We start from the raw sequence: 72,089 nt of genomic DNA on the forward strand, positions 1-72,089 counted from the left end.
TCGTCCAGTCCTTCTACTGGATATCTCTTGTAGAAAGCTTTTTTCTCCTTAAAGCTTTTATGCTTTTCTGTTTCATATTAGAGTATTGAAAGTTCATGATATTTTCTCCAGGAATTATTTTTGTCTCTTCAGAGACTTTTTTCCTATGAAAATCACCCCCGCTGATTTTGTATATAATTTTGATTTTGTATATAAATTTGTATATAATTATATAATTTTGTATATAATTTTGATTTTGTATATAATTTTTAATAATCTGTTCCTCCCACTGTTTTAATTTTCTCTTTGACAACTTCCTGTATTTCTACAACTCAATATGTCTACACTTTTCCAATTTTTGTGGTCTTTTTTCTACGCTTGATCTTCTCAAGTTTCCTTTTTAAAATTGTCTTTAAATTCAGAATTTCTTTTATAATTTCATAATATTTCAAATTTTAAGAAATCATTTTTCTTGATCTTGGTTTATATCTCCGTTGATGTATGAAGTACCTTTTTCAGTTTCTGAATCATATACTTTGAAAAATTGCTTCTGAATCTCTACCTGTTTCTTCTATACTCAATTGTTCTGTAGTTTCTTGTGACTGTCATTCATAGGGTTGCTTTTTCTCAAACATCTGTTGATTTTCATAGTTGAACATGCACATTTATAAGTGAAAATGTTTGATGAGTGTGATTATGCTGCTTTCCTCTGCTGTTGAGAAGTCTTAGTTGCCCAATAAGCCTCTCCCTTGAATGGGGGAATGACCAGTAAATCCAGGTAAATTGAGCACACTAACAGAAGATTTTTTGTAGGGTGTGTGTTAGAGAGTGGTGCAGATTACGTTTCTCAGAAAGTGGTCTCTGTGACATAAATAAGCATGAGAAATTGGGATTTGCTCTCAAGATTAACTCCTGTTGGGAAAGGAAACAAAATAAGGAGGTGCGGGGTAAAGGGAGAATTTGGGCCATAATGCTGAAAACTTCAGTCAACTCCACAGGGAGTTCTAAACCTAGAGAAGCCGTTCATGGTTGCCTCAAGTTGGCCAAAGAGGTTGGGTCTTTATAGTCTTGTATGTACCAGTCATTGGAAGGGACAGTCTGCTGGAAGAAAGGGGACATGATTCTGGTGAGCAGCTTTCTTCAGCCTAAGGTGCTTCCCCAAAAGTGTAGACAACTGAAGTCCATTCTTGAGTGACACTCCCAGCACTGGGGGAATGAGTTTTTCAATCCCAAAAGGATTGTGTCACAACACGGTATCCATTACAGGAGCATGCAGACAATTTGGGGACATCCATATTGCACAGTAAGGAGAGCCTTGGTCTGGGGTGGAACTTTTGCTCTCTTTCTATTAGGGAGAACCAGTGTTCCATCAGGCTCTGCTTCTTTCTTGAGTCCCACCATCTTCACTAGGGATCTCCCTCGACAGGCAGCCATCTTTAGGGAGAAGGTCACAGTCTTCTTTTTGAGGTCAAAAACAATGTCTACCACCCATTCTGCTTTCATGGAGAAGGGAGACAATTGTCTCAGAAAACTCTTTATTACATTATCCTACGATCACCCCCATGTTGCTTTACTGTTCCTTTTGTTGATTTACTCCAGAGTGGGGGAACACCCATATTTTTCTCTGAAGTCTTGGGTGATGGCTTCATCTTTCTTTAAACATTAATCCCATTTCCTCTGCTATTTTCCTGAAACTTTAGAAATATCTAATCTAGTCCTAGCACAATTTCTCATGTTTCTGCACAGCTATGTCTTTTTATTTCTTAAGCCTGCATTTTCATCCTTTTCATTCATGAGCAGGAAGCCTGTGTACTGAGTTCTCATCTCAGTAGAATGGAATGGATATTGGTTATGGTCACAGACAGATATCTCACCCAGCTCTACTACTTATGACCTACATGACTTAAGACCAATAATATAGCATCTCTGAGATTCAGTTTCTTTTTAAAGTGGGAATAATAATATGTACTACTTGGAGTAGAGGTAAAGATACAAAAATGTTTAGCACAATGCTTGGCACATAACCTGCATGCAAGAAATGACTGTTCTTTCACTCCCTTTATATCCCTCATAGTGACTGTCAATGTATCTTATGTTCTTATGGAAAAGTAAAGCTTTGATACTTTAATATGATCCAAAATCTATCAGAAAACCAGAGTGCAAAAAACCTTAAAGATTCAGTGAGGCCTGGTGTATTTTTAACGTGGCTTAACAATGTGACAGCTTAGGCAAAGGTGCTCAGCACTGCTGAGTGCTACCTTGAGATTTCACAAAATGTAAAAGGTAATGGTCACCTGTAATGGTCACAGCATTTTACATTACAGCTTTCTTGCTTAACACCTTGGCTTTTAATAATGTTTTATCTTATTCTTTATAAAATTGATTGATTAAAATAAAGATAAACTAGTTATTACCTGGAAGCAGGAGGTCAATCACAGAATAAGACAAGATGTATTAGATTCAATGAAAGTTTCTCAGTTGTGCTACTTGGATGGCATGAAAGAAATATCACAGGACATGGTCAGCCGTGTTCTTGCCAGATATTTGACTTCGCTTTAAGCCACAGTCACTTCAACATTTAGCCTCAGTGTCCTCAGCTCCAAACACAGAATAGTATTTTCTCTTGTATTAGTTTCCTTGAGCTGCTGTAACCTTTCACAAACTGAGTGGCTTAGACAGCAGAAATTTATTCTCTCAGTTCTGAGTCTAGATGTCCAAAATCAGTGTCAGTACTCTTGGTTCCTTCCAGAGGCTGAGGGAATATCTGTTCCATGACTCTCTCCTAGATTCTGGTAATGGCTAGCAATGCTTGACATCCCTGGACTTACAGGTGCATCTCTCTAATCTCTGCTGCTGTCTTCACATTGCTGTCTTCCCTCTGAGACTCTTTTCCTACGTCTTCACATGGCATTCTCTTCTCTGTGTGTCTGTGTCCTAATTTTCCTCATCTTATAGTGACACCAGACATTGGATTAGGGCACATCCTGATTCAGTATGATCTCATCATAACTTGACTGTATCAGCAAAGACTGTATTTCCCAACAAAATCACATTCACAGGCACTGGGGATTAGGGCTTGAATATATCTTTTGGGGGAACAAAATGCAATCCATACCATCTCCTAAACTTAGAAATTTTTTAGTGGTTATGTTAGTTAAGATGTTTTGTGTCGTGCATCAGAAAACCAAGTAAGCAAAAGACAAAATGTTGTAGGAAGGATTCTGAAACATCCCTCAACTGGGCTGGACATTATGAGCAGAAGGAAATTGAGAACAGTGATATTAGAGGGTAATGTGAGACTCCTCTCTTCTTGTCTCTGCTTATTCATATACCTCTGCTCCATCCTTCTCTCTAGTTATAACTAACCCTCACTTTTTTCTATTCTGTGTAACAGAAAATGGTTACCAACACTTCCCAGGCTGAAGAGAAATGTCAGACAGAAAGATACTAATATGAACCCCTCTGTAGACAGAGTGTGGATTGGGAAGTAGGGAAACCCAAGGAAGCTTAGGGGGAGAATCTTGCCTATTGACCTTATTTTTCTCAGTGGAGAAGGCAGTTGACTTATTTTCTGAGAGAGAAGAGATTTTGATGGTATTAAAAAAAAAAAGCAGTTGATATTAAAGTTTTGTGAAAGTTGTTCAGAGGAATGAGAGTCAGTGATGAAGAACCATAGGATCAAGGGTGTGTTGGTGCCCAGGCTAACTGGACACCACCATGTTAGTGGACCAGTCTTCTCCTGTATGTTTCCATCAGTAATGGTCAAGAACTCCAGTGTATTACTAGGTGAGTATGTAAGACTACTACTAGATGAACCCATCATCCCTGCATAAACAACACAAAGAGACATTTCAGTTCATTTATATTTGCATGGTCTTATTCATTTAAACCTGACTGTTTTACAGTTATCTTCATAGTAAAATGGTCCGTCACAAAATTTTGACTATATAAAATTTTAGTCAAATAATTTTTTTTTGCATTTCTTTGTAGATATCTTTAACTCTTAGCTTCTAAGGAAAAACGACGTTATTTTTTCATAAGTCAGGGCTTCTGGGTAAATGGGGTTTGAGTTACCATTTTTATAACCTGAACTCACACACAAAAAAATGGTGTTTCATTTCTAAATACGTATATGGGTGCTTATTTCATCACTGGAGAAACTTAGGTAAACACCTTTTGTTCTTTCATAAATCCAATATCTCTTTGGCAGTCACAGAGAGCAGGAGGCAGCCCAAATTCTTGCCTCACTGGTTCATTGTTTTTTAATGAGATAATTAAAAATTACATTTTACCATACTGAGAAGCATGTATTTGCCAAAACTTTAGGGTTTTTTTCCCCCTCTTTTTGGTTTGTTTGCAATAGACAGTCTAAATAGAATATAACTTAAAAATCAATTCGAAGGAAGCAGGGGCATGGTAAATTACTTTCCTATGACCTTCTTTTCTATCTTTCCTTTTTTCTTTTTCCCTTCAGATGAACTCTTCTCCTCTCAATATTTTTTTAACCTACCTACGCTGACATCATCTCCCTTTTTCCACTTTTCACTTTTTCACTTCCCAAACAGTCCTAGTCTAAGGGTAGATCTTTCTAAAACCTCTGCCACAGCTACGTGATTAAAATCTAGTGAGTTTTTCCCCTTTCTTCTCAGTAGGTACTGGTATGACCACCGACAGAGAAAACAGTGTCCATTCAATGTTTAGTGAGCGTAGTTTTGTTGATAAAGGAGGGTAGAGAAAACAGTGTCTGTGTGATGAATAGTTTTCATTGTTATTTTTTTTTTATTTATGTTCTCTAAAGCAGTGTTCTCCAGGCAGAATATTTGATTGCAGAAACAGGAGATCTGCATTCTTCTCCTAGTGTTGCATTGATTTTCTGTTCTGCTTGAGGCCTTTGTATTTATGAATGTAAAATATGTTTTAAGAATATCTGCCTTTATTGTATATGGATATTTGGGGGTTGTTCTCTTGATTGGGGTGGCAGTTTGTTTTTTTCACAGGAAAATGTGTGAATGTAGGCTTCACATATAATTGTAAACAGTGAGCTTTCCAAGAAGTCATTAGCTTGTGGGTATTAAATGGGTTGCAATTGTGGCAATTACTGGATTTGTTTCCCCCCTGAGATGACAGTTTTGGGAGTCTTGGTGAGTGTTTGAAGCAAGTGTGGTCAGCTGTCATATGGGTGACATTCTTGGGGATGTCCAGTATTTTTTTCTCACCTTCTAGCCATTGGGAACCAGACACTACCATTTTCTCACTAGGCACTATTGTTGCCTGAATCAGCCATGACTCAAGCTGCTTAAGCTGCGAGGTTTTCTTGTTTGGGGAGGATGAAGAAGGGCACTGCAGTTGTCCCCTGTGCCCCACTGGCAGAGCCGACATGGACATGGGATGGCGGCCCAGAGACTTTTCAGGGAACAGCTGCTTTAGGTTTTTGTTAACAGCACCTCCCTACCCCAATAGGCTTCTAGTATCAGAGGCCACGTTATACTCAGAATCTCTGCACATTTTCACTTGCTAAGACTTTGATCCCTTCACTGTTTTCATGCCCTTAGGGTGTGTTACCTCCTAGCGAGATCTGTCTAACCCAAGTCAAAACAGGCATCTCTGTATTCATTGTAATTTGTACGATGCTGATTCTGTACTATGGGAATATAAAAATAAGGATCTAAATGTGTGTATATATACCTACACATACTATATGTGTTGTGTGTGTGTGTGTATGCCCCAGTATATGTTGCTTTTTAGACGATGGTAGCTTTTATTTGAAAATGATCTTAAATTTATAGAAAAGTTGAAAAATAAGAAAAAGAATACCTATATGTCTTATGCCCACCTATTTTTAACATTTTATATCCATTTGTGTTTTCTTTTCTCTAAGTACATCTGTGTGTATTTCGTAAGAATCAGGACGTTCTCTAACAGAACCACAGAACAGTTATCAACTGTAGGAAATCTGGCATCAACACAATCTTTTTATCAATCTACCATCTGTATTCTAATTTTTCAAATGACCTGATACTGTTCTCTGTAACATTTTTTCCGGTTCAGCACAAGATCTAGTCCAAGATCAGATATGGTTTTTAGTTTTCATGTCTCTTTATTCTCCTTTAATTTGGAATAGTCTAGAATACTTCCACAAGACTCTTTGTCTTTTATAACATTGGTTTTAATAATTTTCTGACAATTAGATTCAGGTTATGAATTCCTGGCCATAGCACAGGTGGGGTCACATGATGCTCACCTGTCCTTCATTGATGATATCAATTTTGATCACTCTGTCAAGATGTTATCCAATTTCTCCACTATATAGTTAGAATATGTTTTAATGTAATTAATCCCTGTGGAGACACTGTAAGACCATGCAAATATTCTACCTCTCATCAAAATATTGCCCTGGACTTAAAATGCATTGATAATTATTGCCTGAACAAATCATTTCTGTGATGGTTGAAAAATGATTTCCCAGTTCCCTCAACTCCTTACACATCTACTAGTTGACATTTCAACATCCCACTGTAAGCAAGGGTCTTAAGTCAATTTGTGTTATTGGACCTGAGTTTGTGTGTATACATGCACACAAACAGAACTATATAATAAATAATAAATATTATTAACTATATAATAAATATATATATAAATCTATATTATATATATGTATATATAATGACATGCCCTTTTGTTTTATACTATTTGTAAGACCTTTTTGTTCTCATGTTACTGAATTGAAAAATCTCAGAATGTTCTTCCCAGCAGCTTGGCCCTAATTTCAGCAAAGATCCAATACTGAAAGCTCTAGTAAAGTTCATATTCTTAAAATATAATTCATTTTTAAAAATTCATTTGAAAACATTTAGTTGTGGCTATGAGATATTAGTAGAGAAATTAGCACTGAAACTCATTTGCCACCAGAATTAAAGAAAAAAGGCAAAACAGATTTTATCTTAGCTCTATGTTCATAAAAGAAATAAACATGACTAATATTTGGACCATTTACAAAAATACAGCTCTTGAATTTGTGAGAAAAAGCTGATACTCCTTTTTCATCAGTTATTATCTAATTTACATTGGGTGTATGTGAACCGATTTAAAAACTGATTTTAGCATTAGATATGGACCAGGAGAGGGAAAAATAAAGGCATTAAGTTAAAAGAAGCATTTCAAGAACTTGGAAAAATACTAACCCCTCTGCTTTTGGTTGATGACATGTAGATTTGCCCTTCTGTTCTTTTTGTTCCTTTAGTCATTAAAGTAAAATAAAAAAGAAGGCACTTTGTTCTACTTAATTCTGTTGAATGCTCTGTCGTCGGACAGCTAAATGTCCCACAGGCTATAAAGCATTAGTTTCTTAGCTGCTCCTCCCTTAACTCTAAAACACCTTACAGTCTCCTGCCTGTGCATCTGGGCAGCATGAAAAGAACTACCAAGGAGAAGCCAAAAGAAAGTAAAACTTTTTCTCTGAACAGAATACTTTAATGTATTAATTTGAAATTGCTCCATAACACAACTATTTTAAGGCCAAAGTACAGAGCAAAAAGTTAATAAAATTATTTTTGTGACTATTTAGCTAAACATGTTATTTGCATTGTTGAGAGTCACCATACAAATGCACAGAAGTTCGTACTCCACACACGCCTGTCTTTTAAACAAAAGATAATTTCCCCTTGAGCAAGGACATAGAGTTGAGTTCATTACCGAAATCAAGTATGGTGCTATGGGAATGGGAGCACACTTAGGCCAAACAGAGTAGTGACTAGAGCCGGCTACCAAGAACTAATTGCTGCACTTACTTTCCTGGCTCCAGAGAGCACTAAGGAGGCATGAGAGCTGTCAAGCTCTGGCAACAGCCAGTGAGAAGCTGACAGAAGAAGTGAGGGGTGCTGAAGGTTGTTCTGGATGTGAACTGGGGAGAGGATGGCACATTCTCTAAAATCTCCACTTTCACATTAGTAAGGCTGCCTCTCTCTGTCCTTAGTACTCATCAGCAAACTGTGGTCCAGGTTTGCCTTTCATAGTTGTTAGGAAGACTCAGAAGCATGAAGTGAGTCCTCTTAATGTAACTCATTGGACTGTCCACCAAGAGTCAATCTCCATTCTAGGCAACTTTCTTCCTCCTTGCCGATGTTGCCATAAGCAAAAGAAATTCATTCCTAGTTCACTGAGTTTGAGTCCTGACTGAAACGACCTTGTCAAATGATAAAACAAGGAGGCTATTAGACTGAGGTGGCTCTAATGTTGGCAGCCCAGGTAAGCAAACCCAAACCTAAGCCTGCAAATGCCTCAGGTTGTGAAATCAAAATGCTAAGGAAAACCAAGCACGAACAGCCAACTAAGTTTTAATCTATAGCCAATCAACAATGTCTATACTTTGCTTCTGCTTCTTCTCTGTACGTCTCTCTCCAGTTTCTGTGGCTGGAGCACTACTAACCATTTCTCGTTCAGCACTGCCCAAACCCAATCAAGTTTTGCTCAATTAAACTCTTAAAATACTTAATATGTCTTTTAACAGTCTTGAGATTTTTGAAACATTGATATGAAAGATAAAGAAAAATGCAGAGCCCTGTCTTACAGGAAGCAGAGGCTTGAATATAGCTTTGAAGGCTATCTTGGAGGCTGTGGAGGGAAGTGCCACCCTGAGCAGATCTTCAATTATGCAAATGCAGCTTAGAGATCGCAGCGAGAAAGGAATCTGTCTGAAATGCTCTATTCGAAGGAAGAAATTACTCTGTATAATTATGGAAAATGGTGTCTCTGTATCATGTCGAGCTACTTTTTATTTTGTTCCCTTGAGAATGCTTTTACTTTCTCATAAGGATTGGAATTGTTCTGTGTTTGAAAAGTGTTCCTTGCTTTTTTGAGATGTGCTTTTTTCTTTTATTTCAGTTGCATATAAGAGACCGGCAGCTGAGGACCTGAAAAGATGAAAGCTCTTTTTTCATGGGCGATTGTGAGTCTGTTATAAGTGGTGCTAAGCCAGGCCCTGGTGATAAAGGGCAGCATCATGGGCACAGAAGCAAGTCCCCTTAGACCCACAGAGGCATTCTCACAAGGGCCACTCCCTGCAGAGGAACATGCCAGAGGCTGTGTCTGTTGAATAGCTGGATGAGCAGATAGCAAACAGAAAGCCAGAGCAGGGGACACATAAGGGGACTTCTGCCCAGAACACATAACACACAAACCTAAAACTTGCAGAAATTCCAGTGAGGGCAGCTGAGGGCTTGCTGGTGGGTATCATAATACAGGCACTAATATGAATGTGACTTTTTTTTTTGGTCATGTGGATGAAGGCAGGGCTCCCACTTCTTTGTTCATTTGGGTAAATGCTTGGAAAGGTCCTTTAAATATGAATGTCATGTCAGGGTTAGGCCCAACGTTAAACAGTTTATTTTAAAACATGGCATCATGTCAACATTCACCATGCATCTATTGTTTTTTTTTTTTTTTTTTTTGCGGTACGTGGGCCTCTCACTGTTGTGGCCTCTCCCGTTGCGGAGCACAGGCTCCGGACGCGCAGGCTCAGCGGCCATGGCTCACGGGCCTAGCTGCTCCACGGCATGTGGGATCTTCCTGGACCGGGGCACGAACCCGCATTCCCTGCATCGGCAGGCGGACTCTCAACCACTGCGCCACCAGGGAAGCCCGCATCTATTGTTTTAAAATAATTTGACAGTTTAGCTGAGCTATAACCTGTAAGAACTCCCAATGAAGGAGATAAATAACAAATTATATTGGGAGTTACGGAACTTGAGGGAAGAAGCAGGAAGATGTAAGAGAATGGAAATTAGAGTATTCCAGTGGGCACCAGTGTCACCACTGAGAGTCACTGTAAGAAATGACATGTCTGGAAGGGAAGGCCAGAAAATGGGGACAACTGCACTAAGTATAAATTTCATTATAACATTTGGTCTCTGGCCAGTCTGGAATTTACACTCACCATTAATTTTCGAGAAAAGCTCACAAATTTTACCTAAAAGCAAAAATCAAATAAAAAGACAAGAAGTCTCCAATCCATTGTAAACCTCGTAATATTTCAAAGTTAAAACTTAGCCCCAAGTCAAAGGCCTCCAGAGAGATGGTCCAGCTAAACTTCAGGGTACAAACTGATGCTCATGGAAGCTGAGGTGATGTTGATGGGCTATTCGAAAGAGATTGGCTTGCTATATCAAACCCCTGCCAGCCATAATTTAAAGGGACAGAAGTCATTAGTTTGCAGTGTTACTGTCTCTGTACCAATAAAACTTGTATTTGCCTTTCTCTGCAAGCCTCATCTCTCTGTAACTCAAGATCAGCCAGTGAGTGAGACCTGTCTTAGTAACAGTGACAACCACCAATCTCAGAGCACAAAGCTGCACACATGCATCTGGTCTTCTGAAGGTTAATCAAGTTGAGTTGTTTTCTAAGCTGCACCTTTATTCTCAGTTCTGCCTAACTGAGAAGGGCAAAATACTATGGTCCACAAAGCTTATAACATTTGTTTTCTAATGAGAACAATCATACATTTAACTCAAAAAGGAAATTGAAGTTATAGCCTCTTGTTTAACTGAATCAATCATTTGAAATTTGATCACAAAGAAATCAAGTAAATCTTTCTCTGATTTGTTTGGATGTAATCTAGCAGTCAGCTACTAAATCCCTGCCCTTTGGAGAAGAGGTAAATTTAGCTTGAAACACCCAGTTCCACAGCCTGTGTAATCCAAAGCTCTCCTCGTGATTTATGTGAATTACTGTGAATTTATGCTCTCATGGTCCATTTCCCCGGACTCCTGTGTCTGTGAGTGCTGCTTCTGTTATATCTCATTCAACTCTAATGAGAACTTTCTTTGTTAACTGATTTTAAAAAATCCACTTTCAACAAGCATTCAGTGAAATTAGCGTACTTTACCAAAAGTAATATTTGGTGGTTGTAGAAGGAATCTAATTCAGTTTTCCAACATCCTGACTTCTCTTCTTTTTTCTCCCACTGCTGCCTCTCCTTGCATCTCTTTTCTTTTCCTTTCTTATTCCTATAGACTCCTTTCTTAATAATGACACAGGTAGCAGAGCAATCACCTTTTTCAAAATTGAGATATAACTGACATATAACATTGTGTAAGTTTAAGGTGTAAAATCTTTATCAGATATATGATTTGCAAATATTTCTTCCAATTCTGTAGCTTGCCTTCTCATTTTGTTTCTTGTTTCTTTTGCTGTGCAGAAAAATTTTACTTTCATATAGTCCCTCTTGTTAGATTTTGCATTTGTTGTTTGTGCTTTTAGTGCCATATCCAAAAAATCATTGCTAAGACTGATATCAGGAGCATTTTGCCTATTTTTCCTTCTAGGAGTTTTATGGTATCAGATCTTATGTTTAAGTCTTTAATCCATTTCAAGTTAACTTTTGTGAGTGAGACAAGATAGAGGTTCAAGTAGCTCCTTTTCCTCCAAGTAGTTATCCAGTTTCCCAACACCATTTGTTGAAGAGACTATCCTTTCCCCATTGGGTGTTTTTATATTGTATAGCACAGGAAATTATACCCATTATCTTGTAGTAAATTTTAATGGGGTATAATCTGTAAAAATACTGAATTACTATGCTGTCCACCCGAAATTAATATAATATTGTAAATCAACTATACTTCAAGAAAAAAAAAAAAAAAAAGCAAGTCTCTCAAGCATACCGTGGCAGTAAGACCCATGATTAGTGATGAATGTGACAAATAGTCACTTTTTGCCCTTTACTGAGGTAGGGACACTGAGTAAGGAAAACAAAGAAACACTCCTGTGTGTTTATTTTACTGTCATGCTACTACCAGACTCACAACTCTTCTGATACCAGATGCATGGGTTTTCTACAATGTCAAGCAACTCTGTGACACCAGCTGTGTGTCCTACAATTCAATTCAGACCTGATGCTATCAACCTGTAGTTAGTGTCAGATCCCACAGGTTAAGGGTACAGTTGCAGAAGACTGCCCCCACTTCAGATGCCAGTTGCAAGTCCCATGTTGTCACCATATTTCTGACCCACTGACTATAAATCCTGGTTCCCAAGATCAGCTCCTTCGGTTCGACAGTTTGCTAGAATGGCTCATAGAACTCAGGGAAACAGTATATATCAGTATATAATATAATAAAGGCTATGATAAAGGATACAGATGAATAGCCAGAGGAAGAGATACGTAAGGCGAGGTCTGAAAGGGTCAGGAGTGCGGGAGCGTCTGTTCCCATGGAGTTGGGGTATGTCACCCTCCTGGTACATGGATGTGTACACCTACCCAGCAGCTCTTCGAACCCCATACTATTGGAATTTTCATGAAGGCTTGATTACACAGACATGATCAGGTACGAACTCTATTTCCAGCCCCTGTCTCCCCTCCAGATAATGGGGGAGTGGGCTGAAAATTCCAAGCCTTTAGTCATGGCTTTACCTTCTGGTGACCAGTTCCCATCCAGGAACCATCCAGGAACCTACCTACTCAGAGTTGCCTCATTAGATCAAAAGACATTCCTAACACCCAGGAAATTCTAAGGTATTTTATTTTATTTATTTTTTGTTGTTTTTGCTAAATATATTTTTATTCTTGATCACATTTATTTTTTCAAATAAAGATATGTTGTACAATTTTATAAGGAAAACAGCAAGTGAAATAAAGATATTCTTAAACAGATAAACACTGGACCTATTCATCTAGAGTGAACCTGTACTCCAAAAAAGTTAAAAGAAATTCTTCATACTGAAGGAAAATTATACTAGAGGAAAACACACAAAAGAATTATAATCTACTCTCTTCAGTAGAATTAAAGTCTGCAACAGTCCACGATTTCCTTGGGTTACAAATGAACCTAACAAAAGCAGTCTCTATTAGAAACTCAACAACCACGTCCTCTAGGTAAACTACCCAAAAGCAGATAAACAGAATACATGAAGAAAACATAGTGGCGAGATGTGAGATAATTTTTTTTCTAAATGCGCTAATTTATAAGGTTGCTCTATCATTTGTATCATTCATTCTCCTCTTTAGATTCTCTTCCTTTTATATAATTATGTAATAGTCTTTATAATCCCCATTTTCCAAACCTTCTTGTTCACCCAACACCCCCTCAACCCCATCTCTTCATAGAAAATATTCTCTGAGAAATAAAGGGAATAAAAATTCCAACCATTCCAAATTTCTTCTCCATCCAATTTTTCCTGTTAGGGAACTATTATGTGAGATAGGAGATGAAATTAATGGGTTAGATTAGAGGAACAGTCATCTTTCTCAGCTCTAGAAGGTTTTCCTTTTAACAAATGCTTTCTGGCTTTTTCAAAAGATATCATACAATAATCATGGCCCAGACATTGAATATTTATGGAAGTTAATTGAGATTATCCAAAATAAGACCCTAGAACTGGAGTAAGGAATTAGAAATTTTCTAAATAGTTTGTCCTGTATTCATGGATATAATAAGAGTTAAATTTTTTTCTCAAATTGCAAATATGTAAACATCTTTCTTGATATTATTTAACAGGGAAATCTAGATTTTGTCTGCTGTTCTCTTACAATTTTTTGTCCTTTTCTCTCCAAAGCCTAGAACTAAAGCTTGTTGCTTGACTAAATTCTTGGAGATAAAGTGTATCCTAGTACACTGAAGAGGAAAATAAGGTCAGTTGCCGCTGACCTTACTGCCAAATGCCAGTGAAAAGACCATATGTAGTTGGGAGAATTGGACCCTTTAAACACTGTCCATGTTGTACTTGTAGAACCACTGACTTATATAGTTTTTGAGACCATTTGATAGTGGAGATGTGAGAGAATCATACAAGTCAGAAACCATTTTTGATTCCAGGCAACAAACTGTGCCTCAACAATCTTTACAGCTAGTGTCTTAAAGAGATTAAAGTTCAGTGGTATGAGGCTGATAAAAAGACCCCTGACATCTAGAATAATTCCATGACACCTATGCACTTCTGAAGAAATATACTCCCCCCAAAATATAACATTTATTCAGCCCAGTTTTCCAATTCATAATCCCTGATTTGTGACTGGTTAGGGGAGCATCTATTTATGAAAAGAGATCCTCTTTGAATCAGTTTGGGGAAAAGGAAGTCACTTCATATGTGAAGATTGCATGAATTTTTTTTTCTAGCACCTCTCTACTATTTCAAAGCTCCTAGGATCAAGCACCTGTTTCTGCTTTTGACAAATGTTCTATTTTCCTGCAGGAACTCTGTCTTATTTAATGCTACTAAAAATGTGTAGAACTTCATAGTTTCTCAGTAGATATTTACTGAATGAATAAATGAACAGACTCATCATTTCATTAAAGGAGCTAAGAAGCATAAGCCACGTTAATTTCTTAGATACTGGGCATCACAGACCAAATTACATAGAAGGAAGGCTGGGAGATAAGAGTTGTACCCAAATGTTATAATCTCATTGAAATCATCTGAGAAATTGCTCCTGCATTCCAGCACAGGTTTGCTATTTTGGACTTTCATAGTTCATACTCCCTGTCTTCACTTCTCTGAAAATGGATGATCCTTTATATTTCTAGATATTTTTCTTAACTCTTCAATTTTAGCTATTTCATCAGCTATTTTAAGGGGATCCTCTTCATTTATTCAACTTTCCCTTATAATGCATGCCAGTTTTTGCAGTTAGATATCCCAGATGCTACATTCTTATAAAGCTGCAAAATTTTCTTTATTTTAAAAATATTTATTCAACTAATATTCTTTATTGCATATAATGAGTTAGGTGAGGACATGGAAATATCTAGTAAGATAAAACGAGTTTTATTTATATTATCAGTCTGACCTTAAATTCTCACTTTGTATATTGTGCATTAAAATTTTTTTGTATTAAACACTTTACAAAATTTTAAATAAAACTTATTAAAAACACTATAGATCACAGCATAGCTTACCAAGCCTTTTGTAAAAATGATAGTCAGCATTTTTTTAAAGCTAATCAAGAACAGGTTAATACTAAGTAAATAAAGTAAAATAAATGGTATATTTGTGATGCTAGTAGTTTCCAAATTAATCATATTTAATAATGCAGTATTTGAAATATGTCATGGAATGTAGTTTTTTGGGAATGGCTAGGCTTAGTTTTTTCTAAGTTTAGTTATCTTAACCATTTTTGGAAAGCTAAAAAGTACCTGTAAAAAAATATATCTATTGATTATAATTCCTACATCTTAATCTTCTTATCCACCTAATTCTTGAGGACTAAAAAGTAGTCAGTTTCAAACAATTTATAGCTAGATCTTATTGCACTGGGTTTGACAACTTCTAGCTCAGTGTGTTTCCCATAGGCATAGAAACAACTAAAGGAAGTTCCAAGGAGCCAAGTCAGAAGGTTATTTGAGCTCCTCCACTTAACTTTGCATTCCTTAAGGAGGGTATTTATTGAGCCCAATTCATAAAGTGAACTTTGTGATCTAGACAACCACAATTAAATCAGGTAGGGTTATACATTGAACTATGCTCACTTTTGTATGGTAATTGTCACGTTGCGTGATAAAAATATGAACGTCTTTGTTCATTTTTCTTAATTAATATTTTTATATGGATTTAAAATCTGAAGATTTAAAGTAATTTTTAAATAATTTTTAAGATATAAAAGCTTATGTTTTAAAAATTTCACCTTTTGAATAGTGTATAGCATAAACTTACCTCAGACCACTTTATAATAAAAAAAATGAAATTATCTTGGCAAAGAAGAAAAATTGTTTCCTTATAAGACAACATGGCGGCTTATACTATATTTCAATCAGATACAATTATTTTAATTTGAAAGCTGCAGTTATCTATTTATATATATATATATATATATATATATGTCTATCTACTTATCTATATCTACCTATCTTCTCAAAGTTCGTGTATTTTAAAGGGGAGTTTATCAACTCTCTTTAGCATTTTCTTGAGCAAATAATTTTGAAATGTATAAACAAAACCAGATAGAGAGGAATTATATGCTCTATGAAATGCTAAAGAGAGTTAGTAAACGTCACCTTAAAATATACAAACCTTGAGAAATTTGTTAAAATATACTCAAAATGCATTAAATTAGAAAATGTTTCCACAGAGAGCTAACAATGAATGGACATGTAAAGGCAAATAGTTTAAACAGTCTTTTGTCTTATTAATTGGCATGATAATGCTTTAATAAGAAAACTCTCATTATTTCCAAAACATACTTTGTGCAGTGTAGTCTATTATTTTAAACTATATATTTTTATCTGAAGTCATAAAACATGCTATGGAATTTAAATTATATTAAAATTCAAAAAGATATTCTAAATTTAACATATATTTTTTAAAAATGTGTGTGGCTAAGGAATTTTTGTTTTAAATAGCAACATAAAGTCTGATTTCTAAGAATCAAAGAGGAGAATGTTCCTAAGGCACTAAAAATAGCATTTAAAAAAATAAACTCAAATTATTAGCATGTCTGAGTTCAAATCCAAGAATGATATTAAAGAAAAAGAAACAAACAGAGAGAATAGGAGATAGTGTTTCTTGCTATATAATAGACAAAAGTAATGATTTCTAAGAAATTTTAAAAATCATATAATATGGAGAGAACTTAATCAAGCTGGTCCTTAAATTGCTCTCGACATTTTTAACAATAATGAAAATTAGTGCCAAGATACTCTAAGAAAAGTAACTCAGCCTTTGTCCTGGACTCTTTCCATAGTAAACATCAAATATTTTAGGAAGTAAGTCTGTAAGCTCTGACCATATCCGCAAGGCCACAATAATGCAGCATCTTCAGTCAGGACAGGTTTGCTCATCCTAGTGAGAGCTGGCAATACCTCAAAGGGTGACTGGCCGTTATCACCAATAACTCTTTGGCTACAAAAGTACCTTTGATGGCTAGTGATCTATTGAGGCTTTGCCTCTTCCCTCTCTCTCTTCTCCTTCTTTTTCCTCTTCCTTCTCTCTGTCATTTTCTTTAAATAGATTATACATTCTCATGGTAAGATAAGTGCAAAGGTTTCACAAGAGAAAACAAGATCTTATTCCTCACTCCCATTTCCTAGAGATAAAAATTCTTACCAGTTCCCTTTTATCCTTTCACACCTATCTTGTACTGAGATGGGTATCTATACATACACTTCCTATTTTATTTAAACCCTAATTCTACCTTATTCTGCATATGGTTGTGTACTTTTATTTATTTGCTTTTACTAAAATGTATTTTGGGGGAAGATGCCATCTTTTTAAATGTTATACATGTATTGATTCATAAGTATATATGTCATATAGTATATTATATATGCCATATAGTATACTATAATGAATAAAGCTTTATTTGCGGGGGCATATATCAAGACAGAGTAATTTTCATGTACATGTATAAATACATCAGCAAATGCATTTCAAGATGTGGAATTTCTGGTTCAAATTCATGTGCATTCTAACTGTTATAGGTGTTGCCATATTGCCTCTATAGAGTTCTTACTACTTTATACTTCTGCCAACAAGGTATGAAAGTGCTTTTCCCCACATTTTTCAAGGCAGAGTATTAACAAAACTTTTGGTATTTGCTAATTTAATAAAGTGAACAGTTCTCTTTCGTTATATTTTTACTTTATTTTCACATTAAAACAGTGAGATTGGGTAACTTTTTATATCTTCTTGTTCTATTTGCCCGTTACTTTCTGTTGGGCAATTGCAAATGTCCATAATGCTTTGGCAACCTAACACTACATCTCACTTGAGTTTCGTCCTTATATGGATATTGGGATTCCCTGCCAGAGTGTACTGGTTCATGTTCACCGAATATAGTTATGTTCATAGACTAAATTATTTAGGTTGTTTAAAATAATTCAAGGCCCATTACCACTCTTTTCAGCAGTGATTCACTGAAGATCAAACAATGCAGTTAACTTTCTAAATATTCCTTCACTTAAATAATTGCATACATTTTTACTCTCGAAGTCTTTTTAAAACTTGGTTATATCATTATTGCAATTAATGAATAATCTTAATCTTAACCCTATGTGGAGTGAACTACTGTAATGATGTGTAAGATAACCTATGTGTCATTCTGATTTTTCTCAATGGTTTAAACCAGAAAACTGACAGTTTTCTTTAATTCTTCCTCCTCATCCACCCCAACATCTTGTCTGAGCTTCTTTGATTCCATTGACAGCAGGAATATCTCAAATCCATTTAAACTCTCTCCATCTTCATGTTACTCCATTGTTCACGGTGATGTCCTCTCTCACCATCGCAGTATTGTGCGCAGGCTTCTAACTGGCTTCGCCACTGCCATTCCTGATTCTCTATTCTCCCTCTACAGGTCAGTCAGGGTAATCTTTTCAGAACACATATTAGTTCACATTCGAATGCTTTCTGTTGAACTTAGGCTAAGTTTTTAAATTTTTAGCTTAAGCTTTAAGGGTCCTACCTAACTTTCTAACTCTAATGTATCCCTTTCTCCACCCTGCCTTGCTCACTGTACACTCTAATCACACTGGAATTTTTCTCCTCTCATGCATATAAATCTCTTTATCTTGAAAGATTTTCACTTATTCTGCCTTCAGCCTAAAACCCTCAAGATCCTACTGTCTTTGTCAGGTCTCAGTATAGTGTAGTATAATGCTATAATATACTCAGAAGAAGCATAATTTCTTCTGAGAAGCATTCCCTGACTCCCTGTCTCCATTTGACATTAGGAGTCTTATATTTTTTCTCCAAAGTGCATCCCACAATTAGTAATTATATATATTTTGGGGATTTGTTTGTTTAATGTCTTTCTCTCTCATGAATGGAAGACCTAAGTTTTCTTACTCTTGTTGTTCATAGTATTTCCATTGTTTACTACAGCCCAGGTAAAGAGGCACCACTCTTTACATTAATAAAGTACATTAATAAGTTAATGACACACTTTCTCCCTTCTAACAGTCAATAAAACTACAGTTTCATAGTGTATGACCAGTCAAAAAACATTTTTTCTAAATTGTTTTTCTATAATCTTGAAGCATAAAATTTTGAAAAACCTTAATGGAGAATGATTTAAGTGATTTCTTTTTGAATGAGAATACATATACTAATACTATATTTTATAATGATTTTCAGCTTTTAACATAAGAGGATTGTACCAACATTTTGTATGTAATGATATTTGTCACTTATGTGATTTGCCAGATGACAATATCCTATGAATAAAACATTTTCTAATATTTTTTATCCAGAGTTACAGAGCACACCTATTTCTCATTAATCCCCAAAGAAAAGTTGGATGGCAGTCCAACTAAATAAGCCTTTTTTTCCTTTCTTTTTGTTCTCTAAATAATGTAAATACATTTATCATTACGGTTTGGTGTAGTTAATTATCTTTCCACTTTACATTATTTTATTAATTTGGTTTCTTACTGACTACTCCCTTGTCTGGGTCCACAGATTAATTCATTTATTAACAAGTCTACTGATACTTCTAAAAGAGCTATCCATCTCTGTGAAGACATGACATTTTACAGATGCTTATATCCTTGAGGGTGGAAAGAAAAGTGAAAAGGAAGAAAACAGAAAGAAAAACTCATTGGTCAGCAAATGACATATTCACCCGTCCCCTCCAAAGAAGTGCACTACTCTTTAACATAAAAAGTGTTCCAATAAAGTGATAAACTGAGAACAGGTACCAAATCATCTGTCTTACTCTTATCTGATGTAGAGATTTCTGTGAAATGAATGATTCATTTGTTGTTGCTGTTCATGTTGTTAAAAATTGCTTTTGGAGGTATTACACAAAGGAGTTTTTTTAAGACACTCATGTTTCAGAAAACGTAGCAATATTTCCTTAGTTGTAAACTGTGGAATAATATTGATGTTGATATTTCAGTTGTGGGAACTCTTTGTTCTTTCTATATGCATTAAGGTTAATGAACCCCTACGCATAGTGTTTCAGAGTCTTATTTTTGTCCATTTCTACAACCGTAATCAATATTTACCTCTTCATGAATTAGTCTCACTTGATATCTTAAAAATCCAGCAACTTCAGTACTAATATATAACAGCAAACTTCTTAGAATATTGCCCCTAATCCTTCCTCTGTAAATTCTCAAAAGTGTGGTCCTCCACAAGTTATTAACTTTTTCTATTCTCTTTTCAATAGCTGGTTTTAGAATAGAGCAATGCTTTGGTACTAAGAATATACAAGTGCTAGATTTTACTGAAATGGATAAAAACTAACAACAATTTATTTATATGTGAAAAAAATGTAAAGATTAAGAAAAGATAAACATGAAAAATATTAAAACTTATATGCAGTTTAAAAATTATTATTGTATTGTTCAAATTACAAATATGACTATTTGTAATAATAAGTATACTATGGTAAAATGCCAGTTAAATAAATAATTTTACTGAGTTTTCCTTTATGAAGTAATACTTTTTATGATGAAAAGAATTCCTTTAGACTTAAAAAGAAAAACGTATTGTTATTTTTAAAAACACCAAATTGAAAATGTTGTTAACATAACGAAAATCACATTGGAATTCCATGTGCTTTTGAAAAATTTCCCTTTTAGTTCTGAGGGATGATGGTATCACATTAGTCCCTTATTAATATTAGCATAAATAACTACTAGCTTTTTAAAAAAATTACTTGTTCATACGTATAGCTCAGATGAAGTCTTATCTCCACTTTTAGATAGTATTTTAGCTTGTAGAATCTTATTGAAAATTAATTCAGGCAGTGTAATAGTTTGCAAGACCCCAAGGACACACTTACATGCTAAAATAAGTATTAATTTAAAATATACTTTTTCACTTGAAAATTTTAACACTTATTTAAAGCTATTAACTGAAACATACATAGGAAAACCTGAAGTTCAATGGAAGAATAAATATACAAAAAGTAACAACACATCACAGGGTTTTAGAACAGACATTATTTTCAGCCGTATCAGAAGTTACATAGTGTTTAAAAATATGTCTATATTTGTATAATGGATATAATCTATATCTATCCAACTTACAATTTTTTAACTAATAACCTGTCTGTGTCACTAATATCTCACTAATAAAATGATAATAATACTCATATTAATTTAGGTAAGGCATCTAAAAGTTTTAGAGTAGTGCCAGGCATTTAGTAAGCTCTCATTAAAGATTTGCTATTATATTTATTATTTATTAGATGGTCAAAGAGTTCTCAAATAAATAGTGAGAACAGAGTTTCTCAAATCAGCATTATAATTCGGTATCAACATTTTAGCCTTCTTCAAACTGTGCTTCATGTGGGAAAGAAACAGGATTTTCTTCATCCCATTCAATGGCTTTCAATAAGAAAGGAAAGAGCATGGATTACCACACAGGAAAATGCAGCACAACCTGATAAGCTAACATGCTTTGTTGCATTTTCTCAAGTGCACCTAGTGAAGGAAAATATGATAACGTGAAAGACATTTCATGCTTTGTAAACATTTGAAAGTGGATTTTACAGGGAAGCCTGTATGTTAAATCAAAGATAGTCACTTGAATCAGTAACCACTCAGTGAGCCATTCTAAGCTGAAAAATGATTGTTGGGGAAGACTCTGCTCTGACTAACGTAGAATGCTAATGTGAGAATGAGGTATTCTTTGTATTACATGTTTAAAAAAGATGTTAACATCATATTATGAGGAGTAACTCTTTATGTAACTGTTGTCAATGCTGATAGTAATTTGGTGGCCATATCCATCTAGCTATGCCACGTTATGGAAATCACTTATGAGCTACGGAATAAGAGCTTGGGTTTTGTTTTTCCCAGAAACTTTAAAAAAAGCTTTATGGAGATGCAATTTACAGATATAAAATTTACCTAAAGTATACAATTCAGCAGACTAAAGAATTGTGCAACTATCACCATAATCTGATTTGAGAACATTTTTGTCATCCCAGAAAGAAATTCTTTACCCATTAGCAGTTGCTCTGTAAACCCTGCGCTGCATCTAGTGGGACAATCATGTCATTTTTGTGCTTTATTCTATTAGCATGTTGCATTGAACTGATAGAAATGTAGACCTTAAGCAATGCCTCATTATTGGGATAGTCCCAGGTGGTGGGTTGGCCAAATGTTCCTTCAGGTGTTTTCCATAAGATGCTATGGAAAACCCGAACGAACTTTTTGGCCAATCCAGTATATCATCCTTTTTAATGTGTTGTTAATCAGCATTTTGTTGAGGAGTTTTATATCTGAATTGATAAAAGGGTATTTTCCTATAGTTCTGTTTTCTTGTGATGTCTTTATCTGATTCTCATATTAGGGTGATGCTGGCCTTATAATTTGGAAGTGTTCCCTCCTCTTCTATATTTTGGTAAAGTCTGTGAAGTATTCATAATACTTTTTAAAATATTCAGTAGAATTCACCACAGAAACCATCCAGTTCTGCATTTATTTTTCTGGGAAGTTCCTAAATTATGAATTCAATCACTTTACTTGTTTGTAAGTTTGCTCAGATTATCTATTTTTTCTTGACTCAGTTTCAGTAGGTTGTGTCTTCCCAGGAATTTGTCTGTTTCATATAGGTTGTCTATTTTGTTGATATACAGTTGTTCATTATACACTCTTAGGATCCTTTATTCTTTTTTTTTGGCGGTACGCGGGCCTCTCACTGTTGTGGCCTCTCCCATCACAGAGCACAGGCTCCAGACGCGCAGGCTCAGCGGCCATGGCTCACGGGCCCAGCCGCTCCACGGCATGTGGGATCTTCCCGGACCGGGGCACGAACCTGTGTCCCCTGCATCAGCAGGTGGACTCTCAACCACTGTGCCACCAGGGAAGCCCATGGATCCTTTTTATTTCTGTAAAGTTAATAGTAATGTTTCCTCTTTCATTCCTGAATATAGTAATTTGAGTCTTCTCTCTTATTTTCTTAATTAGCCTACTCCAAATTTCATCAACATTTATCTTTTCAAAGACTTAACTTAGATTTTGTTGATTTTTCTAGTTTTTCTCTTCTCTATTTCATTTATTTCAACTCAAATACTTATTTCCTTTCTCTTTTGCTTGCTTTGTGTTTAGCTTACTCTTTTATAAAAATCAAGTTTCTTAGGGTAGGGTGTTAGATTATTGATTTGAGATCTTTTTTCTTTTTAGTATAGGTGTTAACAACTATTACTTTCCCTCTAAGCACTGATTTTTGCTGCAACTTATAAGTTTTGGAGTGTATGTTTTCATTTTTAGTCGTCTCAAAGTATTTCATAATTTCCCTGTGATTTCTTCTTTGATCCATTTCCATTGGTTAATTCCAAGTGTCTTATTTAATTTCCACATATTTCTAAGTTTCCTAAATTTCCCTCTTTTATTTCTAATTAAATTACACTATGGTAAAAAAAAACCTTTGTATGACTTCAATTTTTAAAATTAATTCAGGCTTTATGGCTTAACATATGGCCTATCCTGAAGAATGTTTCCTGTACACTTTAGAAAAACGTATGTTCTGCTGTTTTGGGGGTGGAGTCTTCTATAGATATCTGTTAGGCCTACTTGGTTTATACTATTTTTAAGACTTCATTTCCTCATTGCAGTCCTGTCTAGCTGTTCTATTCATCATTGAAAATACAGTATTGAAGCCTCTATTATTGTTGAATACCAAATAAAGTACTGTTTTTCTTCTGGCATACCAAATAAATTACTGTTTACAACTGTTACTTTTATATTTTGCATCCTGTTTTCTATTTACTCCATCTCTCTGCCTTTGCAATTTTTTCACACCTTTACTATAATTTTAGCATGGTTTCTTTGAGAGTTCAATGGTAATGCGCAAGATCATTCTGCTGTCTTTACTGCTGACTCCTCATCTGAGTAGCCACTCATTCAAAGAATATTTACTGGCACGGCCCGCCACCATCTTGAGTTGAGTGTCCTGTGAGGAGCTTCAGAGCATGTTCCGAGCTGAGGTGTTGGCTCAGCCGTTTCACGAGGAACTCTGGTCTGAAGGGCCGGGGGCAAGGCCTCTGCATGGGGCCCGCTATGAGCAAGTGAAAGAGACTAAGCACAAAGGGAAAAACGGTGGATGGGCTAGTCCTGAAGTGAGATTGCCAGATTTATGTCCTTTCCAGATGAAATGTGGATTCTCTAGCAACAGAGGGTGTGAAGAGAGAGGACCTTCAAGATGGCAGAGGAGTAAGACGTGGAGATCACCTTCCTCCCCACAATTACATCAAAAATACATCTACATGTCGAACAACTCCTATAGAACACCTACGGAACATTGGCAGAAGACCTCAGATTTCCCAAAAGCCATGTGGCTGACAGGGTCTTTGTGCTCTGGCCAGCTGTCAAGACTGAGCCTCTGAGGTAGGAGAGCAGAGGTCAGGACATTGGACCACCAGAGACTTCGCGGCCCCACGTAATGTCAATCAGCGAGAGCTGTCCCAGAAATCTCTGTCTCAACGCTAAGACCCAGCTCTGCTCAACGACCAGCAAGCTCCAGTGCTGGACACCCCATGCCAAACAACTAGCAAGACAGGAACATAAACCCACCCATTAGCAGAGAGGCTGCCTAAAATTATAATAAGTTCACAGACACCCCCAAAACACACCACCGGACACGGTCCTGCCCACCAGAAAGACAAGATCCAGCCTCATCCACCAGAACACAGGCACCAGTCCCCTCCACCAGGAAGCCTACACAACCCATTGAACCAGCCTTACCCACTGGGAGAAGACACCAAAAACAACGGGAACTACAAACCTGCAGCCTGCGAAAGGAGACCTCAAACACAGTAAGTTAAGCAAAATGAGAAGACAGAGAAACACACAGCAGATGAAGGAGCAAGGTTAAAACCCACCAGACCAAACAAATGAAGAGGAAATAGGCAGTCTACCTGAAAAAGATTCAGAGTAATGATAGTAAAGATGATCCAAAATCTTGGAAATAGAATGGAGAAAATACAAGAAATGTTTAACAAGGACCTAGAAGAACTAAAGAGCAAACAAACAATGATGAACAACACAATAAATGAAATTAAAAATTCTCTAGAAGGAATCAATAGCGAATAACTGAGGTAGAAAACCAGATAAGTGATCTGGAATATAAAATAGTGAAAATAACTACAGCAGAGCAGAATAAAGAAAAAAGAATGAAAAGAATTGAGGACAGTCTCACAGACCTCTGGGACAACATTAAACGAATCATCTTTCAAATTACAGGGGTCCCAGAAGAAGAAGAGAAAAAGAAAGGGACTGTGAAAATATTTGAATAGATTATAGTTGAAAACTTCCCTAATATGGGTAAAAAATAGTCAATCAAGTCCAGGAAGCACAGAGAGTCCCATACAGGATAAATCCAAGGAGAAATTCACAAGACACATATTAATCAAACTATCAAAAATTACATACAAAGAAAAAATATTGAAAGCAGCAAGGGAAAAGCAACAAATAACATACAAAGGAATCCCCATCAGGCTAACAGCTGATCTTTCAGCAAAAACTTTGCAAGCCAGAGGGAGTGGGAAGACATATTTAATGTGATGAAAGGAAAAAACCTACAACTGAGATTACTCTACCCAGAAAGGATCTCATTCAGATTTGACAGAGAAATTAAAACCTTTACAGACAAGCAAAAGCTAAGAGAATTGAGCACCACCAAACCAGCTTTACAACAAATGCTAAAGGAACTTCTCTAGATAGGATACACAAGAGAAGGAAAAGACCTATAATAATAAACAAAAAACAATTAAGAAAATGGTAATAGGAACATACATATCGACAACTACCTTAAATGTAAATGGATTAAATGCTCCCACCAAAAGACATAGACTGGCTGAATGGATACAGAAACAAGACCCATATATATGCTGACTACAAGAGAACCACTTCAGACCTAGGCACACATACAGACTGTAAGTGAGGGGATGGAAAAAGATATTCCATGCAAATGGAAATCAAAAGAAAGGTGGAGTAGCAATTCTCATATCAGACAAAATAGACTTTAAAATAAAGAGTATTACAAGAGACAAAGAAGGACACTACATAATGATCAAGGGAACAGTGCAAGAAGAAGATATAAAAGTTGTAAATATTTATGCACCAAACACAGGAGCTCCTCAATACATAAGGCTAATGCTAACAGCAATAAAAGGGGAAATTGACAGTAATACAATAATAGTAAGGGACTTGAACACCCCACTTTCACCAATGGACAGATCAACCAAGCTGAAAATAAATAAGGAAACACAAGCTTTAAATGACACATTAAACAAGATGGATTTAATTGATATTTATAGGACATTCCACCCGAAAACAACAGAATACACATTCTTCTCAAGTGCTCACAGAACATTCTCCAGGATAGATCACATCTTGGGTCACAAATCAAGTCTTGGTAAAGTTAAGAAACTGAAGTCATATCAGGTGTCTTTTCTGACCACAACGCTATGAGACTAGATATGAATTACAGGAAAAAAATCTGTAAAAATTACAAACACATGTAGCCTGAACAATATGCTACTAAATAACCAAGAGATCACTGAAGAAATCAAAGAGGAAATAAAAAAGTACCTAGAAACAAATCACAACAAAAACACGATGTCCCCAAACCTATGGGATGCAGCAAAAGCATTTCTAAGAGAGAAGTTTATAGCAAAAAAATCCTACCTCAAGAAATAAGAAACATCTCAAATAATCAACCTAACCTTACACCTAAAGCAATTAGAGAGAGAAGAACAAAAATCCCCCAAAGTTAGCAGAAGGAAAGAAATCATAAAGATCAGATCAGAAATAAATGAAAAAGAAATGAAGGAAACAATAGCAAAGATCAATAAAAATAAGAGCTGGTTGTTTGAAAAGATACACAAAATTGATAAACCATTAGCCAGACTCATCCAGAAAAAGAGGGAGAAGACTCAAATCAATAGAATTAGAAACGAAAAAGGAGAAGTAACAACTGACACTGCAGAAATACAAAGGATCATGAGAGATTACTACAAGCAACTATATGCCAGTAAAATGGACAACCCGGAAGAAATGGACAAATTCTTAGAAAAGCACAACCTTCCGAGACTGAACCAGGAAGAAATAGAACATATAAACAGACCAATCACAAGCACTGGAATTGAGACGGTGATTAAAAATCTTCCAACAAACAAAAGCCCAGGAACAGATGGCTTCACAGACGAATTCTATCAAATATTTAGAGAAGAGCTAACACCTATCCTTCTCAAACTCTTCCAAAATGTAGCAGAGGGAGGAACACTCCCCAACTCATTCTACAAGGCCACCATCACCCTGATACCGAAACCAGACAAAGATGTCACAAAAAAGAGAAAACTACAGGCCAATATTACTGATGAACATAGATGCAAAAATCCTCTACAAAATACTAGCAAACAGAATCCAACAGCACATTAAAAGGATTATACAGCATGATCAAGTGGGGTTTATCCCAGGAATTCTTCAATATACACAAATCAATCAACGGATACACCATATTAACAAATTGAAGGAGAAAAACCTCATGATCCTCTCAATAGATGCAGAAAAAGCTTTCAACACCCATTTATAAGAACTGTCCAGAAAGTAGGCATAGAGGGAACTTACCTCAAAATAATAAAGGCCATATAAGACACACCCACAGCCAGCATTTTTCTCAATGGTGAAAAACTGAAACCATTTCCACTAAGATCAGGAACAAGACAAGGTTGCCTACTTTCTCCACTATTATTCAACATAACTTTGGAAGTTTTATCCACAGCAATCAGAGAACAAAAAGAAATAAAAGGAAACCAAATCAGAAAAGAAGTAAAACTGTCACAGTTTGCAGATGACTTGATACTATACATAGAGAATCCTAAAGATGCTACTAGAAAACCACTAGAGCTAATCAATGAATTTGGTAAATTAGCAGGATACAAAATTAATGCACAGAAATCTTGTGCATTCCTATACACTAATGATGAAAAATGTGAAAGAGAAATTAAAGAAACACTCCCATTTACCACTGCAACAAAAACAATAAAATACCTAGGAATAAACCTACCTAAGGAGACAAAAGACCTGTATGCAGAAAACTATTAAGACATTGATGAAAAAAATTACAGATGATACAAACAGATGGAGAGATATACCAGGTTTTTGGATTGGAGGAATCAACATTGTGAAAATGACTATACTGTCCAAAGCAATCTTCATATTCAGTGCAATATCTATCAAACTACCAATGGCATTTTTAACAGAACTAGAACAAAAAACTTCACAATTTGTATGGAAACACAAAAGACCCCGAATAGCCAAAGCAATATTGAGAAAGAAAAGCAGAGATGCAGGAATCCTGACTTCAGACTATACTACAAAGCTACAGTAATCAAGACAGTACGGTACTGGCACAAAAACAGAAATACAGATCAGTAGAACAGGATAGAAAGCCCAGAGGTAAACCCATGTACATATGGTCACCTTATCTTTGATAAAGGAAGCAAGAATATGCAATGGAGAAAGACAGCCTCTTCAATAAGTGGTGCTGGGAAAACTGGACAGGTACATGTAAAAGTATGAAATTAGAACACTCCCTAACACCATACACAAAAATAAACTCAAAATGGATTAAAGACCTAAATGTAAGGCCAGACACTATGAAACTCTTAGAGGAAAACATATGAAGAACACTCTGTGACATAAATCACAGCAAGATCCTTTTAGACCCACCTCCTAGAGAAATGGAAATAAAAACAAAAATAAACAAATGGGACTTAATGAAACTTAAAAGCTTTTGCACAGCAAAGGAAACCATAAACGACGAAAAGACAACCCTCAGAATGGGAGAAAATATTTGCAAATGAAGCAACTGACAAAGGATTAATCTTCAACATATACCAGCATCTCATGCAGCTCAGTATCAAAAAAGCAAACAACCCAATCCAAAAATGGGCAGAAGACCTAAATAGACATTTCTCCAAACAAGACATACAGATTGCCAACAAACACACGAAAGGATGCTCAACATCACTAATCATTAGAGAAATGCAAATCAAAACTACAATGAGGTATCACCTCACACCAGTCAGAATGGCCATCATCAAAAAATCTGCAAACAATAAATGCTGGAGAGGGTGTGGAGAAAAGGGAACCCTCTTGCACTGTTGGTGGGAATGTAAATTGATACAGCCACTATGGAGAACAGTATGGAGGTTCCTTAAGAAACTAAAAATAGAACTACCATATGACACAGCAATCCCACTACTGGGCATATACCCTGAGAAAACCATAATTCAAAAACAGTCATGTACCAAAATGTTCACTGCAGCTCTATTTAAAATAGCCTAGACATGGAAGCAACCTAAGTGTCCATCAACAGATCAATGGATAAAGAACATGTGGCACATATATACAATGGAATATTACTCAGCCATAAAAAGAAATGAAATTGAGTTATTTGTAGTGAGGTGGATGGACCTAGAGTCTGTGAAGTAAGTCAGAAAGAGAAAAAAAATACCGTATGCTAACACGTATATATGGAGTCTAAAAAAAAAAAAAAAAGGTTCTGAAGAATCTAGGGGCAGGAGAGGAATAAAGACACAGATGTAGAGAATGGGCTTGAGGACACAGGGAGTGGGAATGGTAAACTGGGACAACGTGAGAGAGTGGCATGGACATATATATACTATCAAATGTAAAACAGATAGCTAGTGGGAAGCAGCTGCATAGCACAAGGAGATCAGCTCGGTGCTTTGTGACCACCTAGAGGGGTGGGATTCAGAGGGTGGGAAGGAGATGCAAGAGGGAGGGGATATGGGGATATATGTATATGTATATGTATAGCTGATTCACTTTGTTATACAGCAGCAACTAACACAAGAAGGTACACAATTATACTCCAATAAAGGTGTTAAAATAATAATAATAAAAGGTATGAAGAGTGAAGAAAAAAACCAAAGAATATTTACTACTATTCCTTGAGCTTGGGATACAATGATGAATATGGCATACCTACCATCAGGAGAGTCTAGGAGAAAGACATACATGGAACTAATAGATAAATAATTAGTATAGCTATTATTTTTGCTATCAGTAATAATACTATTATCGTATATGAGCTAGACTGGGCCTAATGTGTTTTATAAATATCTCATTTTATAATCTGGCCAGATAGTATAGTGGGTAACATCATATTGTCACGAAAGAAAACGAGACTGTGGTCGATTTACTTAAATCTTCTCTGCCTCAAGTTTCAGTCAATAATAGTTCTTATGTTATATGGTTATTATAAAGATTACAAAAGTTAATAGATTTAAGGCATTTAAAATGATGCTTGATACAGTTTAAGTACATAATACAGGTTCACCGAAATAAAGCAAAGCAAATAAACAAGAAAATTGTACAGTTTTTTAAGTGCTGTTGTATGGTAAGCCTTATAATAGTAAGCGTGAAATAATGAGACTGTTTAGAGAGCTGTTACACAGTATCATAAAGGGTCATAGAGCTCATGCTTTTTTCCTAGATGGAGGAAACACTTTTCAGTATTAATCCCAATAATGCAGTTGATCCTGTGTTTTAAAAGACTATGAAAAGAATTCAATTTTCCTTACTGTTTCCATTTGTTGGGTGCTTACTTCCATGTTTACTTAAGTATATTCAGTATTTTGCTTATATATTAACAGAAAGGTATTGTTTTCATTTTGGCAAATGAGAAACTGAAGCTCAGAGAAGTTATGCTGCCAAATCAATATCACAAACAGCAGAGAGGATATGCACTGTTGATACTGAGAGAATCAACCAAAGATGCTCTCCCAGTAAAAACCTGCATTCACTCTCATAATGACATTTTACTTAGTCTGGAGGAAATATTTTTCCTCATTTAGGCACTTAATGGTAAAGATAACAACAACCGAAAATCATCAACACTGGGGGAAAGATAACATTGTGGAAAAAGGCACCAAATTCAATAAAAAATAAAAATCCAAAGCAAAAGATGTTAGAAAAAAGTCAATGAAACTATAAGTATAATTAGAATTCTTTCTGAGATTCCAGTGAACCTAGTTTTAAAATAGATTCAGATTGCTATAAAAAAGAACAGACATTTCTTGGATAATAAAATCATTATTTATTAAATGAAAACCAAAACTAACAGGGTCAAAGAGGAGACTGAACACAGTTGAAAATCAAATTAATAAGCTATGAAATTGAGCTGAAGCATTCTCTCAGAATGCAGTAATAATGAAAATAATATGAAAATTACAAGGAGAAGGTTAAAAGACAGAGGAATTATATTTAACTTGATAAAAGTTATCTTCCAGAAACCCATAAACTATCATATATACTGTGTAAACTTTTCCATTAAAGTCAGGAATAGACAAAGATGCTATTAGCACTCTATCACAGAACCAGACATTTAAGACCATGCAAGATTAATAAAAAGTAAAATAAGGGAGGAGGCAAAACCTTAACTGTTTGTGTTAAAGTGTCTGCCTAGAAATTTTAAGTTAGTTAACTGAAAAACTTGTAGGACTTCAGTTTAGGAAAGTGGTCAGATATTAGATCAACATGTACCAATTAATAATTTCCTCTGGTAGAGCAGACTAATTGGATAATGTGATGAAACATATTCCCATTCACTATAGCAATCAAGATTCTTTAAAAAAAAAAAAGAAAAAAGGAGGGGGGACACTAAGCCTAACATAAAATATGCCAGACAATAAGAAGAAAACTAAAAACACAATAAAAACTATAAAAATTATAAAAACCTACCAAAAGACATGCCCAAATGCTTGGATAAATGGAGAAACAGACCATGTTTTGGTTGAGAAGAAGCTGTCAAATCTCTACAAATTAAAATGTAAATTTAGTGCAAAACCCCATTGCAGTCCCAACAGGATTTTTTATGGAACTTGACAAGCTGATTCTAACATAATTCAGAGAAGAAAATGTTCAAAAAGAACTTAATAATTTTTAAAACAGTTCAGTGAGTGAGTAATGACCCTACATGTTAGTAGATCATATTCCAATAATTAATGCAATCAACATAGATACAGGAATATGCAAATAGATCAAGATAAAATTTAAAACTAGAGAAACAGTTACAACATACATGAAAATTTTATATTTAAAAGTTTTTGAGAATTTTGTGAAGTCCCTGAAATTCCTCTGTATTGGTAACTCAAAACTCAAATAGATGAAAGCATTTATTATTGGAAAAGCATGGAACTAAAATTAAAAGAAAATGAGTTCTAGTCTTTCCGTTGATACAATGCTAATGACCCTGGATGAGTCATGTAACTTCTTAGTCTACCAGTGTTACTGAAAAATGAGAATAATTTAAAAGTCTTGTTTTCCCAATCTTTAATGTTTTGGGGAGAATCAAATGAAATCAGTTATATAAAAATCTTCCACAATTTATAAAATAATATATGGGTGCAATACTTTTTGGACCAGAGTTTTTTTTCTCTTTCTTATGTAGGCAGAGGAAAACTAGGGATTACACACAAAATGGTAACTATTGGTAGAATAGAACATTGGCATTTACAAGGTAAAAGTCATTAGATCTTTGCAAATTTCCAAATCCATGAACAGTATTCTAAGATAAACTTTTTCCAATAAAATCCAAGTTACTGTTGTATGCAAATTTGAGAGAGGAGAGAGAAGAAAGTCAAGAGCTAAGTTTTAGAGTTAATTGGCGTTGGGACAGCCAGTTAAAATGTTGAGTAAATAACTAAATATACAACTACAGAGTTTGTAAGAGAGACCCAGTTTGAAGGTATAAAATTTGGAATTCATCAGTACAAAAGTCATATTAGAAGCCATGAGATCATCACATAGTAAGTGAGTGCCAACAGAAAAGGGAACATGCTGGAGGACAGAGGTAGAACGATTAGAAGTTAGGGAAAATGGATGAACCAGAAAAGAAGACTGAAAATACATAGCCAAAGAGGAGGGAGGAAAACCAAGAGGTTGTGGATTTTATGAAGGCAAGTTAAAACAAACAAACAAAAAGATTCAATACAAGAAAGCAATCAACTGCATGAAATGCTGCCGATAGGAAGAGTAAGATGAATATTGAAAACTGATCATTGACGTTAGCAATGTGAAGGTCATCGGTGATCTTGATAACAGTCTTGGTGGAATGGAGAGCATATTCAGCTGATTGTGGGCTTCAAACAGAACAAAAGGAGAGGAATTTCAGACCGAGAGCTGTGCTTTAAAGGAGAGTAGAAGAATGTAAAGTAGCCAAATGAAGATGTGGAATAAAAGGGAGAGTTCTTGTTTTTATAATGGAAGAATTTTTCTTAGGTGCTGATATAGAATGATACAGGAGAGAGGAAAAAGATTAAATTTCAGGAGGAGGAACAATTACTGGAGCAAGTCTTTTGAGTAGGTGGAAATTTACGAGTCTAATAAATAATTGAAAGAGTCGGCTTAGATGAGTTCATATTGGCTATTCTGAGTTCCAAATTCTAATATGTAGAGCTATCCTGTTTCCTTCTGGCCAGTAAGTGAGCTATGGAGGAGGGAAAAATAGACTTTTCACAAATTAAAAATTACTATTTATCTAAATGTATTTGCTTTAAATTAAATTTCTAGCTGGTACACATACAGCTCTGATATCCCAATGATCTGTGAGGTTTATCAGTAGGCCTACAAGAAGAGCAAGCTGTTACAAGTAGCTCAGTGTATTTGACTAGGTGACCCAATTACATTTCAAGGTGACTCACCTAATCTAGGAATACTTCAAAGTTCCAGTTTCTTGACAAAAAGAAAGAAAGAAAAGAAAAACCTCTGAAATCTCAATTTTATGAACTCTATAAGACTGATAAATACTATCAGTTAAAATATTTATAACTGTAACATCACAGTTAATACTTAACTCATTTCACACAGGATATCCATGCTAGAAAGTTATTAGTATTTGAGCCCTTAAATCTGTAAAATTGAGAGTATGTTTCTTGAGATAGTGCTTTGTAATTTGTGCAAAATACAGTTTGATTATATTTTTAACTTCTTAAAATATATACCAAAATAAAAAAGAATTGCTACAGTGACATCACATAAAAAGATAAGAATGTAGATGGAAGGAAGGCATTTACCAGGTAATAGTACTTGTATTTTGCCTCCAAACTGACCAGTGCTACATTCATTACTTTAAAACAAGGGAAAAACGACATGGTTTATCTTCCAGTCACTACTACTGCATACCAAATTACCCCAAGATTTAGTAGCTTAACACAACAAGCATTTTTATAGTATCACATGCATTACGCGGGTTGGGATTGGGGTGGTTCTTTTGCTTACGGCCTCAGCTGAGGCCGCTCAGTGGAACCTAGCTGGTGGATGCGGTGGTCTAGAGCAGGGGTCCCCAACCCCCAGGCTGCAGACCGGTAGCAGTCCGTGGCCTGTTAGGAACCTGGCCACAAAGCAGGAGGTGGGGGGGGCGCTGAGCAGGTGAGGCTTCAGCTGCCACTCCCCATCTCTCCCCATCACTCTCATGACCACCTGCACCATCCCCCCCGGCCATGGGAAAATTGTCTTCCACGAAACCAGTCCCTGGTGCCAAAGAGGTAGGGGACTGCTGGTCTAGAGGGTCCAAGACAGCTTCGCTCAGAAGTCTGGAACACTGGTAGGGATAGTTGGAATATTGAGCCCAGAGGGAGATTTTCAATCAGACCACCTACATGTGCTCTCTCCAGCCTACTGATCTCAGGGCAGTTGGACTTGCTACATAGCAACTGATTTCCCTCACAGTGAGCATTCCAAGGGAAGCAGGAGGAAATTGAATGGCTTTTATAAGCGCCCTCAGAAGTGACCTAACGTGACTTCTGCTGTATTATATTGGTTGAAGCAGTTGCTGGCCCACTCAGATTCAAAGGCAGGGAATGCAGACTCCCCAGCTCTCAATGGGAAGAATGTCAGTGAGTTTGTGGCCCTTTAAAAAAACAAAACCACCACAAACCATCCTTAGAGATAATCAAATTAATTAATTAAATACTCTGAGTTAAAAATCAGCTACAACTTCAGAGAATTTTCAGAAGAAAGATGGGATGTAAGTCAGTTCAATGAATAAAAATTATAAAGTTAGCTTCAACCTCCTGGAATAATTCTGAAATTAATTTTATCAAACCAGTGATACCTCTTCCTTTGACAGGGATTACACACAAAATGGTAGGAATACTAGAATGATCCACAGGACTTAAGATACTTGATAGAGTCTCTATGATAACCCTGTGGAGAAGACATAAGATGGATACTATCAATATTACAATTAGGTAGGTTAGTAGTAAGTTCCCCAAGATTTGTTGTGAATTCAGAGGCGGCCTTGGAGGCATAGAAAACTTATTTGTTGCTGCCACAAACTTGGAGTGGACTGTAAAGACATAATCCAAACTCAAGCTATACTTGATAGGCTAGAACAGAATTTCTCAGAATGCATCCTGAAAATATTTGTCCAGCTGGATGCTCTGTTAATAATAGGTTTCCATATTCAATGCCTTTGGAAATATCACTCTCAGCTTTTGGAGAGTAAGAATTAAAGAAACTGTTAAATCTGAAGTACAAAAATATTTTTCCTTTATGTTATTCTGACCATGAAGCCACACTTTTGCCCCTCTTTTGTAAAATTATTCACTCACTGGGAAATGAGCATGCAAAATGTTTTGTAAAATTAAAACAGAAAAATAGAACTTAAAAATAATATCACAATTATAACCACAAGCTAAGGACATGTATATAGCTTAGCAGAAGTGAAAAAGGTAAGGAACAGAACTGATAGGAAATTCAACATGAGTACTAGGTTGTGAGTGCCAGAATACCTGACATTTCTTGCAATTTATTAGAAATATAAATCCATTAGAGATGAGTTAAGGTCACTGATCTATAATATATTGGATAGAGAATTCCTAGAGCAGCTTAATTCTGGGTTCTCCATTATAAGAAGGATATTAAGAAAGAGGCTCAAATTTATAGAAGAACAGACTCGCTGATGAGGGTATTTAATCCACGTCACTTGAGAAATGTTTTAGTGATGAAATAGAATGCCTCAAAGGGAACCGATTCCCACTCACAGGAAGCTTCTATCACTTGGATGACAGCTCTGTCATTGGGCCCAATACATGGATTAAAATACTAGAGGTATATATAAAATCGCATAGAGATGTCAGCTCAACATTTACAAAACTTGCCCACACTGTTTCTCACTTTATCTCTCTTGACCCGTGCTTCTTTATTGTCTGATTCCCTATTTCCAATGTAACCAAACATTGTCCCTTGGCTTGCTTCATTTCACTTAAGACATCTTTGCATTCTTTTTTCTCTTGTTTTCACCCACAGTGCTGTTGGGGCATGACTTTTTTGACTTGCCCCTAGGTCCTTTGCAGCACTGCTGTGAGTGGGGGGCACTCTCACCTCCACCTCCTTCCCCAGCATTGTAGAAATAATAGTTTTCCACTTAGGATCTTCATTGAAGTAGGGTTTAGTAAAATTCTCAAATCTGATAACAGTTTGAAAAGATTGTTCTTGAATGTCTTTTCCATTTTGTATTTTAGAATATCTTCAGTGGACTGAACTTGACACTAGCTCTAATGTCTTCTCTACATCTTTCTCCTATAAGCCAGATCTATCCTCCCTAGAAAATATGTCAAAGATGCCAGCAGTTGACAACAACTTTGAAACCATCTATTCCAGGATAGGTGTTTTCCAACATGGAAAAATGAGGACCATTGCCAATAAGCAGGGAAATAAGACAATTCTAAGTCATATTGACTCCCTGACACAGCCTGATTGATTGGTGTTGCTGTAAAGACCCATGTTACTATGACCACACCAACAGAATTTCTGATGGCAAGCGTATGATTGGGTATGGATTTGGTTAGGCAATTTCCCTTTCAGATAAGAAGCACTGGACATTCATGGTGGTGAATGCTGTGCAATTTGACCAATTTCAAGTGGAATTTCCACTGGAGATCCTCTGAAGATAATGCTTATAGTTTTGACAAAGATGAAGAAAATTTCAGAAGTCTATCATCAACGTTGTCATAGAATCACTTCCTTTAGTGATTCTCACTGTTATGAAGATGCTTGCATGTTTGCTGGTTTCTTTGTGACTGAAATCATCAATGAGCCAACTGTCACTGCTATCTATCACTTATGGTTTGGACAAGATATTGAGGCCAAAGTAAGTGTGCTAATCTTTGACCTGGAAAGTGGTCATCTTGATGACCTTACTATTCAACCTTACTATTAAGGTTGAAATATTTTAAATCAAGTCTACGACTATGTGCACTCTTGAGTGGACAACCAAATAGTTAACCATTTCATCACCAAATTCAAGTGCAAGTGTAAAAGGACATTGAGATAAAAATGTTGTTTCTTGCCTCTGTACAGTTTGTGAGCATGCTGAAGTACTCAACTAAAACTCAGACCAGTACTGAGATAGATTCCTGTATATAAATAAGTACATAACTCATGAACATTTTGAAGAATTGAAAGTGGACATGAAGCCTGCCCATAAAGAAAGCTTTATGCTTGACAAGTCATAGTTATGACATTATATGTATCCCCAACTCTCAGAAACTTCTGCAGGACTTCTTAAATGGTAAATAATTAAGCAAAAACATAAACTTCAATAAGAATACTGTTGATGGAGCAGCTGCCCGGGAAGCCAAGTTGTCTGGAGACAAATGAGAAAACGTTAGGAATTTTTGTCTCTGGGTGTCACTCATCTTTTCCTTGGCGTTGAAATTGATAATGAAGGCATAATTGTTCTTATCAAGTGTAACGCCATTTCCACAAAGGAAATATAGGCTTTCACTTTGCATTCTGACAACTATTTGGATTTATAAAGGTGAGGCAATGATGAAGAGAAAAACGTACTTGGAAGGTTTGACATCCCAGGCATTCGCATTCATTATGAGCCACATGGCATTGTTCAGATTGAAATCACCTTTGATGCTAATGCCCATGGTATCCTTAAAGTATCTGTGGTGGATCAGAGGATAGGAACTGAAGAAAGAATTATAACCACCAATGACAAAAGCTGCTTGAGCAAGGACAATATTGAGCAGATAGTTGTGGAGATTGAGAATTACAGCCACTGAAGTTGAGAAGCACAGAGACAAGATGCCTTCAGAGACTTAAATTGAATCTTAAACATCCAATATCAAGGCCACAGGAAAAGATGAGAAACCTCAAGGAAAGATTAATGACAAAAATCAGACTTCAGGGAAACATGAATTTGAACATCAGAAGGATAACCTGCTAAATAAAGGTCTGCAAACCCTTCATTATCAAGCAGTTTCAACTTTAGCGGATATGCTAGGAAGGATGTCTTTCAGCTTCCTGGGGGACAGAATTCCTTCTAAAGGTACCTCTTCTGGACCCACAAATGATAATGACTAATTTTCCACTTAGTCAAAATCTCTTGAAAAACCAAATTTTAGCAAATTCATTCATGGAAGTTAAATCATATTTAATACATAAACCATGTATTACAGTTACTGGGCCTTCTCAGCACTTGACTGTACACATGGAGAAAGTTAATACCATTGTACTTTATCAGTGTTTGTGTTAACATGTAGACAATTCATTTCATGCCTTAAATAATAATTTAAATAATTAAACAGATAAAATAATTCAATTAAATGCATGCTTTAAATAAAGCTGCACCTAAATATATATCTACATGTTTACACAAACACTGATAAAGTACAATGGTACATAGATAAATGTATATTTTTTAAATCTATTTCCTATACTGTGGATAGTAGTGCTGGGAAAAAAGGAAATTAGGGAGAAAAAGGGTGGATTTATCCCTGCTTTTCTTATAACAGATATTTCCAGGAATCTTGGAAGGATATATGCTCCTTAAAGGCACTCCTAAAACATATATATATATTTTTTTTGCGGTACACGGGCGTCTCACTGCCGTGGCCTCTCCCGTTGCGGAGCACAGGCTCCGGACACGCAGGCTCAGCGGCCATGGCCCACGGGCCCAGCCGCTCCGCGGCATGTGGAATCCTCCCAGACCGGGGCACGAACCCATGTCCCCTGCATCGGCAGGCGGACTCTCAACCACTGCGCCACCAGGGAAGCCCTAATTTTTTAGAGCATAAATTATTTAGACTAAGTTATTAGAGTTAATCCAAGCTATATATCCATCTAAAAACTATAATGATCAATGGGTATAAAGTTTATTCTTTTTTAAGTATTAAGGAATAAAAGTATGTATACTATTTATTTAATATCTGTCTAAAACCTATCAAGATAAATGGATATGAAGCTTACTCTTTTAAAGTATTAAGGAATACAAGAATACAAGCCATTTATTTAATAATTATTTATGGCCATTAGATACTATGCTTTATATCATAATTCCCTTTAACACTTAATTTAGTCTTCATAACGACCTTCAGCATTGGCTACAATTATTTATTTTATAGATGAACACAATGAGACATGGAGAGGTTAGGGTGCTTGATCAAAGTTACATAGCTAAGAAGTATTTCTGGGCTTCCCTGGTGGCGCAGTGGTTGGGAGTCCGCCTGCCGATGCAGGGGACGTGGGTTCGGGCCCCGGTCCAGGAGGATCCCACGTGCTGCGGAGTGGCTGGGCCCGTGAGCCATGGCCGCTGAGCCTGCGCGTCCGGAGCCTGTGCTCGGCAACGGGAGAGGCCACAACAGTGAGAGGCCCGCGTACCAGAAAAAAAAAAAAAAAAAGAAGTATTTCTTTTAGAACATAAAATCAGGCAGTTTTATTCCAAAGTTTATGTTCTTAACTGATTTCTCCATTGTCTCCCTTTGGATCATAATATATCTGAAAACAGTTGTATATATTCATGATCAATGGTCTGTTATGTAATATGATTATGTGTACTCTACATCTGTGTCTATTTCTGCCTTCCAGACCGGCAACCGCTGTTTTGATTTCTATCATCACACGTTCCTTTTGCTTATTTCTACCTTGATTCAATTAGCTTCATAAATTTAACACAGTAATTTTAAAAGTTATTCTTGTTGTACCATTTTTCAGTATTCCTAAATAGTATCTCATTGTATGAAAATACCATTATTTTTTAGTTATTCTCCTGTTTTGGGGTTTTAGGTCAGTTCCATTTTTTTTAAAAAATTCTGAATATAAGTGCTATAAACCATCTTGAATATGTCTTTTTGTGGCCCTATGTTTTAGCTTTTTGAGGATCAGTACCTAGAAACAGAACTACAGGATCATAGAGTAGATACAGATTTAACTGTATAAGAAGCAGCCAGTTTTCTGGAGTCATTGTACCATGTGAAACTTCCAGCAGGAGGGCATGGGAGTCCCTGTGGCTCTGTATCCTCACAAACTTTTAGGTTTTGGACTTTTAAATTTTAGTCATACTAGTGCACGTGAAATGATACATCTACAGGTTAGTTTTTTGATTGGAAATTAGTAGAGCAGCTCCTGGGTTAACATGGTCAATTGGTAGTGTTTTATGCACCTATATTATATACACAGTTTACAAACTATAAAGTTACTGTTGTAAATATGTTAAATGTGTTTTAAATGTATATGCATATGTTTTAAAATATGCCTTATATATGTTAAAAACACTTCATGAATATGCAAATAAGGAAATTTTGAGAAAGATACTCACCAACAAAAAAATAGAATAGTTCTAAGAAGAGTAACAGAAAGAATTATATCTTGATTTTGAGGAAATTTCCATGAAGTGTGGCTTTGAACTATGGAATAATTCTGAATTATACACAATGTGCCTTTTGAAATGGAACACGCAAAACAATCCAGTATCAGAGAATTCAGCATTCACAGCAGAAGAATATCCTTGGTCCAGGAGAACCACCATGGATAAGTACAGAAAGTTGTATTTCTTTCAAGGCTCAGCTAAATGAATATATTTAAAATATATTTACTACAAAAGGAGAAGAAGGAGAAGGAAGAGGAGGGGGAGGAGGAGGGAAAGGAGGGAGGGGGAGAGAGCAGGGTGAGGGGGTGGGAGGAAGAAGGAGGAGAAGGATTTAGAAACCAGCTGCTGTCAATTTCAAAAGCTGCAAAAACCTTTCTAGGTAAGGTCAACAGAAATGTAAGAACTGCATGAGATACAAATGTTAACAGTCTGAGTTAACAGTTAAAAGTAAAAGGTACTAAAGGGAAATCAAGGAAGAAAAAAGAGAAGATATAGGCAATAAAAAAGATTATTTTACATAGTAAAAAGAAGAACTGATTATGCAGAAATCCAATGGCTTCCCAATTCACTTGGAGTAAGAACCAAAGTTCATAACTGTCCTTAACTATAAGATTTGGTCCCCATTACCTCTTTGACCTCAGCTTCTACACATCTACATTTTCTCCCTTATTTGTTAAGCACGATTTTGCCTTGGGGCCTTTGCACATGCTGTTTGCTCTGCCTCAAATGCTCTTTTGCCTGCCATTCCCACTGCTGGTTTCCTCAGTCTTTCCAACCTTTACTCAGAAACTTTCAGTAATAAGGTTATTTCTTAGTCATCGCTTCCAAAAATCTTACACAACCCACACTCACACCACCACTTTAAAGCCCCTTCCCTCTTTTAGTTTTTCCCTTTGTTCTTATCACTGCTGAATAGTATGGATAACATACTAATCTTTGGTAGAAAACTCCAGCAGCAGTTAACCACACTTGGAAGGTATCTCTTCTTCTCTTCCTTTTTTTCCTTCTCCAAAGCCACCTCTGTCACCCTTAAGTTACAAAGTAGTTTCACAAAACATCTTTTAGTTTCCTAAAAATCTAGTGTTTGGCCTGGGGTTAAATGCCTACTTCCAAGGGAAGGAAAGAGACTGCCTATCAGTTACTCCTACTATTTAAAACTATTGTTTTAAATTTAAAACAGCAGAAATTTAGAAGTGAGGAAATTAAGTTTGGAAAATAATAAACAGAATTATAGTTCAAAAGGTTCATTTTATAGATACTTAGTCATCCAATTAGTTGCTTCTAGTTTAGGCCCACATTATTTATAGTTTTGTGCAAACACTAAGGCATTTCTATAGTCAGTATATGTTGAAAGTAGATTTAAGTCCGGATTTTTTGTTTTTTTTTAAGGCCGCACCGTGCGGCATGTGGGATCTTAGTACCCCAACCAGGGATCGAACCTGTGCCGCCTGCATTGGGAGCTTGGAGTCTTAACCACTGGACTGCCAGAGAAGTCCCTAAGTCTAGATTTTTGCTTCATATTATTTCTAAGATATCAGAGTTTAGGTATGTGGATGGTGGTGGTTAGATGCACATCATATTTACAGCTAAGCTGACAAACAGATTAAGCCTTCTAAGACACAAAACATGTTTATAATCTATTTAACAGAATATCACTATGAATCTTTTAAAAACCTCCAAAATTTTAAATGTAATTACATATGTAAATCTTTTTTTTTCTAATATTAATTCTAGTTAACTGAATCTTCTCATTAAAGGTATAAACCATGTAACTATTTTGGCAAAACATCAGAAACAATGTATTTACAAGGATTTCATCTGAAATAAATATTATTAGTGAAACTTTAGGTATCAAAAAGAAATACTTGCTAGACATAAACATTAACTCTGGCTTAATTCCATTTTTATATGATATACTTATAGGAAAGAAGACCATTAAAAAGTATTTTAAATAAAGATAATAATTTGGCTTCACTGTTTTAGTAGTAGTTATTCTAATTGAATATCTGAACTATTTTTGTGTGTTGAACTGGTATATATATTAACTAGTGACTGTTTCAAATTGATTCAGATAAAATTATAGCTTACATTTTCATTTAGGAAATTTGAGAAACGAAATCTAAAAAATCTAGAGTACAATGCCTCATCAACTATTTTGGTTGAATGTAAATTTATCTTCTGGGAAAATATTCATATTTCATAAATGTAGGCAAGATAAAATTACACACAGTGAATCTGAATCCATTAACTATAAACTCTCCTTCAGTTTCAAGGTAGACAACTATTTATAAGGAAAACAATATGTTTGGCTCAACAAGATTCTGAAACGAAAATATCTTACTGAAAAGATTCAATTGAAGAGGAACTGATTGCTTTTGTGGTACTGCTACTAGTGAGGAAGAATAAAATGTTAATTTTATCCTTTGTATCCTTTATATAAAACTGTCTAGGTTTCCTTCAGAACAAGAAATGCAGAGAAATCTTAAGAGTATGACAATACCTTAAAGGTCAGTGAGTCCAACCTCTTCAGTAAGGCAGGGAGTTCTGTAATATACCAGACAGTGATCTTTTTGTTTGTTATATTTGACAATGCTGTAATTTTCTTCAGATGCCTCTCATTCTTCATGCTCACCATGCTCATTTCCCTCAGCAGTCTGGAGCTCTTAGTTACCATTTTCCAGATAATCATCATCTAATTTCCCAAAAGGTGCACAAAACTGAACAAAATATTCCAAATGTGTTCACATCAGTGCACAGGACAGTAATACCACCCTAAACTAGAGCATTTTTGACATGGAATTATAACTGGATTAATTTTTTACAGGTATGCCTTTGGCATCACAATGAGTTTATCTTTTGTTAACCTCCTGGACTCTATATTTGTATAGTTAAATTTAAATGGAAATGCAGGCTTTTCTATTTATTCTGATTCAAGGTCATTTGGTTCGTATATCAAATAAAAATTTTATAACCATCCACACTGTCTTTTTCTCATCCAGACTGTATCAGACAAGATCAAAAAGGACACACAACTGGAGATTTTGCTCCAGATTCACATCAATCCTACAGTCAACACTCTCAGTCTTAATTAACCTGTGTGATTGTCTAAACCACATCTCTGATCACAAAGTTATTCATTAATTCACTCAACAAATATTTATTGTGGACCTGCTCTCTGCCAACAACAGTCATACTTGTTTTTTGCAGCAATATGAAAAAATAGACTAATCACTTGTGGAGTTTATATAAGGTTAACAAATAAATGCCCTATCAACTGTAACATATGTTATAACACTTGTCTACCAGTTTGCTAATCCTATTAAAGGAGAAAGATTAGTTTAATATGATGCATTCTTACTCAATTATTTCTTAACTTCCATAAAATGCTCTGTTCAATTGCATTTTCTGGACTTAAAAAAATCAATACAAATTTCACCAGTCTACACATTCTTGATTTGAATATCTTGTCATCTCCCACATATAGCAATCACCATTATTCTTCCTTGGTGGTCCTGCTAAATAAAAATTAATTAATTGTACAGATTGATAGTCCTAGGCCACCACATTTCAGTCTGCAACTTCCATTGAAAAACTCAATATTGGAATTAATTCTTATGTTTTCCTAGTCAGTTCACTCATTTCTCACCATTGCTATTTCAAATATCCTCTTGTCACTTCAAACCTCATACATCTACAGCCTCCTTTCTCTCTCAGCTCCTATTTCTTGGAGAAAATAGAAGCCATAAACCGTGAACTCTTTGTAACCAAACCTATACAATTTCCTGAATGTCTTCCCTCGCAGGGGACTCTGTCCTACTTTACTCTTTGTCTTTCATATATTTTCAATATTCCTCTCTATATTAATTTCTTTCTTAAACAAGCTCAAGTCTCTCTATGTGATTTTTTTCTCTTTTGAACAGCTACTGTGCTATCTCTCTTTTCACCCTCACACCAAACTTTTTTACTAACTCTTCTTCAACGCTTCTCAGTCTGTCTTCTGCCCATGACTCCGTGAAGCTGCTACACAATGGCTGTTAATGAGCTCCTTGCTATTATATCCAGTAAGTGTTTCACCCTCTTTTCTACAAGTAGCTAATTTCTTCACCTAACAATATGATCTTTTTGAAACATTCTTTTACTTTATTATACAAGCCACTGTGCATTCTTGGTTTTCCTCCTAAAAATCTGACCCCTTCTTTCCAGTCTGCTTTGTGGGTGCCTCTTTCTGAAACCAAACTGTAATTAATGGTGGTCTTAGTGTTCACCTCACACTTTACATTCTCCCTGAGCTACATTTAACACTGATATATTCCTGAGAAAATATTTACATGACTAGTCTATGTATCTCCCTTGAATGTTCAAGTCTTATAGCTAACTGTCTGATGGATATTTCCATTTGGGTACTACACAGAAACCTCCAACCCAATGTGCCCAATACTGAGCCCATTATCTCACTTCCACTCCTACTCCCTCCAAAACACACACAATTGTTCCACCTTTTATGTTCTATTTCAGTGAAAGTTACCACCATTCAATTAGAAATCTTGGAGCCATTTTCAACTCCTATGTCATTCCTCATATCAAAACAAGCATTAAGTTGTGTCAGTTCTGCCTCAAACATAGTTTTAAAATGTTGATATTTGGCAGTTCTAAACCATCAAACCTTACTTACATTTTTGCAGTGGCCTCTTAATTAGCCTCCTTCCCTCCAATTTTTCTTTCCTCCTTCCTCTACAGTGATGGCAGTGCTTTTTGTAAAATGTGGATCTGATTTATTTGATCACTTTCCTGCTTAAGGTTTCCATGAATTCCCATTACAAGTAGAATACAATTTAAATTCCTTGACATGACTTACAAGGCAAAAATTGTAGGGGGAAATATTAGAATGGGTTCAGACAAGGAGATGGTTAACTTAGTGTAATCCAAATTTTAAAGAAAATTTCTCTTTACTTGTCCTCATTCCAATACCCTTAAAGCACCTGACCTCATTATCAAAACATTCTCAGGAAATGAACTTATATTAGCTAATTATACTTTGGAGGGAATTTAAATCAATCTTATATCTTTCCAAAGGTGATTGTTTTTAAGCCATTTCTACTGTCACTTGAGGGTCAGAATTTTCTTTTGCAGAGTCCTTTCAGTGTTGATGAAATTATATTACATTCCCTCCATGTTGCTTTAGAAACAGAAAGTGGAGAAACTTTGGACTCATAAATGACTAACTTGAATAATTGCAGGTCTGTAATTCCAATATCTAAAAGCTCTGTAAGTCATACATATCTTAATAAATTTGTGGCAAATTAGGGCAACAAAACCTATTCCAATCTGGCATTAAGCTATTCTTGGTCTTTGTCCCAACTACTATAAATACTAATATATTTCATTGCATAAATATTAATGTTAGAAGTAGCGTGTTGCCCAGGACCCTGAGGTATTACTTAATATACGATATATACCCCTTACTGCCTTTCTAAAATCTATAAGACATTGGTATCAAGGCTACTGGATAAGGAATTCTGAGCTTGTACTAACCTTAATTAAGCAAACCAGAGTCTATCAAACTTCAGGTTTGCATGATTTATTTCTACAAGAAGAAAGTAGATCTCCTTTTGCTTTAACATGAGATTCACTGAAAGAAAGTGATTAAAAGCCATTTTACTTTTAGAGACTAAGTTTAACACACACATTTTCAAGGTATCTGTTTTATACAGCTGGGCTGACTTTAGTGCCTTACAAGGTCTAACTCTCTTCCAGTTTGTCTTGGCCATCAATTGTGACTCAGACAATTAATGCCACATTCACTCCCTTAGTCTTCAAAAATCTCATAGGTCTTAATACAGTTTAAAACCAGCATTGCATAATCCAAGTGATTTTTGGACAATCATCTCTCATAGCTGCTGGATTACAAAGATCAACTATTTCATAGCTTAGAAATTTCAGGCTCAATAAGGTAAATTGATATATGTGAGGGCTTATAAACTATTCTTGGTGCCCAGCTGGAATAACAAAGCCCTCTGAAAAATTCACCACCTCTCCGAGTGTGTGGTCTTTTAGGCATCAACAGATCTGTCTTCACAGTTGCTGCATTTCACTCACTACAGATACCGATATAGATCCTGGCCCATGTTACCCAACATACACTTTATGCTGCCCTGACACTTAGCACTTAGCAATTCTCAGGGTGATACTTTTCTTTTTCCCTGACACCACTACCACCCTCAATCCCATTTTACTTTGGCTTTTATTCAAGGGCCTCTGAAACACAGTCATCAAGATGTCCTACAGAGATCAGCAATGTGCTCTACCTAAATAAAATAATCCTAAATAACCAAAGACTCTCAAGTGGTTTATCAATACTGATAAAAATTCATGTAGACAGTCCTGAAAAGTTTATAAAAGCCCTCCAATAAAGGTGTTTTTAGGTTTTCATGCTTTAGAGGGTTTCCTTTAAATCTGAAATATAGGTGAATATCTGAAATTAAAGCATGAATAATAAAGCTGTGCTTTATGATTATGCTCTAAAAAGAGAAGTTTTTATACTGCATATGTTCTATGACTTTTTCCTAAGTGTAAACTAATAGTCTTTTAAAAAAAATAAAGGAACTGAACAACCTAATAAGAAAATACACATACACACACACACACACACGCACGCACACACAAGTTGGATGCTTACCTATACAGTCTGGACTTGATTTTTATGAATCTACATAATTCCTTGTCCCCTGATGGCTTATTATTTGTAACATAGCAATGAATGCTTGCTGTTACTATTGAAACGATTTTACTGGTGTTTCAGGCTTCGCTTTTTATTTCTTTTGTTTTATGAGAGGATTAAAATCCTAAAGGAAACTATGCTAGTTAACTAATTGCCAGCTTTATGCTTCATGAAATCATTTTTATAGCATTAAGAAATAAGTAAATATCTAAATAAACTAAAGAGCTTTAAATGACTTAGAATTTATAATTAGTGAAGTGATCTATTTTGTTACTTACAATAAATACCTTGGTTCAGAGCTACTCTTTTTTCTTGCATATCCAAAACTTTGCCTTTAACACTTTTAAGAGACCTAAGCTCAAATAAATTTTATTATAAAATCGAGATAGTTTTGCCATTTACAAATAAAGTCAACATGCAGTAGACACTCAGTATACTTCTGGGCTGCTCAGACACACTGAATCAATTGTGTTGAGACTCATTAATTTACACAATTGGAATCAGTTCTTAGCTCATAAGAGAATATTTAAAGCAATTTTAAAACAAATGAGTAATTGTGAAAAGAAATATCACATCATCTTCTCAGCTTGAAACAGATATAAAAATGCAAATTTAATCCCATAAGGTAATCCTGTAAATATTGCTCGTTACAGCAATCAATTAAACATTCATGATAACTATATGTAAGAATTGAACCCACCTATGGAATAACAATTATATAGGGGATGCTTTTCGGTATTGCTGAAACCAGATTTCATTTTTCAGTGACATGGATTTGAGGAAACATTAATTCAGGAAACCCTAATCAATAGGCTTAAATGACACTGTCAAATTAGCATAAAATCTTCAGAGTATTTGCTCATAATCAGTGAACATCTTATCTTACTCAAGTATTTCAGGAGCCACAGGATGGAGATGGTAGAATGGTCTGCAAAAAGCTTCAAAGGATATTGAAATCACTTAATTATGACACACAAATTCATATTCATTAAGTAAGAAAAGCTCATGTTAACACTACTCCCATTGATTAGTTTAGCCATACAGAGTTAAGTAGAAAATAGCTTCTCTTTAAGGTATCTTGCCCTCATTTAACATAGTTGCAGTGATCATAGTAGGTCGAAGAAATAGGTTGTGGACATTTAAAAAAAATTAGCCTATATTTTGGTTGCCCTGAATAACATTGGGAAGAAAATAGTTGAAGTGTAAATTTGAAAACTTAGTAAATCCTTCATTGTTTATTCATAAGAGATCATAGAAGGAACAAATACTAGAGTTACATACGTAGTCTTCATTGCAAATGAAGTTGAGTATGAGAAATAACAGCAGAGAAGACTACTACAGAATAATCCTTGGTTATGAGGTTCAGAACAATAAATATAATAAAGTCTAAGTGCTTTTTCCTTTAAGGCTTGCTGCTGTAAGAATGCTAGTTTGGCCATAATGCAAATGACATTCCCTGAGATGCTTTGTAAAAAAAAGAAAAAAAAAAAAAAAGGCTTTAAATTACTGCCCACTAAGCAAGCACTGAAGGCCAATTTCAATGAGAAATAGTTTCAAAATGCTGAGTTAGGGGGCCTCCAAAAAGAAATAGAGGATAAGAGGGTGGGGTTCCCTAGTCAGATTTCCCTGGGTTGCTTAATTTCTCTAGGTCACAACCACTACATCTATAAAACATAAAGAGCCATGAAGATATTTAATTGTATAGAGATTTCCTGAGGCAATATCTCTAAGTCCCTTTCAATGTGAGGTATGTAATGTAACAAGGTTCTAGAATCTAGAATAAAATGACAGTTTGATAAGAGGTGAATAACTGAGTGATTATTTCTGATAAAAGGACAAGATTAGAAAGAACAGGAATTCAGGGAGGAGAGTTTATTTCTATCAACCTATTAAAAGAACATGCATCCAGGATAAAAATGAGGTTTGTTGAAACTTATGGTTACCAAAGGGGATAGCAGGAGTCGGGGTGAGGGGAGATAAATTAGGAGTTTGGGATTAACATATACACACTGCTATATATAGAATAAACAACAAGGACCTACTGTATAGCACAGGGAACTATACTCAATATCTTGTAATAATGTGTAATGGAAAATAATCTGAAAAAAATATATATATGCACATATATATGTATAACTGAAGCACTTTGCTGTATACTTCAACACAACATTGTAAATTAACCATACTTCAATTTTTAAAAAATGACCATTTAATATGGTCATAGAATTCAAACAGAAAAAAAAAATGAGGTTTGTTGAAATCAATGCTGCTGAGAAGCCCATCGTGGGTGACTACTAAAGTCTGAGGTACAAACTCAAAATTGAACTAAATATAAAATAAGGTAAAATAAATAAAACATTGCCTCATTCTAGGCACGGAAGACTAGATTTCCCAGCCTCTGTTGTGGTTATGTTGTGGATAAGTGATTGAATTCTGACTCATGGAATGCGGGTAGAATTGATGTGGTCCCCTCATAAGCCTGACTCTTCAGAGCGCCCATAATGGTCCTACTGCTCTCTTTATCTTTCTTGTGATGCCTGCAAGGTGTAAGTAGTCACATGGTCCCTATTAGACTCATGCGAACAAAAACTTTATATTGCTTTTTGATATAGCAGCTTAACACTTAAAAATTATTTTAATATTATTTAATTTATTATTATAATAAATTATATAATTTTATCTTTTGATCCCCTTGACTATTTCTCCCACACCCACCCTCTGCCTGTGGCAACAATTAATCAATGCTTGGTGTCTATGAGCTTGTTTTTTTTTTAGATTTCACATTTAAAAGAGATCTTACGGTATTTGTCTTTCTCTGTCTGACCTGTTTCACTCAGCATAATGCCTTCAATGTCCATCCATAGCAAGATTTCATTCTTTTTTATGGTTGAATAATATTCTTTTGTGTGTGTGTGTATGTATCTATCCATCCATTAATGGACACTTAGGTTGTTTCCATATCTTGGCTATTATAAATAGTGCTGAAACGAACATGGGGGTGCAGATATCTATTCAAGTTAGTGTTTTCATTTTCTTTGGATAAATACCTAGAAGTGGAATTTCTGGATCATGTAACAGTTCTATTTTTTAATTTTTTTGAGGAATGTTCATACTGTTTTCCATTGTGACTGCACCCATTTACATTCCTGCCAACAGTGCTTGAGGGTTCTCTTTTCTCCACATCCTCACCAACACTTGTTATCTCGTCTTTTTGATGACTGCCATTCTGACAAGTGTGAGGTGCTGTCTCATTGTGTTTTTTTTTTTTTTGCGGTATGCAGGCCTCTCACTGCTGTGGCCTCTCCCGTTGCGGAGCACAGGCCCCGAACGCGCAGGCTCAGCGGCCATGGCTCACGGGCCCAGCCGCTCCATGGCATGTGGGATCTTCCCAGACTGGGGCACAAACCCGCGTCCCCTGCAACGGCAGGCGGACTCTCAACCACTGCTCCACCAGGGAAGCCCCTCATTGTGGTTTTGACTTGTATTTCCCTGATGATTAGTGATGCTGAGCATCTTTTCATGTGCCTGTTGGCCATATGTATGTCTTCTTTGAAAAAAATGTCTATTCAGACCTTCTGCCCCGTTTGGAATCAAACTTTTGTTTTGTTTTTTGCTTTTTTTTGCTATTGAGTTATATGAGTTTTTACATACTTCGGGTATTAACCCATTTTCAGATATATGATTTGCAAATATTTTCTCCAGTTTGGTAGGCTGCTTTTTTATTCTGTTGACAGTTCCTTTACCATGCAGAAATTTTTTAGTTTGATGTAGTCCCACTTGTTTATTTTTGCTTCTGTTGCTTTTATTTTGTGTCAGATTCAAAAAATCATTGCCAAGACCAGTGTCAAGGACCTTACTGTCTGTGCTTTCTTCTAGAAGTTTTATGGTTTCAGGATTTACGTTCAAGTCTTTAATCCATTTTGAGTTAATCCATGGTGTAAGACAGTGGTCCAGTTTCATTCTTTTGCATGTGGCTGTCCAGTTTTCCCAATGCCATTTATTGAAGAGACTCTCCTTTTCCCATTGTATGTTCTTGGATCCTTTATCATAAATTGACCATCTAGGAGTGAGTTTATTTATGGGCTCTCTCTTCTGTTCCATTGATATATGTCTGTTTCTATGCAAATACCATACAGTTTTAATTACTATAGCTTTGTAATAGGATTTAAAATCTAGACTGATTGGGTAATATTGTCATTTTAACAATGTTAATTCTCCCAATCCCTGAGCACTGAATATCTTTTCACATTTTGTGTCTTCTTCAATTTATTTCTTTAATGTTTTGTAGTTTGCAGTTCACTGGTCTTTCACCTATATTATTTTAATAAATATTCCTCTGTTTAAAGAAACTATAATGAATAATAACAGCTTCTATAATTAACTTCACCAGTGCATTGTTTCACTTATTTTAAAAAATAAACTATTTTTCATCCTAACTGATAATTTCAATAATTATCTTAGCAAAATCATTATGTTGTTATTATTATGAATAACAATTATTAAATTTTGTCTATGTGCCAGGCACCATGGTAAATGATTTACATATGTCATATCATTTTAAATTTAGAAAGACTCTGTGAAGTGATGTTATAACAATGAAGCTCAAAAAGTTTAAGTAATATGCGTAAGACACCCCAGTTGAAAATTCAGGTCTATGTGCCACCCAAATTCATACCCTCTGTCATTATATAATCAACATCTTAGTTTTCTTCCTTTGTGTGGATTACGTATAACAATCTCATTTGCCTCTCATGTCCACCATCATCAGTCTTCTAACAAGAGTTTTATATATCCTGCAAGGAATTTGAGACAATCCAACTTTTTTGTTAAGAAGCTGAAGTTAGCTTCTCTGTGATTCAGCATCAAGGTGACTTCCCTTCTCACCTGCTCTGACATTGGAAGAGCAATTTCCCAGCAATTGTGATCACACTCTTTCCTCCTTTTTTATTTTGAAGGTACTTCTGATAAGTTATTTTCCTTCAGAATAAGGTTCTGTGCATTTAATTCACCAACACCATACTCTTACTTTATATATTATATCAGGGTCTTATATTCTGCCCTCTTTACCTGTGCATGCAGAGACTTATTACTTCTGCCCCTGAACCCTTGATCTATAGTTTTAATGAAAATGTCCTTACTGACAGACCTTGCAGGATCTGAATTGCTGACCTGGGTACTGTGGCCAGTTGCTGTCCACTAATTGTGCCTCCACTTGAGCAGACACTGCATCTTGGAATTAGACAATTTGTGCTAATGATTCTAAGCTTATAGTTGTCTTTACCAGTCATAAATTAATCTCTTCATTTAGCACAATTTTATAAGTTTATCCTCATGTGCCACACCTTTAACTAAACCACTGTAATCACCTGAGTCTGACGTTCTTCTTAAAACATCATTTTGTGTTTTCTAATCTAATCCATTTGCTAATAAATATTCCTCAGAAAAGATGGCATTTAGGGTCCTGAATATTATTTTTCATTATTCTAAAGTTAAATAACAAGACTTTCCCATTAAACTTGATACAAAAAACTAAAATGACATCTGGTGGTATCAAGTCCTATAGACAAGTCCTATAGAAATAAAAATATTGATCGGGAGCTTAAAACCTAGTTAATAGTTAATTTGATTCACTAAGGAAACCATATATGGCAACTGGTTCATCTCAGCTTATATGACTACATGACCAAATCTCCATGGATTAAAATAATAGACTGCTTTCAAAATGAAAATATAATTTGAGGCGAGGTATATAAAAGTCTACTATGTGAGATATACTTGCTGATGCTAAGTAACATCTCCACCCTTTAGTCTCTCCCCTGATACCCAACAGAGAGTAACGCTTTTCTAACTCTGTTGCCAGCAGTGCTGTCATTAGATTTCAGCAATGTGAGTTAGCATATATCTGAAAGATAAAAGAGAAGAAAAACCCACTACTTTTGGTAGTATCTGCAGGGACATGAGTGAGCATCAGCAGATGGCAGATATGGGAACTTGTCCACAACTTTCAAGCACCCTCCACTGAATTAACCACTTCAGTGCTGCAGTTCTAGCAGTTTGGAATTTTCTAAAACAGCCTTTGTAACTTTTGCCCTTTGCATCTCAAACAGTTTTGTAAATTTCTATTGCCTTGTATTCAATTTTTAACATTTTTTTCTTTTTACAGAACACTAGCTGACATATTTAACTAGAATATCATCTTGAGTAACCTGTTGTATAACTTGACTAGTGACTTTAAGTGTGCTCCCAAAGAATGGATCTGTTTTGTGTGGGTGGGGACATTTGGAAAAGGCAGGAGTCAAGGTGTAACAGCAGCTACAGAATAAACACACTAGGCAAGAAAAAAAGAGAGGGTCAAGGAGAAGTATGTAAGCATTCACAAAAGGTGAGAGAGACACTAAAGATGATGCTTGCATACCAACACTCCAGGTTTGGGTCTGATGAAAAAAAAAAATGACAGGTGTACTCTAAGATCTTTTGCTTGAACACCACCTACAATAGTCAATGGCAGAAGAGCCAATTAGTGATTGGCATTATATACATATAACAGTTTCCATCCTGGCATAACAAGCAGAATATAGGGCATGATGTATAACCTGACTTAATAGAGTTACTCTTCTTTCACTATGTAATAAATGACAGAATTATGTCCACTGAAATTTTTTCAAAGGTGAGTTAGCTTCATTAACCAGGTATGTTTAAATACCATTGCACACCAAACTAAGAAATAATCTTATTAGCTCATTTGAACACTCTAAAACGCTAAAACTTGATCTTCTCCCGAATAACTGAATAAAAAATTTAACATCATATATATTCAATCACAGAAGTCCAATAAAAGACAGTTGAAACAATATAATATTGAATTTATTGTGCAATTTTGGCTTTAGACATTCAGTTTTTTATCACACAGGGTGCAGAGACCTCGTCAGTCAGGATATTCAACAACAACCCTGGAAATGTCACCTCTTAAAATGTAGTTATACATAGATGCACACACATTTGCACGTGTGTGTGTGTGTATGAGGGTCAGGGTATGGAGAAATTGCCTGGGATAGGGCACGAGGGAATTTTTTGCGAGATAGAACGTTTTATATCTTAGGGATAGGATATCTATTTGCCAAAACTCATCGGATTGTGTACTTAAAATTTATGAATTTTATAGGTACATTTTACCTAAAAAAAAAAAGAAGAAGAAAAGAAAGAACTCTAAACAAATATTGATTCTAGTTAGTAGGTTTGCTTTTGGTGATGGTCTTTATTAACAATTCTGAAACTACTTTCTATATTCAGGCTTGTGAAATGAATAAATTCACTAAGTATAATGGGAATCAGACTACTCACTGTCAAGGAAGGGGACTTATAAAGAAGGGACTCAAATTTACACAATGTTTGTATATAAACACATAGCATACATATGAATGTATGAATTTTGTGTACAGGCAACACATACATATATATTTATATATAGGTAGATAAAGAGAAATAGATAATTGATAGACACAATAATAAATGTAGAGGTTGTATATACAAATATATTTCCTGGTCCTCTCCCCTTAGGGGGCTTAGACACATGAACCTTCCTATTGCCCAAATCTTTATTTATAAATAATATCCTTCATGAAGAGAAATCTGGGCTCCCTGAAGAAAGGGCTGATTCCAGAACTGAGGCATGAAGAGTACAAGAAGAGTCAGGGACATTCTATGATTCTTGAATGTAAGGAAGTTCTCAAAAAATGACAGAGGCCTGTGAAAATACACAGATTAAAGACTTCCACTGGCTGAATCTGAGACAATCTGAATATGAAAATAAATAATAATAGTAATGGAATATAACCAATTAAATAAAATGTGAATCCACAAGTCCATGCTGATATAAATAAATGAATGAATAAATAAATAGGTAAATGGCAAAGAAGGGAAAAGTCTTTCTTACAGAAGAATACCAACTAACAAATATAGAAGAAGAAATGGATTTACAAAATTATCAATGTATGTGAAAATAGTAAAAATAGAAAGTTTGATGAAGGACTGAACATTTACATGGCATCGTCCCATAAATTTTGTATTAATTAGAAAGCAAAAAAATAGATGTTCTGGTGGAAAAGCTGACAGACATCACCTGAATCTAGCGACCAAAGTTAATGTTACTCAAATTGGGATAAACCAACATCATGTGCTTTCTTTATGATTCACTGAGAAGAACACACTGCTTGGCATTCCCTAACCTGCCACCTTAACTCCACTACCCCTCCTCAAAACTCCTGCAAACTAAAACAAATAATGGGGAAACAGTAGATAAATCAAAATTGAAGAAAATTCTACAGAATAACTGAAATTCCTGGCCTTCATTTTTCAAAAATGCCAAGGTTAAGAAAAAAAGCAGGAGAACTGCTTCAAATTGAAGGAGAAAAAAGAGACATTACAATAAATGCAATGCATTATCCTCAAGTAGATGTTGAACTAGGAAAAAGTACTGTAAAAGATGTTATTGGACCAACTGGTGAAATTTGAATGTAGACTGCAGAAGATTCAGAAAAAAATAATATGAAAGAAAAAGGGAAAGAGAGAATTACGCAAATATAAAAAAGTTGGCAAATCTGAATGAAGGGTATATGGGAGTTCCTCGACTATTAAAGCAACTTTTCTGTAAGTTTGAAATTATATAAAAATAACAATGTCCATAAAAGGTATAATTTTAAATACTCTAAAATTAACCAAATAACTGGGAATAACATAAATAAAATAAATATTTTAAAAGTCCAATATCCCTGTACACTATTGAGAAACTTCTAAAAATTCTTAAATAGATTGGAAGGCTCAATAGTATAAAAATGTCAATTATCTCCTAACTATTATATATATTCAATTAATTTCAAATCAAAATGAAAACTTCTTGGAAATGAACAAGTTGTTGTAAGCATTATATGAAGTAAGGAGTCAGTAAGAGCTAAAAAACACTTTAAAAAGGTAAAAATTTAGAAAAAGTTATATTACTGTACCAATTTAAAAAGCTACAGTATTGGGCTTCCCTGGTGGCGCAGCGGTTGAGAGTCTGCCTGCCGATGCAGTGGACACGGGTTCGTGCCGCGGTCTGGGAAGATCTCACATGCCACGGAGCGGCTGGGCCCGTGAGCCATGGCCGTTGAGCCTGCGCGTCCGGAGCCTGTGCTCCGCATCTGGAGAGGCCACAACAGTGAGAGGCCCACGTACCACAAAGGAAAAAAAAAAAAAAAAACCACTGAGAAATAATAATGTTGAGGATCAGGATAAATTTGTATTTTCGTGAGTTTTTTTAATGAATTATTTAAAATAGAAAAGTAGAGAGAATAGGACATACGCACTAGGAAATTTTAACAAATGTGAACATTTACATATTTGCTTCAGTTATTTTTAAATAAACAACTCAGAAACAGTTCAAACCCTCTTTTCCTTTCTTCTTGATCACATTTCTCCCCTTTCCACTCTGGAAAGATGTGGCCAAAAAGGTGGTGCTTCTTCTCCCTTTAGCTCTGAGCCTATGGTTTTGGTATCTCCTTAGGAGGGGCAGGCCACCAGCATTTCTCACCACCCACCCCAACCCAGCTCTATGTGGCAAAGGCTAAATACCAGGTGAGTGCAGCCAAGATGTCAGCAACCCTCTTCCTCCTAGCTTACACTCACAGGATTGAGAGTCTGCCCCAGGATTGGCAGATCAAGAATTCTAGGGCCCGAATTGCTCTACCCCCAGATCCTTTATAGGAATGTAATTTTAATGTGGGGAGAGGCAAGCTTAAGAGATCAGAGGCTATTGTCTCCACTGGAAAAGCAGGCATGTCACTTCAAGAGAAGCAGATCGACTATCCTGATCCCAGCTCCAGAACAGTGAGTTGGGGATTTTACCCAAGGAGAGAGGCAGCCTATAAGAACAGAGAGCTTTGGTGCTCTCCTTGAAGAAACTGACTTTATTTGCAACAGAGTGTGGTGAATTCAAGGCTAAGGAGGCTGGAGAAAATAATGGAGATTTTATCAGTAAACAGTTAATAGAAGGTGGTAAATCCCATGAGAGCAGCAAGCTAAACCACAGGACAGCTAGTTTGCTGGAGAGCACCATGGAAAGAGACTGCTAAAAAGAGCTCTCCTGGGGTCAAAACAAACCACAAAAGTTGACCTCAAAAAGTATCCCAACAATGAGGCCCATATTTATTTGAATTAGACTGTGAAACGATTTATGCTCCAAGGCATTGCTGAAAACAACAGAGCAATCAACCAGAAATTAGTGGAGCCTCAGAGCTGGGTGTTACATCCATAAAGGCAGAGAGCAAAACAGAGAGAACCGGGAAGAAAACGGTCAGAAAGAGCCCTGCTAAAACTACTGTAATCTTAGGTGACTGTGCGCTCTGAGAATGTACATCAGAGGCTTCTTACCCTGGTGAAACAGACTTCACTAAAATTGTCTAGCCAAGGTGTTAAACAAATAAACAAGCAAGTATCAGTATCAAAAAGCCTCGGTGATGGGGATCAGTATCAAGAGCTACTACAATATAAATCTCCAGTTTTCAACAATGACAACAGAAAACAGGTGACATACAAAGACACTGGAACTGACACATACACAGGGAGACATAAAGCAAGTGACAGGAACTGCCTGTGAGGGAGCCCAGATGTTAGATTTAATAGACAAAGACTTCAAAGCAGCCTTTATAGATACATTTAAAAACTAAAGCAAACGACTCTTAAGAAGTAAAGGAATGTATAACAGTGTTTCATTATGTAGTGAATATAAAGAGATAGAAATTATTAAAAAATAAAAGAGAACCACATGGAAATTCTGAAGTTGAAAAGTACAATAACTGAAATGAAAATTTACTAGAGGGATTCAACAGTAAACTTGAACTGGCAGAAGAAAGAATCAGTTGAACAGCTGATTGATAGAGACTGTGAAATCTGAAGAATAGAGAGAAAAGAAAAGTGAAGAAAAATAGACACTCAGAAAAATGTGGGACACAAACTCACCAATGTATGTATCATATGAGTAGCAGGACAGGAGAAAGGATTGAAAAAATTCTTCAAGGAAATAATGGCTGGAAATTCCCAAGGTTGATAGAAAACATTCGTCTACACATCAACAGGGGTCAGTGAACTCCAAGTAGGATAAAAATATATCTACACCCTGACAAATCATGTAAAAATGTTGAAAGACAAAGACAAAACCTTGCAAAGAAATGTGACCTGTCAGATAAAAAGAAACCCCAATAAGACTAACATCTGACTTCTCATCACAAACAATGGAGGGCATAAAAGGAATGATATATTCAAAGAACAAATCATTTTTATGGGGAAATTTCTAGCTTTGTGCAGCACTAGAACATACCTAATCCTTGTGTTGTTAAAAGTTCAGTCTCCTTCACTCTGGTCTATATCTGATCCGGTACCCCACGGCACAATGTAGCATTGCGGTTATCAGTACACCTTTCCCCCTTACAACTTGACTGAGTTTTTTATTTTCTGGCATCTAGGGATGACTCTGGTTCTTTAGAACTTGCCTCTGTGTGTATGTGTGTATGTACTGCTTAGCATTTATAGGAATATTTAATGGAAAAAGAATAAAAAGGAGATTTTTATAATACTTTGACATATGTTCTTTTACCCCGAATAAAAAAATTGGCCCATCCTCACAGTTATTGCTTAACATAGCAACGTCTTATTGATAATGTTTCCAGAATGGCAGTCATGGAAGTACGCCTCTCAAATCTTCAAAAGAACCTGTGGGAGGGGGCACAGCTGACTGATGGCCCCTGTGCTTCCTCTCTGGGTCTCTCACTGCATTCATGCAGAGGCCATGTTCTCCCCAGGTTACTCCCATCAGCAACTGAAACAGCAAGGGTACTACTGCAGGCTGGTCTGGAACTGCTCTACAATGGAACTTTTTCTTGTTTTTGCGTCGGGGGGACCCTTACTGTTCTGGCTGATACTGTTTTAGAAATGCTCTGCAGTCTGAGGCTATTCCTCTCTAATCATTGCTTCTCTCTCCCCTTTCATAAGTGCCAGACCTGCTTCTTGGTCCTGAGGCTCTCTGCTGGTTCCCTCCTCCTTTATCATTCACAGTCCCCTCCGCCTCCCATAAGTTACAAGTCTCATCCTGCTTGGTATTTGCTTCTGAGGAGACTGAACTAATATACAAGGTTTTTGTGTCCCTACAACATGGTTAAGAATAAGGGGGGAAAAAACGCCATAGTCTTTATCAAAATATCTGTTGGATAAAGGATTATTAATAGAATAATAGCCAACTCTTACATTTAAGTCTTATAATATTAATATAGCTAGTAAACAGTTTTTAAATACTTTGCTTGGCAAATTGCAAAATGTCCCAGATATCTGAGAAATCAATATGCTTATTTTCAAGCAAATATAGACATACCTTGTTTTATTGCACAGATAATGAGTATTTTTTTTACAAATTGAAGCTTTGTGGCAACGCTGCATTGTCAGATGATGGTTAGCATTTCTAGCTATAAAGTATTTTTAAATTAAGGTATGTACATTGTTTTTTTCAGACATAATGCTTTGCAGTCTTAATAGACCACAGTATAGTGTAAATATAAGTTTTATATGCACTGGGAAACCAAAAAATGTGTTTGACTTGCTTTATTATTATATTCCTTTTATTGAAGTGATCTGGAACCAAATCCTGAGGTGTGCCTATATGGTTATTGGTTCAAAAAAAAAAAAAAAAAAGCTGGTTAGGTATACGTAACTTAAAATTTTTACCCTTTAAGGTAAATTACCTTTCACTGAGGCTTGGTGAAGAAAACATTAGCCTTTTAAAGTAAAGTACCTTTTAATGTTGCTCAGTGAAGAAAAACTTGAATATTTCATTATGTCAAAAATGTATCTTCTAAAAAGCAGATTGCTCCTCTCTACCTCACGGATGCATGGGGAGCAAATGAAATAACATGAGGCTGAGATAAGGTGAATGCACTCAGAAGAGTGCTGTCTCGGCAATAATGTCCCTCTGTGCTTTTAACGATATTAGCCATGGATTTGTAGATTTACTGAGGGCAGCAATTCAGAAGCCATCATCACTGCCTTAGCATCTGCAGATATTAGAAATCAATATGCTGTGCTCGGATATTGAACTTGTGTATCCTCATATCATGTGAGTACTCTGACTCATATGATGCCAAGTAGACCTATAATATACAATGATAAATGAAATTTAGCTAAAAGCATTAAAAAGAAGAAAAAGAATCACCGAGATTTATTCCAAAACTGTAGAAAATTAATTTTGCCATTTAGCGAACTATTCCTTTTTCTAACCATATAAATTTGTGTATGCAAAATAGGGTACATTTTTTGTTATATAATGTCACTTTATATTGCCATTATTTGTTTTTAAGTAATTCCTTGTGGTAAGTTATTTCTTGAAATACACTATGTACTTCCCTATACATCTAAATTACTACTGCTTAGACACTAAACAGGATTAGCTTGTTGCTCTTTTTAAATGGCAACCTTGTGTAGAATCAATTTAACCACGCTGGTTGAATAGGTCGACAATTCAGGATGTAAAATAAAAACGTGAGAAATGTGCCCTGCAGTTTAGAATGCACTATCTACTTCTCCAAATATCTTAGCAACTGAAGTACAAAAGGAAATTAGATTAAAAAAAAATAGCAAGTTGCATATTTGTCATCTAAATTAAATATACTCCAAAAGATTTCATGCAGCTTTCTAAGTTTACCCTGTAAGTACAAACTCATTTTGGATGACAGACATCTAGTTGCTTTGATATATCACTATAATTATGAAAGCACAAAAGTTAAATTTTAAAGTCTGTAGCAGTAAATTTTGAAAAACAAATCAAAATATTATATTATGGAAAGAGAACTAGTGAGAAGCTAGCGTTGATATCTTAATCTCACAGGGGGCATTCATTTTAATATCATTAAGACTAGTATCGATAAAAGAATGACAATAACAAATAGGAAAAACATTTTTGCTTACTGAAATATTCATTATTATAATAGATAAAAATTTAATTGCTTGTTTTTCCTGAAATGTAAATATGTGTGAAAAATGAACTACTTTGTAAAGAAATTTTAGCTTAAGAAATATTAAAAAATGAATTATTTATGCAAGTAATTTTCTCAGTCTTTAAATATAGCCTAACCATTTTATAGCTGAAAAATAAGATTTAAATCTCTATGTACAAATGATTTTATATATACCTATGTAATTAATATAAACTCAGAATTATCATATGCTAAATTATCATACGCTAAGACTATGGTTCAATAAGCAAAGTCATCTATAATGATGACAAGAAAGAATAATTTGGAAAATATCTTATATCAAAATTTTATTAATAAGGTTAATCTAAAAAAATCTTTGTTTTCCCTCAGGCCCTACATTATTTTTAAACTCCATTAACTGCTAAATTCCTCAAATTGCAAAGGACAAAATGAATTTCATAAAAAGCTATTTCTCTCTCTCCAGAGTAATGGTAAAAGTCCAAATAAATGAGCTAATAAGGTTACATATAATTTCTTTCTAAAAGCACAGATGTTTAAAAGAACTTCTAACTATGCAGCAGCTTCAAACTTTATAATTTCTTGTTCATTCACTGCCAAAAGTATAATTATACAAAGTAAACTGACTTCAATTAATAGTGAATAATTTGACTTCTAAAGAACAAAAATGAGCAACTCTCATGAATTTTTACCTTGGACTAAACTGAAATAAACAGATCAATGGTATTTTAACTAAATAAAAAACAACTCTGAAATAAATGTATCCTAAACCCTAGTTTGCTAAGTTTATTGAAAAAGTAATATCTTGACAAACTCTATAAGCTGTATACAAATTGTATGCATTTAGCTAGGTAGTTTTTTAAATCACACAGCACATGGAGAAAAGTTCATTTATGACGTTTATTTTATTGAATGACCCTCTAGAATGATAGCATTACATATATATGTATATACACATATAGATATATGTACATATATGACAATATATATGGTTTTGTATTTATAGATATATTACTCTCAAGTACTATTAATAAATAAAATAAGTACCTGATGTCTTAATGAAAGTCAAATTAAAATTTATTAAATTTTTAAGGTACTCAAATACAGGAGAATAATTCTTCTGGAAAAATGCTAATCAAAAAAAATTGATATGATTTAAATACAGCAAAATAAAAGTTAATGCTTATATGTAATTTGTCTTTTGAGAAAATAATGAATTCAAATGTTATACTCAAGAATGCCTTGACTATTAACTACTGCTCCTCAAGCTCTTTGGATCACCCAAGACAGATGATCCAAGTCCTTCTGAGGTATCATCAGATGGTCAATAGTAGCCTAATGCTACACAACGCCTACGTTATTCACCTTACTTCATCTCATCATGTAGGCATTTTATCATCTCACATCATCACAAGAAGAAGGGTGATGCAGTACAATAAGATATTTTGAGAGGGAGTGAGTGAGAGAGACCACATTCACATAACTTTTATTAAAGTACATTGTTATAATTGTTCTATTTTACTACTATTGTTAATCTCTCACTGTGCTTAATAAATGAATTAAACTTTACCATAGGTATGTATAGGAAAAATCATAGTATAAATAGGATTCAGTACTATCCACAGTTTCAGGCATTCACTGGGAGTTTTGGAACATTTCCCCCCATGGATAAGGGGGTAACTACTGCACAAACTTTTGCCCTATATGTGGTGGGGCAGAACTATATAAATATATCAATATGTGTGTGTGTGTGTGTGTGTGTGTGTGTGTGTGTGGGAGAGAGAGAGAGAGAACTTTTAGGCAAAATTCACTTCACAAATTGCTTGCATTGAAACATAAGCTTTTTACTTATAAAAAAAGTACATTTTGTTCCCATTTAGATCATGTTAATTCTTATTTTAAAATCATTTCAAATAGGCACAGTAAAAATGTTGCCCAAGCTGCAATGAAGTTAAAGCCCCTTTCAGAGGAAATGAATACACATACATATATATATGTATATATCTATATCTATATAGATACAAACATATATAACATTTTATATACAAATGACTATACATATGTAATGACAAAAAAAATGACAGTGGTCTGAAAGCAGTAAGAGAACAAAAATTCATGAAAAGCAGTCACGCAATCTGAAAAATTACAAATATTGGAAAAATCCAAGATGCTTGGATCATTTAGTGTCAATTCAATAATAGCAATAATAAATCAGCACTATATAAAAATGTTAATATGATGGATCTGAATAACAATATACATTGTATGTAATGAATTTTGACAACTCAAGGAGCTCTCCTTATCCCTAAATGCTACATACTTAGCTATGTCAGATATTAAAAACTTTTGAAAAGTGAAAAATCTCTTTTTCAATGAGAAATTAGATTGACCTTGGGAATCCAGATTGAGGAAAAGTCTCAAGGGTTATGAAAGTGACTGAGGCTTTTACAATCTGTAAGAGTTACCTGGTTGGTGCAGGGGGCAACATAGCCAGTCTCCAGCTGTGGTACACTTAATGAGCTGCTACTATTGTCTGAGGGTTTGTGTCCCCTCAATATTCATATGTTGAAATCTTAACCCCCTAAGGTGATGGTGTTAGGAGGTACAGGTATTAAGAGGAGGGGTCCACCCTCACAAATGGGATTAGTGTCCTTATAAAAGAGGCTCCAGAGAGCTCCCCAGCCCCCTCCACTATGTGAGGATACAACCAGACGTTTTTGACCCAAATGAGGGCCTTCACCAGCCACACTGGCACCCTGGTCTTGGACTTGCAGCCTCCAGAAATGTGAAAAATACATTTCTATTGTTTATAAGCTACTCAGTCTGAGCTATTTATTATAGTAGCACAAAGAGACTAAGACAGCTACTGTTGTACCTCTCCCTGTAACTGTATTCCATTTTCTCATTAATGCAAGGGGATAGGGTCTCCTCAGCATTGAGTATAACTCTTTATTCAGATCTCGAAGAGTATCACGGCCCTTCCAGTATTTAAACCACCTTTCTTAAGAATGTGTGGCCAATTCAATTCTCTTTTATATCATTTGACTCCACTCTCAGTGTCACAGTAAAAACTGTTCCTCCCTTTAACCAACAAAAACCCAACCACAATTATCCAAAAAAAATTTTTTCCCTTAAAGAAGTTTGGGGATCTTTTAGGTTTTTTTTTTAAATCTTAATCTCATACCTTAAGCACACATCCATCAATCTAAAAGTGTATAAGGAGACTTTCAAGATGGCAGAGGAGTAAGACATGGAGATCACCTTCCTCCCCACAAAAACATCAGAAATACATCTACATGTGGAACAACTCCTACAGAACACATACTGAATGCTGGAAAAAGACCCGAGACTTCCCAAAAGATGCCCTCAGGAGATCGACACACCAAGGCGGGGCCAAATCCAAAGCTGAACCCCAGGAGCTCTGCAAACAAAGAAGAGAAAGGGAAATCTCTCCCAGAAGCCTCAGGAGCAGTGGATTAAATCTCCACAATCAACTTGATGTACCCAGCACCTCTGGAACACCTGAATAGACAACGAATCATCCCAAAATTGACGCAGTGGACTTTGGGAGCAACTGTAGACTTGGGGTTTGCTTTTTGCATCTAATTTGTTTCTGATCTTATGTTTATCTCAGTTTGGTATTTAGAGTTTATTGTCATTGGTAGATTTGTTTATTGATTTGGTTGCTCTCTTCCTTTTAATTATTTTTAATTTTTAACAATTAAAAAAATTATTTTAATAACTTTATTTCCTTTCTTCCTTCCTCCCTCCCTCCCCCCTCCCTCCCTCCCTCTCTCTCTGTCTCTCTCTGTCTCTCTCACTCTCTCCCCCTTTCTCTCCCTCTCTTTTTTTCTTTCTCCCTTTTCTGCAAAGCCATGTGGCTGACAGCATCTTCATGCTCCAGCCAGGTGTCAGGCCACTGCCTCTGAGGTGGGAGAGCCGAGTTCAGAACATCGGTCCACAAGAGACCTCCCAGCCCCACGAATATCAATTGTCAAGAGCTCTCCAAGAGATCTCCGTCTCAACATGAAGACCCAGCTCCACTCAATGACTAGCAAGCTCCAGTGCTGGACACCCTATGCCAAACAACTAGCAAGACAGGAACACAACCCCAACCATTAGCAGAGAGGCTGCCTGAAATCATAAGGTCACAGACACCCCAAAACATACCATCAGACGCAGTCCTGCCCACCAGAAAGACAAGATCCAGCCTCATCCACCAGAACCAGGCAGCAGTCCCCTCCATCAGGAAGCCTATACAACCCACTGAACCAACCTTACCCACTGGGGGCAGCCACCAAAAACAATGCGAACTACAAACCTGCAGCCTGAGAAAAGGGGACCCCAAACACAGTAAGTTAAGCAAAATGAGAAGACAGAGAAACACACAAAAGATGAAGGAACAAGGTAAAACCCCACCAGACCAAACAAATGAAGAGGAAATAGGCAGTCTACATGAAAAAGAATTCAGAGTAATGATAGTAAAGATGATCCAAAATCTTGGAAATAGAATGGAGAAAATACAAGAACCTTTTAACAAGGACCTAGAAGAACTAAAGAGCAAACAAACAATGATGAACAATACAATAAATGAAATTTAAAACTCTCTAGAAGGAATCAAAAGCAGAATAACTGAGGTAGGAGAACGGATAAGTGACCTGGAAGATAAAATAGTGGAAATAACTACCACAGAGCAGAATAAAGGAAAAAGAATGAAAAGAATTGAGGACAGTCTCAGAGACCTCTGGGAAACATTAAATGCACCAACATTCAAATCATAGGGGTCGCAGAAGAAGAAGAGAAAAAGAACAGGACTGAGAAAATATTTGAAGAGATTATAGTTGAAAACTTCCCTAATATGGGAAAGGAAATAGTCAAGTCCAGGAAGCACAGAGAGTCCCATGCAGAATAAATCCAAGGAGAAACATGCCAAGACACATGTTAATCAAACTATCAAATATTAAATACAAAGAAAATATATTGAAAGCAGCAAGGTAAAAACAACAAAAACATACAAGGGAATCTCCGTAAGGTTAACAGCTGATCTTTCAGCAGAAACTCTGCAAAACAGAAGGGAGTGGGAGGACATATTTAAAGCAATGAAAGGGAAAAACCTACAACCAAGATATCTGAATCTCATTCAGATTTGATGGAGAAATTAAAACCTTTGCAAACAAGCAAAAGCTAAGAGAACTGAGCACAACCAAACCAACTTTACAACAAATGTTAAAGGAACTTCTCTAGGCAGGAAACACAAGACAAGAAAAGGCCCTACAATAACAAACCCAAAACAATTAAGAAAATGGTAACAGAAACATACATATCGATAACTACCTTAAATGTAAATGGATTAAATGCTCCAAGCAAAAGACATAGGCTGGCTGTATGGATACATAAACAAGACCCATATATATGCTGTCTACAAGAGACCCACTTCAGACCTAGGAACACATACAGACTGAAAGTGAGGAGATGGAAAAAGATATTCCATACAAATGGAAATCAAAAGAAAGCTGGAGAAGCAATGCTCATATAAGACAAAATAGGCTTTAAAATAAAGACTATTACAAGAGACAAAGAAGGACACTACATAATGATCAAGGGATCAATCCAAGAAGAAGACATAACAACTGTAAATATTTATGCACCCAACACAGGAACATCTCAATACGTAAGGCAAATGCTAACAGCCATAAAATAGGAAATCGCCAGTAAAACAATCATAGTAGGGGCCATTAATACCCCACTTTGACCAATGGACAGATCATCCAAAATGAAAATAAATAAGGAAACCTAGGCTTAAATGAGACATTAAAGAAGATGGACTTCATTGATATTTATAGGACATTCCATCCAAAAACAACAGAATACACTTTCTTCTCAAGTGTTCATGGAACATTCTCCAGGATACATCACATCTTCGGTCACAAATCAAGCCTTGGTAAATTTAAGAAAATTGAAATCATATCAAGTATCTTTTCCGATGACAACACTATGAGACTAGATATCAATTACAGGAAAAAATGTGTAAGAAACACAAACACATGGAGGCTAAACAATACACTAGTAAATAACCAAGAGATCACTGAAGAAATCAAAGAGGAAATCAAAAAATACCTAGAAATAAATGACAATGAAAACATGATGACCAAAAACTTATGGGATGCAGCAGAAGCAGTTCTAACAGGGAAGTTTATAGTAATACAATCCAACCTCAAGAAACAACTCAAACAACCTAACCTTACACCTAAGCAATTAGAGAAAGAAGAAAAAAAAAACCCAAAGTCAGCAGAAGGAAAGAAATCATAAAGATCAGATCAGAAATAAATGAAAAGAAATGAAGGAATCAATAGCAAAGATAAATAAAACTAAATGCTGGTCTTTGAGAAGATAAACAAAATTGATAAACTATTAGCCAGACTCATCCAGGGAAAAAGGGAGAAGACTCAAATCAACAGAATTAGAAATGAAAAAGGAGAAGTAACAACTAGCACTGCAGAAATACAAAGGATCATGAGAGATTACTACAAGCAACTATATGCCAATAAAATGGACAACCACGAAGAAATAGACAAATTCTTAGAAAAGTACAACCTTCCAAGGCTGAAACAGGAAGAAACAGAACATATAAACAGAGCAATCACAAGCACTGAAATTGAGACTGTGATTAAAAATTTTCCAACAGACAAAAGCCAAGGACCAGATGGCTTCACAGGTGAATTCTATCAAACATTCAGAGAAGAGCTAACACCTATCCTTCTCAAACTCTTCCAAAATATAGCAGAGGGAGGAACACTCCCCAACTCATTCTACAAGGCCACCATCACCCTGATACCGAAACCAGACAAAGATGTCACAAGAAAAACAAACTACAGGCCAATATCACTGATGAACAGAGATGCAAAAATCCTCAACAAAATACTACCAAAGAGAATCCAACAGCACATTAAAAGCATCATACACCAGGATCAAGGGGGGTTTATCCCAGGAATGCAAGGATTCTTCAATACATGCAAATCAATCAGTGTGATAAAACATATTACCAAATTGAAGGAGAAAAACCATATGATCATCTCAATAGATGCAGAAAAAGCTTCTGACAAAACTCGACACCCATTTATGATAAATGCCTCCAGAAAGTATGCATAGAGGGAACTTACCTCAATATAATAAAGGCCATATATAACAAACCCACAGCCAACATCATTCTCAATGGTGAAACACTGAAACGATTTCCTCTAAGATCAGGAAAAAGACAAGCGGTGACAACTCTCACCACTATTATTCAACATACTTTTGGAAGTTTTAGCCCCAAAATCAGAGAAAAAAAGAAATAAAAGGAATACAAATCAGAAAAGAAGAAGTAAAGCTGTCACTGTTTGTGGATGACATGACACTATACATAGAGAATCCTAAAGATGCTACCAGAAAACTACTAGAGCTAATCAATGAATTTGGTAAAGCAGCAGTATACAAAATTAATGCACAGAAATCTCTTGCATACCTATACACTAATGATGAAAAAACTGAAAGAGAAATTAAGGAAACAATCCCATTTACCACTGCAACAAAAAGAATAAAATACCTAGGAATATACCTACCTAAGGAGACAAAAGACCTGTATGCAGAAAACTATAAGACACTGATGAAAGAAATTAAAGATGATATAAACAGATGGAGAGATATACCATGTTCTTGGACTGGAAGAATCAACACTGTGAAAATGACTATACTACCGAAAGCAATCTACAGATTCAATGCAATCCCTATCAAACTATCTATGGCATTTTTCACAGAACTGGAACAAAAAACTTCCCAATTTGTATGGAAACACAAAAGACCCTGAATAGCAAATAATATTGACAAAGAAAAATGGAGCTGGAGGAATCAGGCTCCTAAATTTCAGACTATGTCACAAAGCTACAGTAATCAAGACAGTATGGCACAAAAGGAGAAATATAGGTCAAAGGAACAGGATATAAAGCCCAGAGATTAACCCCCGCACATATGGTCACCTTATTTTTGATAAAGGAGGCAAGAATATAAAATGGAGAAAAGACAGCCTCTTCAATAAGTGGTGCTGAGAAAACTGGACAGCTAAAGAATAAAAATGTAAAAGAATGAAATTACTACACTCCCTAAAACCATACACAAAAATAAACTCAAAATGGATTAAAGACCGAAACGTAAGGCCAGACACTATAAAACTCTTAGAGGAAAACATAGGCAGAACACTCCATGACATAAATCACAGCAAGATCCTTTTTGACCCCCCTCCTAAAGAAATGGAAATAAAAACAAAAATAAGCAAATGGGATCGAATGAAATTTAAAAGCTTTTGCATAGCAAAGGAAAGCATAAACAAGATGAAAAGACAACCCTCAGAATGGGAGAAAATATTTGCAAATGAAGCAACTCACAAAGGATTAATTTCCAAAATGTATAAGCAGCTCAATATCAAAAATTCAAACAACCCAATCCAAAAATGGGCAGAAGACCTAAGCAGACATTTCTCCAAACAAGACATACAGATTGCCAACAAACACATGAAAGGATGCTCAACATCACTAATAGAGAAATGCAAGTCAAAACTACAATGAGGTATCACCTCACACCAGTCAGAATGGCCATTATCAAAAAATCTACAAACAATAAATGCTGAAGAGGGTGTGGAGAAAAGGGAACCCTCTTGCACTGTTGGTAGGAATGTAAATTGATACAGCCACTATGGAGAACAGTACGGAGTTTCCTTAAAAAACTAAAAATAGAACTACCATACGACCCAGCAATCCCACTACTGGACCTACATCCTGAAAAAATCATAATTCAAAGAGGCATGTACCACAACGTTCATTGCAGTGCTTTTTACAATAGCCAGAACATGGAAGCAACCTATGTGTCTATCGACAGACGAATGGATAAAGAAGATGTGGCACATGTATACAATGGAATATTACTCAGCCATAAAAAGAAACGAAATTGAGTTATTTGTAGTGAGGTGGAGGGACAAAGAGACTGTCATACAGAGTGAAGTAAGCCAGAAAGAGAAAAACAAATACCGTATGCTAACACACATACATGGAATCTAAAAAAATTTTAAAAAGGTTCTGAAGAAACTTGGGGCAGGACAGGTATCAAGACGCTGATGTTGAGAATGGACTTGCGGACATGGGGAGGGGGAAGGGTAAGCTGGGACGAAGTGAGAGAGAGGCATGGACATATATACACTACCAAATGTAAAATATATAGCTACTGGGAAGCAGCCGCAAAGCACAGGGAGATCAGCTTGGTGCTTTATGACCACCTAGAGGGGTGGGATAGGAGTTAGACGCAAGAAGGAAGAGATATGGAGATATAATGTATATATATATCTGATTCACTTTGTTATAAAGCAGAAACTAACACACCATTATAAAGCAATTATACTCTAATAAAGATGTTAAATAAAAAAGTCTATAAACGCTCCAACCAGATTTAGAGGCCCTCATGCAAAGAATTTTGTGATTTTGTGAACAATGTGAGATTTCTTTGTATTAATTATGTATCCTGCACCTCTACCAAATTCATTGATTAGCTCTAGTAGTTTCTGCTGGCATCTTTAGGATTCTCTATGTATAGCATCAGGTCATCTGCAAACAGTGGCAGTTTTACTTCTTCTTTTCCAATTTGTATTCCTTTTATTTCTTTTTTCTTCTCTGATTGCCGTGGCTAGGACTTCCAAAACTGTGTGGAATAATAGTGGCAAGAATGGACATCCTTCTCTTTTTCCTGATCTTAGAGGAAATGCTTTCAGTTTTTCACCATTGAGAATGATGTTTGCTGTGGGTCTGTCATATATGGCCTTTATGATGTTGAGGTAAGTTCCTTGTATGCCCATTTTCTGGAGAGTTTTTATCATAAATGGTGTTGAATTTAGTCAAAAGCTTTTTCTGTACCTATTGAGATAATCATATGGTTTTTATTTTTCAATTTGTTAATATGGTGTATCACGTTGATTGATTTGCGTATATTGAAGAATCCTTTCATTCCTGGGATAAATCCCACTTGATCATGGTGTATGATCCTTTTAAAGTCTTGTTGGATTCTGTTTGCTAGTATTTTCTTAAGGATTTTTGCATCTATATTCATCAGTGATATTGGTCTGTAATTTTCTTTTTTTGTAGTATCTCTGTCTGGTTTTGGTATCAGGGTGATGGTAGCCTTGTAAAATGAGTTTGGAAGTGTTCCTTCCTCTGCAATTTTTTGGAAGAGTTTGAGAAGGATGGATGTTAACTCTCCTCTAAATGTTTGATAGAATTTACCTGTGAAGCCATCTGGTCCTGGACTTCTGTTTGTTGGAAGATTTTAAATTATAGTTTCAATTTTATTACTTGTGAGTGCTCTGTTCATATTTTGTATTTCTTCCTGGTTCAGTCTTGGAAGGTTAGACCTCTCTAAGAATTTGTCCATTTCTTCCAGGTTGTCCATTTTATTGGCATAGAGTTGCCTGCAGTAGTCTCTTAGGATGTTTGTATTTCTCCAGTGTCCGTTGTAACTTCTCCTTTTTCATCTCTAATTTTATTGATTTGAGTCCTCTCCCTTTTTCTTGATGTGTCTGGCTAAACGTTATCAATTTTGTTGATGTTCCTAAAGAACCAGCTTTTAGTTTTATTGATCTCTGCTATTGTTTTCTTTGTTTCTATTTCATTTATTTCTGCTCTGATTTTATGATTTCTTTCCTTCTACTAACTTTGATTTTGTTTGTTCTTTCTCTAGTTCCTTTAGGTGAAAGGTTAGATTGTTTGAGATTTGTCTTGTTTCTTGAGGTAGGCTTG

Source organism: Globicephala melas, chromosome 21, assembly GCF_963455315.2.
Source record: "Globicephala melas chromosome 21, mGloMel1.2, whole genome shotgun sequence".
Taxonomy (NCBI): domain Eukaryota; kingdom Metazoa; phylum Chordata; class Mammalia; order Artiodactyla; family Delphinidae; genus Globicephala; species Globicephala melas.